This window comes from Lissotriton helveticus, chromosome 1_1, assembly GCF_964261635.1.
Source record: "Lissotriton helveticus chromosome 1_1, aLisHel1.1, whole genome shotgun sequence".
In the NCBI taxonomy this organism is placed as follows: domain Eukaryota; kingdom Metazoa; phylum Chordata; class Amphibia; order Caudata; family Salamandridae; genus Lissotriton; species Lissotriton helveticus.
Genome location: NC_136057.1, coordinates 1932276466 through 1932348554, shown reverse-complemented (window position 1 = coordinate 1932348554; position 72089 = coordinate 1932276466).

Here is a 72089-nt window from a genome sequence, read left to right as displayed (position 1 = left end):
CTAAGAGCATAGCCAAAGTAACCACTGTATATTTAGGTTTAAATTTAAGACTAGTGGTTTATCAGTCAATCGAGATCATCAGAGACATTTCCTAGTTAAGTGCTATTAAGGGCATCTTCAAAGTAACCGCTGTATGCATTGATTTAAATCTACGACCATTGGTCTATTAGCCAACCGAGATAACATGAGAAAGTGTGGATAAATTATGTCGACAGAGCATCCCCACTTTGGCAACTGCGGCTTCTATCAAACTGCACAAACAAATGTTGCATGATTTGACCGCACTGATTTCCTTCTAGGTGCCAGATGTATGACCAGCGCTCAATTGCGAGTCGCAAATTTCGAGTCTCAATTTACAATGTACAACAGTATCAGAGACACTGATTGCGATTCCCAATGGGGTCGCAAAATGCGAGCTTCATGAATATTAATGAGGCATTTGCAATTTTCAATCCCATTGGGGATGGCTGTCTCTCCCAAGATGGTGGCCTGCTGGGCTTAGCAGACCTCCATATATGGGAATGCTTCTCAATAAATCAGTTTTAAAAAAAAAAACGCAGCCCATTTTCCTTAAAGAAAAGCGGGATGCATTTAAAAAAAAAAAAAGAAACGTTTTTGTTTAATTTTTTAAGGGCAGGAAGTGGTCCCCGGGACCACTGCCTGTCCCTAAAAAATATTTTCCCCTGCATTTACTAAGGGAAGGGGTCACATGGGGACCTGTTAGAAACGGGACCCCCGGCCGGCCAACGCTCACGCCAAGGTCAGTCAGGGATCACCATTTCTAAGGTCAGGGCAAGGGAGTCACACACCAAGATAACCCCGCTCACCCTCTAGGTAACGTGGCGCGAGCAGCAAGGCTGATCTCGGAGGCGATGTGTAAAGCGTTTGCGCGCGCACCCCAGTGACAACACCCTAGGCCCACCACAAAGGAAACTCCACACAAGGTTATATCAAAAATAGCCTTTGTATTATAATAATAAAAACACATTAGATAACACACACACTTTACAATGTGCCAACAGGCACGGGCAAGATTTACAAGGGATTATGTACAAGACAGGGCCACCTGGACCACTGTCAGGGGAATGCACTTTTAGAAATAGCACTTGTAGGTATAACACTTAGCACATAAACATATAATGACTGTAACACAGAAATAGTAAATGTAGCATACAACCAGTAACTACTGGTAAAGGGTAAATACCTCCTACGCCACCCTAAACACTGTAGGGAAATCACGCAGGGAACTAGGACCTTATCATCAGGACCTATGGAAGGAAAACCATCACCTAAGCAAGTCACATTTAGCAAAGGGAAGGAAACCTAAAATAATCACCTAAGCAAGTCACATTTAGCAAAGGCAATAAAACATCAACATTCCTCTAAGCAGGTCACTTTTAGCAAAGGGAAATAAAAGCATAAGGAATCACCTAAGCAGGTCACTTTTAGCAAAGGTAATAACATAAACAATCCTCTAAGCAGGTCACTTTTAGCAAAGGGGATAAAACATAAACAATTACCTAAGCAGGTCACTTTTAGCAAAGGTAACAACATACATTCCTCTAAGCAGGTCACTTTTAGCAAAGGGGAATAAAACATAAAGAATCACCTAAGCAGGTCACTTTTAGCAAAGGTAATAACATAGACAATTGCACATGAAACATTAAAACACATTCAGAGGTGCAGGTAGAACTTTTGCGCAGAAATCACATAAGCAGTAAATCATAAATTGCGCAGGGTGCATGAAGCACAACACTAGAACTGTCCCCCAGGCCAACTGGCCTCGAAAGTGCTGGAATGCCCTGAGTCTCAATGTCAGGGAAGGCTGCGCAGGCAGCCAAAACACAAAGCCTAAACGTAGCAACTGTCCACTAAGTGCTGGACAGTTGTAAATAATGCTGGGCAACGTTGGAGCCTCGTGGGCTCAAGAACACAGGTGAGGGAACACAGTGTGGGAGCCACGGGGCTCTGACAAACTGACTGCCTGTGTCCCCCAAGAGCCTCTCTCAGGGCTCATACAGCCAATAGGCAATTTAGAGCTTCAGCGCTCTAAACAATGAAAATGGCCCCCAGAGCCTCTCGGGGCTCAAAGGTCAATATGTGGGCTGGAGCCTCGCTGGGCTCTGAACAACTGCGGGCCCTGGAGCCTCTCGGGGCTCGTAAATCAAATGGGGGCTTCGTTGGAGTCCCTCACGGGTGACTCAGACTCAGATAAGGCCCCCAGGAGCCTCGGGGCTCCACACACCAAGAATGCGGGCTTGTTGGAGTCCTTCGTGGACTCGGAAGGAAGTGGTGCCCCCGGAGCCTCTTGGCTCCAACAAAGAAATGCCGCACACGTGGGAGCGGCCCTCTGCCACTGGGGCCGCTCGAAGAACCGGGGGGCCTGCCCCTGCAGTCATCGGGTCTGTGTCAGGCGGGGCTCCTCTTCCTCGGGGCCTCGCTGGCGGGACGGCTCTCCTCGGCGGGGCTTCCCTTCTCCCTCGGGAGCCTCAGCAGGCTGCTTCCTGCTTCTCCTCGGCAGCCAATCACAGCGCTAGTCGCCCGGCGAGCCTCCGGCAGCTGTAACCAATCACAGCGCGGCTCTCCGGGTGACGTCAGCGGCTGTACTCTCTCGGTCCCGGGCTGTGGCGGTGAAACCACGGGGCAATGCCGGGTGGGCACCGGCTGGGTACACAAAGCGCACTTCAGCGCTGGCAGGAAAATAAAGCGCTCCCCAGCGCTCTAAAGGCAAAATCCAGCGCTCCCAGCGCCAGGGAGGAAAATAAAGCGCTCCTAGCGCTATAAGTCAAATGAAAGCGCTTCCAGGCGCTCTGGCAAAATTATAGCTCCAGCAAAGGTCTGGAGGCAGGCAGGGGGGCAAGGCTGGGCCCAGAGCCAGCTCACTGGGTCTCCAGGCAGGGAGACAGTCCAAGTGGCGGTCCTCTGGCCCAGCAGCAGCAACAGCCCCCTCTGGCAGGATCAGAAAAGAGAACCATTTCTGTGGGGACACAGCCCCATTTTTATACAGCTAAATCCTTTGTTTCCAGGGTGCAGGGTGGGGGGAAAACCAGTTGCAGCTGGCTTGGGAGTACCCTTGATGGCCCAACCACCCCTTTCATTCACTGGGGAGGCTAGGGTCGTTAGACAAACCACAGGGGGCGGAGCCAGCATTGTGTGGGGAAAAACCCAGCCCATCCAGGACCCAGGTGCACTCCTCCCACACATCACTCATACTGATCTCACACTCACCACCGGGCAGACCTATCCAGACTTCCTGGAGCCTGGCATGCCAGCCAGCTCCAGCCAATCACGCTCCAGCACCCTCACTGCACACATACATCAATGTCCAGAAGTAGCACTTCCCCTCTAGACACATGCAAGCCGCACATACCATTGCGCAGCATTCATTCTCACGAGTTCATACATACCAAACTCGAGCCTGCACTCCCCACACATCAGGAACTACCAGGGACACACACATTCCCCATGCATTCCTATGGGAGGGCAGGCCAGTCATACTACACACACGCACTTTACTCTGGGACACAGGGTAAAAGTGCGCAAAGACCCAAGAATCACTAACACTGGGTCACAAATAAAAGCAAAAAGATTAGGGGTGAACCTGCCCTAAGGCCCAAGTCCAACAGGACCCATTCCCATTTGCGACTGCATTACCACCCTCTTGAAGAGGGCGGTAAATTGTGAGTGCTTTGCGACCGAAATTGCGGTCGCAAAACATTTGTACATGGCTTGTGAGTCACTATTAGGAAGGGAACGCCCCCTCCTAATAGCGAGTCGCAAAACACTATTTTGCAAGTCACAAATTATTTGTGACTCGCAAAACAGTGTAAGTACATGGCCCAGAGGAAAATTGCATGCGCAAACGGGTCGAGATGACAAGATGTGACCATATTAGTGTTATAGTTTATGAGTTAATGGATGGCTGCGTATCTTACACCTGAAAAGAAGCTGCATGGTGTCTTAGACTACAAAATGCTAACATTTTTACAGGAAACTTAACAGTTGTCAATAATAATTCCATATGTCACTCACTTTTTATGCTTTACTAAATCTGGAAGATAACTTATAGTCCTTTGGAAAAGAACAGGTTCAAATGAGTACTTGTCTAACTTCATTGGGCATTACAGAAACTTAAAACACAGAGGGTCAGAGTTACTAAGGCTTTGCGTCAGTATCGCGTAACATCCGCCTCGTAACATCCACCACAAAAGGTGTTTTGGGCTAGAAAGGTGACCTCTTTCCAGGGGCAAAACCACTTGTATGGCTTTGAGTCAATTGGGTGTTGCTGGGGGTTGATCAGTGCATACATAAATAGGGTTTAGATGCAGAACCGGCTGTACTGTGATACTGTGACCAGGCTTTGTATTAAAAACTAACTCCTACTTGAAGCAAGCATAAACAAAGGCAAATGAGTTCAGCACACTTCTAATGTTTCTGAAACTTTTGCTGTTGTCCTTGCACAGGAATATGTCCTGGGTGCATATCCTTACAGTAAAAATCTATGCTAGACAGTGCACACTCGGCTCTACGCCATGGTGCGAGGCTGTGCTTAGCACAAAGTAACCTGGGGTGGCTCCTCCATTAGAGCGGAGGAGTATCACCCCGCCAACTTAACTGCACCCAAAAGCCCCAGAGATTAAAAATAAAAGATAATTTAGTACCATTTTATTTACATCAACTCACCCTGAATCGAGTGTCAGGATGGGACGGGGCCTGCTGAGTGGCAGCAGAAGTTAGGAGTGATGGGCTGCCTGTGCACTTAAGTTTAAAGTGCACATGTCTCCTTGGTCGGCTGTCTTGCAATGGCAATCCAGCCATTCACACTTAAACCTCTCTAACCCAGCTGTGTTCAGACATCTGGGTTGAGAGCAAGCACAGGCCTCCAGTATCCTTGGGAGAACTGAGAGAGACCATTCCCTCCAATCCTGGCACTTCTCTCAAACATGAAAGCAGCTCCAGGATTGGTTAAAGGAGTAGTTTGGGACCCTGGCAGAACACTGAACTGGAACATGAGGGAGGATGTGCCGTGCATACAGCATGTAAGGCAAGTGAATATTTATTTATTTGCTGTGTGCGATACTGCATGAACCCACCCACCAAAAATGTGCCTGCTACACCACCAGTGGCGTAACACAGGCCCCCGCAGCCCCCACAGTGCGGGGAAACCACAGCATCCAGGGGCTACCTCAGCACAGTACTCTGGCCGGAGAGCTCCTGATTTATTCCGGAGGGTGCCCCTCCACGTACCTTGCAGGTGGGCCCCCTCAAGTTTTGTTATGACAGTGCTCACCACTCTCTGTAGATGCCAGCCCCCCACTGAAGGTAACCTGTACTTTGGTGCAGGGGATGACAGCAGCAGGCGGCCAGTTCACTGGATATAGCTTTGCACTGTGTTTTCCCCTTAGTGTAACACAGCACAGCTGATTTAGATGCTGAGCTGCATAGCATTAAAATTGTGTAAATCTTTCTTAAAGAGGAAGTTGACTTTATATGTGTGGTGAAGTTACCACTACACGGAGTACAGTCATTCAATTAAGACATTACATTTGCCAGGAAGCTGTATAGTAGTGCACTGTGAAGCTGCAAAGTGGCACTGACTCTAATTGACATGTATTAAGAGAATAGTGGGCATGTCTAGGATGCTGGGAAGGACATACATAAGGGTGATCATTTAAGAAGACATCGTGTTTGTTTTGTGATGTTTTGGGCATGTGGAGGAATGTGGCACGTTTGGTGTATTTTTAGTAGCATCTACTTTTATAAACATAGACAAAATGCTTCTTGCTGGTGCTAGAGTGAACCTTTCATTAGGGTAAGGTGATAGTGGTGAAGCAATGCTATTTAAAAGGGGTAGTTCAATGAAGTGTAGAACTGCTATGGGGCCCCTGCTGGAGCATCTCAAGAGGAGGGGGGTAGATTCTTTGTTTAGGAGTCACTATGTAGTCTACCTGTACTTTTTTGCAGGGCACAAGTCCTAACAAAAGAAGTGGGGGGACTCTGTCACCGGAAGTAACATCACAACAGCTTGCACCATCGGGCTTATTGCCTCCCCTCGCTCACCCCTTAGATGCGATTGCATCTGAGAAGACAGCGCGTGAGCAGCGTGTTGTGAGCTCCGAGCTCCTCGTCCCGGAGAGGCCAAAGAGTGAAGTCCAGCTGTTTGGCAGGGGGGACGGCGTTCACCCGGTAAAATAAGTGGGGGGACCCCGTCCACCCACGTGGTACCCCGACTCGAGCCCTGCTTTTTTGCCCAGTCACTCTCGAGTTGGACGGCTTTGCTGGTTAAGCGCCTTGCTTAAGCATCAATCTTTGTTCAAGGGAATTTTGCAGTTCAGACGATTGTAGTAGGGAACATAGAATCCTGAATATCGGGACGGAATATTCTTGCAACAATATCTAGGCACAAAACATCGAAAGGCAAGTGCACAGAAGGAGGTAAGGACTTAGTATTGTTAGCTCCAGACAGGCACTGGATGTAGGGGTGCAGGGGGTGATGCAGAATACCCCACCCAGAATAACCATGCTGGATTGCAGCAGGTGAGTGAGCAGTAAAGATGACTTTAAATTCTGATTTATCTTGTCACATTTTGCTTTGGATGCCAAGACAGGTGAAATGTCAGGCTATGTGTAGTCTTTTGACATGGAGATTGGTGTTTACTTTTCTTTCTCTGACTGCAAAGTGAGAGGCATTCTTAAATCTTGCTGGTCTACAGGAAGTGTGAAAGGAAAGTATTGCATTTACAATGTCTATTTTTTCTTAACAACATTTAAATACCTGTAGATCAACTCTACACATATTAAAAAATATCAGCAGATAATAAAGCACAAACGAAGCATGTGTTTTTCTAATTCTGAAGTGTGATGGAAATAAAGATTTAATATGATGAAGACATATCACGACACTTTATTTGGTGATGTCCAAATGCTAAATATTCCTTACAACCCCACACATTGTCTATTGTTTGTGTCCTATGTAGTTTTGTCAGTAAAACTGTATGTCTGTGCAACCTTAGTAGCCATTTTAATGGAAAATTTGCTGTTTCAAATGATGGTGCACGACTACCCCATGCTTTACTAGTATATTTCTAATAGTGTGTTCCACAATGCACCACTGGCTGCATACCACCCCCTTACCACTCTTATACTTAATGGGCTACACTTGTTCTTGGATTTTTCACAATCCTATTAATTCAGAGATGCAACATTGGTGAAAATTATTCCCCCACTGACTCTAGATCTATGTACCTTGAAGATTATATATCATCAAGGTACGTATAGGAGCAGTTAGGTATAGAAAATGTATAGAAATGTACCTTTTGATATTTTGTCCTTTGGTGTTGTTGTAACGATATTCTGTCCTGCTGAGATTCAGGACTCAATATTCCCATGCTACAGCAGTTCAGACTTACAGATTTCTATGTCTGCCTAATGTAAAAGGTAGCTGAGATTTGGGGAACTTCTGCAGGCCACACTGTTTTTAGGTTGAGAATATAGTTTTGGAGAGATCAGTCGCTGGCCTTTTCTATAGTTAGCCTATAAAGGATTAGTGCATAAGCCACAGTATGGAGCTCACCATTGAAAATATTTTTACATTTTTTATCAGAAGCTGTAGGTGCAATGCAATCATGGTATGGAAAGATTTTACCTCCAAGAACCATACTTGTCAGAGTTCCTCTGACTACCCACCTCTCTGGGAAGTTAGACTTTATAGTCACAGATCTGGCACCTCTCACCCTGTAGCAGGAATATCTGGATCTTGTGTTGACCTTTCCCTCTATACTTCTACCTGATCCAATCTCTGGGCTCCCCTGTATGTCTCTGTAAAGGGTTCAAGGACAATAGTCAACCTTTCCCAACTTGTCTGTCCCTCCCAACACTGATTATAATTGTTCCTGGATACCTCGGAATGGCCATTATGGATGGCGAGGCAGCTGTTCCATTCTGAGGGCTCCATTCCCCCTTGAGGACAGACCTGTAAGACCTGAACAGAGACACTGGTACCAGCGAATGTAAACACCTAGACTCAGCCAAGCAGTACTGCTTTGTGCTTACTACGGCCCTCAAGACTATGTCCATTGTAACATTTATGCTCCCACCAGAAAATGAGGACATTCATGCAATGTGGGCAGAATTGGCAGGCTCATAAATACGGTAAGAAGCCACCTGCGAAACCAGCTAATTTGAGATCTCTAATTAACAAATAAGGGCATCCAAATACAATCCTATGTTTGCCTCCTGGAACTTGTGTTATGGCCTTTGGTAACCCCCTTCCCACTGGTGAGGAGGCAGTGTGTATACAACCTCTCACTTGGACAGGCTAACTCATATGCCAGTTTATGTGGGGTACATCTGTGCCACATGTTTGAAGCTGAGACCTCTCTGCTCCTGCATTATGCCTTGGAGAGTATACATATGGGTAGAGATGAGGCTGAAGAAAGGCTACTGAGAACTGGGACCACATATACACAAATTCCGTGTTCATGAATATTTCTCTTTTTAAGAGCAGACATACATGGCTGAAATATGTGGAAATGAAGCCTGATTACTGGACGAAAAATAACCCACCTCCCATTCAATAGTGAGATCTTGCTCGCCCTTCCACGGACACGACCCTCCAAAATTAATGGAGAGGCGTAGTGAAGCCACATCACTGAATACTATTCAAAAGGTAACAGCCAGGCATTTTTCTTATCTCCAACCTTCAAAGGGCTTTTAGTTTTTCAAGGTCAGAGCCTACTTTCACTCCAAGGCTCTGACAGCTACCATACCTTCTCAAGCCTGGCCCAAGCCTATTAGGGAATGTTTCAGGGGTAGTCAAAACCTATCCCTCAAACAGAAACAGAGGTTAAAAGGTTTCAATGAGTTTTAAATGTTTATGACATTCTACTTAGTTTCATCTAAGGAGGAAAAAGCATTCCCTGTGCTATCACCACTTGGCCTCTTGTGACACTCTTGTGTAGGTCTGCTTGTGGTGTGAACCAGCTATGCAAGCCCATGTGGCTTCATACAGTCCACCTTCTGCATACCAAGAGCTTTTGCTTCAAGTCAACAGATTCCATTTTCTAGAAAGAACAGATTTGTTTCGCTCTTGGAAAATTGGCTAAATAATTGCTTCTGTAAGGAAAATGTGTCAACTACTCAACCTTTCCTCAATCTTTGAGAACTCAGCCAGTTCATCCCTCTTCAGTTGGTCAAGATGTTAACTTTGGCTCAACCCTTGCAGCTATCCAAAACCAATTGCTGGTTACTGTGGACCTGCAATACACTTACTTCTCTCTGCCATCCTGCTGGTACAAAGGAGGAACCTTCACTTCTTTGTGGGCAATCATCACTACCAATATAGAACTCTGCCCTTTGACCTAAACCACCCCACAAACTCTGTACAAAGTGTCATTCCTTCTGCATACCATTCCCTGCTGGCCCCGCATGGATGATACTTTGCTTATATGTCATTGAGGTAGTTACAGGCCAGCCTGTTACTACCTTCCACACATAATTAGATCTTATGTTATCAAGGAGCAACACAAACCATATCCTTATATCTCTACAGAAGGTCCAGTTTATGTGCAGAATTTTGGGAATTGTTAGTATCCAGTTTAAGACAATGGACCACTTCTTGGGAACGATGCAATGTCTGCATATTGGTTCTAGAATCTTTTGGGAATGCCATGTATAATAATTTGGAATGGTCCTCCATACCAACCTGCATAAGAACACCCTACAGTCCCACCTGTCAGAGCATAGTTAAAGTGCTGGATTGGATGACAATCATGTCCCAGTACACACATCTCTACTGCCCGCCATAAGATGGTGCGTCCATGCTCCCAAGCGTCTTGTGATCTGTCCCTACTATGGCTGAAAATCATGGTCACTACCCACTCATCGAAGCTTGTGGGTGTGGAGATCAATATGGGATATACGTATCATAGTTGTGGGACAAAACAGGTTTGCCCAATCACATGTATATGTAGCATCTGAATTTTTTTTATGGCCCCACGACTCTTCTTTCTAGTGGTCTAGTCCAGAGGAGTGGAGACTTATATGGATAATACCATAGACCTCTTTAATAAAAATGCACTCAGCCAACTGTACTAAATTAATAATGAGGATGTTGGCCATCACCCACTGCAAGATCTTCCTGCCCTCCCACAAGGTTGACACCAGAAATGAAACAGCTAGAGCAGGGATCTCCACACCACGTTAAGTGGGAAATTTAAGAACATGTCCTCACCTCAATGTTCAAGGTCTAGATGCACCCAATTGTCTGTGCTTTATAGAAACATACAAATCCCAGGTATGAGTGACTCCCCTCTACGATGGGGGTGTTGAGCTCCAAAGTTATGCCTGATGTTTGTTTCGAGAAGGAAATTTGTTCTTGCCTTTCATTCAATCCCTCTTATTTTGAGACTCTGGTAGCCCCAGCGTTATGTAGCCCAGTCTGGTTTCAGACTGTGAAGTATTCAGAGGGCCCTTCTCTGCCTCCTGATAGGACAGGACTCCCGATTCTGGCCAGAGTAGTACAGAAAATCTTGAAGCCCATTTCTTCCTGTTACCTGAATCTACTATTATGGAGGTCATCTTTTTCTAGTTGACATAATTTTAGTCATGCATGTTAGTCGGATTTAAGCCTTATTTTCTTCTCAATTGTCCACTGTGTTAGACCACGAAAAAGTTTGTCAAACTATTCATCTTTTGTCCCTAAAGTTTTACTGTGAACTGAATGAGGAGATTATTCAATTCCTGCATGCCTCCCAGATTGGGGAAAATCTACACAGCCGCGAAGTCCAGCTTCCCTTACATTATTACTTCAACAGAACCAAGGCCTTGCAGTATACAGACAAACATTTGTACATTTGAAGACAGTGATGCTGGTTAGGTTGTGGCAAAGGCATAGCCCCTGCTTTATACTCTTAAGTGGATTGACTTAGCAGGCCGCATTTGCGCATAGTACACCAGAGCTAATGCTGCTTCAGTGCCATTCTCCAGACTTTACCTCTCTGGAATTTATATATGGCTGCAGAACAGGCTAGCTCATTTGCTTTCTGTAAATATGATGCATTTGAAGCTTTCTATGAAGTGATGTACAATTTGGCTAAGAGATTCCTCCAAAAATGTTTACTTCGGTATAAAATGCTGATGCTGTCTCCTCTTTTTCTACTCCATTCTTGTTCTCCTCTTCACAGTGTGAGAATGATAGGAACAGTGGAATAAGGGTATATTTATCGTGACTCCATGTCTGAGATACCTTATGGAATCTACTATAATTGACACCCCACCATAAACTTTACCCTTCACTTGAAAACAAAATACAGACTGTCTTCTTTCTAGGTCTGGCCTTTAAGACAGCTTTTTCTGGCTACCTGACTATTGTATGTCCAAAACAGATGTACATAATATACATACAGAGAGGGGCTTATGGTAAGTGGGCTTCGTCCATTTTTCTGTTAAATTGTCATTACTACTTTGCTTCTGACTACTTGCAGCAAACTGAATTGGGAAATAGGTCATACCACTTTACATATTGGCTTCCTTCGCTGTGAGTTATTACACAAAGCCTGTGCACATTGTTCACACCCGCCTTTCTTTCTCTCCCATGATAGAGCTGATTCAATGTGTGTTTTATTTTATTTATTTTATATTACCTTTAAATGCTGCCTATTTACTTTACCTTCACCATGGGCGCCCATTTAGAAGGGGATTTATTTTCCTTCTTCCTTTTTAAAGTTCCTGTAATAAAGTGTTTAAGTGATGTAACATTTTAGCTGCCTGCAATTAAAATGCTTGATTTGGCTACGATTTATTCTTATCTACTTCACAAATAATAAGAAATAAAATACCTGTCAGGATTGAAAGGTTTGTTACTTCAAAACATCAATTTAAAAGCAGCCACATCAGTGAATGTTTTCTTATTACAAGCTTATGGCAAACATGTTTAGGTGGTTGCATGATTTTATCCTATTTTGTTTTGTGGCACGGGATTGCATAAAAATATAAGCATCACACCAGCAAAGGCCATACTTGTTGGTTTTGCCAATGCTTGTTTACGAAGATTACTGGTGTGTGTGCATGTTTACATAAAAAGGGGGCAGGCATGGCTATGGTGCACACACTTATGCGTGGCATAAGGGCATGGCCCTTAAAGAACTGCTATGAAAGTAGTTTCCAGATCCACCAGTAGACTCCACCTTTATCCACTGACTAATAAGGGGAGAGGCCTACAGTAATTTAGTAATTGAGTCAGGATGAATGTAATTTTATTTTTGATTGTAGGAGTGCAGAGGGAGTGAGATCACAAAGCCCTTCTTCAGATATATATTTCTCTTTGAGTATCATACTCTGCCCCATGCACTTACTTTGATAAACTAATTTGGTGTGCAAAATGCTCATGTTCAGACATTGTTCTTGCAAAATGTATTTTCAAATGCCCACAGGTGTCACCAAATAGTTTTTGGAGTGACTGAATCACTTGAACACTTGCTTCTTTCACTCACAATTTCTACTACTCTCACATTGCTTTTTTCATGTGTCCTTCAGGAGTGTTCCTCTCTGGACTGCTAACATGGTGGGTATTGGGTACATTGGTTTGCTATGGTCATTTCCTTTCCCTGCTTTGCTTTTTATACAGGTCTCCTCATGTTAGAATGCTCCCTTAGAGGTTCCCTGGTTAGAAACAAAATATAATAGTGGTATCTGTTGTCTTGGATATTTCTGCATCCATTTCTCTCCTGGATTTGTCAATAGGAATGGTTCCTCCTCTCCCATTAGAACAATTGCATTATGATTTCTCAGTTGCAATGAGAATAGCATAAGAGTTGTTATAGGGCATGCACTCCTTGGGAAATAGGAGGCCCAGAGCACCCAAGGCACTGTGTTTTTGGCCCTTGGGGAAACTAGTGCATACTGCTTTACTGAGACAAAGGGGTGTAGATGTCATTCCATGGCTAAGGCTTGACAAAACACTGGCCTCCCTTAATAGGTTTCATAGGAAGATATGGTGCGATTATTATGACCAAATAGAAAACTTTACAGAACCTGAACCTGATGTTTCAAGATGAGGCACAAGGTCTTTTAAGTGAAGGAGATGGTGCTAGGATTAATAGGCCACCTAAGAATGTTTTAGTTTCTTCCAAATGAAAGTCCAAAGTTATTTAAGTTCAGATGTGAGATGGATCAGTGCTATTATGTAAGTAGGAGGGTATTGACTTTGGGGTGCTTTACCCATTCTCAACTATAGTGGGCAATTAAATCCTTTGAATAGTACAACTGTGGATATTTTCAGTGACAATCCTTTCACCTCACCGTTCCTTTTTCGGCCTTGTTTAAAGTATTATAGAAAATCAACAATCGAGAATCACTGGGGATCGAAGATTAATGAAGAGACTAGGAGGGATGTTGATCCACTCACTATGATATATTTTCATACTCAGGATAAAGGTGATTAGGATTCCCGTATGGCATTTGGTCAGTCTGATGTTCTTATGCTGCTAGGACAAATAATTAACATTTCCCAATACATTTGTCTGCTATTGTACTTGTTTAATTAATTTATGATGCAAGGGTAAATGTAAAATCTATTCAATATTAGAATTAAAGTTCTGCAGGCATAGAGTTTTTGAGTCTTCAAACTTCAACATGATAAATGCATTTCTCATTGAGGATCACTATGAGATCCGAATCTTACCTGGAATGAGAAATGATATTTGCCTTAGGCAATGTTGGCTCAAAACATTTGACAAGCTGTAAGTTTGATGTAACTGAAATGAACAATACTTTGAAAAGCCCGGTTGAGGTGCCATATACTGTTTTTGGGATGGGTAGTGCTGTGGCAGTTTGTCATATGGTAAACTTAGTGATTCAGATATTTCAAGTAGAAAATAAAAAATGTGAGGAAATTTAAAGAGAACTCAGTATTTTGGGGTAATACCAATCCTTTGGGGTGTTACTCCCAGGAATGAGGTTTGTTCTCCCTTAGCTGTAGTTCATCTTCTAATGGAATATTTAATAATTGCTCCAAACATCTACATTTATTGTGCTAGCTGGTATATTTAGTTAGCCTAAATATACACCTGTGTTGTTTTTAATTAAGATTAATTAAACTTCAATTAAACTTTATAGTTTCATTGTCTCTAGAAGTCTCCTGTTTTATGGCTTTGCTTTGGTAATCAAAAATCAATTTGCATTCTATCATTTGAGGGGAAAGTTGTGAACATCTTCTGTTGATTGTGATGGCCTCATAGTATTATGGAGATTAAGTTTAAGCTCCAAGTTTTTGGATGAAATATCTGGTCACCCAGTGATATGGTGCTGATCACAAGGGACTTAAACATCAGTCTGTTTATTTATTGTAGCACATCCATTGACTTACCAGATGCTCACTGTAGTGAGGATTCGAATGATTAATTATTTTGTTTTATGGCAATTGTAGAGCTGTGTGAGAGCTATAGAACTCATTGTGAGTGAATTATTGATCAGGTGAAACAGTAGCTTCCCAGGTGACTTCCCTCAGGCAATGTTTTTCTTCTCTTTAAGAAGTACATCAATAATTGATTGTACTTTTGTAAATCTACCCTCGTGGAATCATTTTTCTAAAAACAAATGAGGCCCTTAGTGAATACTTATTTCCACATTTTCTAGTTGAATTTTCATCTCAATAGAATGGTGTAAAACAGGGTGGAAATGGTGCTACAATATGATATGTTTGGAATCAAAGGACCATGAATGGCATCAGGAACTTATTTACAATATTTTCCACAAACCTAGAGAAGACATAGTATTCCAGAGAACAATATGGACATATTTCAGTAGTGCTAATGACACTGATGATGCTTTAAAGAAGAACATCTGTGTGGCTAGGATAACCTATAATCATCAGAAATGGTTTCATAAGGAGTACTGTCTGGTGAACCGAGCCCAACACAAACTGTTTCAGCTTTGAAGGTTGCAAGGAAAGTACCTGTTTTTCAAAGAATTCCTAATTTCTTTCAGTATGATCTCTGAAGTTAACCTTATAGTATTCTTCATATTATTTAGAAACCCAAGTCGTAAGCATTTTATCTTTATTTCATTATTGTGCAAAATTCTCTGTCGTTAATTTTAGGCATAAAAATTGTCCTGCATTCACATTTTGATTTGTTAGAGAACACTGCAGCATATGAGCAATGTAATTGAACAGTGCAGCAATGAGCAAATACTTTCTTATGTTGCTGGAATCAAAGTTTTTATGTATGAGCGATGTAAAATGTCATCTGCGTAAGCACCCACCTTATACCATCCTTTCCCAATCTGTATTCTTGTCAAGAATGTTTCATCCCTCAGTATACACAATAAAAGTTCCAGTGACAAGATTGACTGAAGACATGATTCTGTGCATAAATCTAAAATCTTGCCTATGCTTATGTAAATCATATTCCATCTTCTTCATAATATGTCATGGACCCCACATAAACTACCTAAAGCTTTCCCAAGAGACACAAATCAATGTTTGCAGCATGAAGAATCGGAAGGAACCCTCCTTCATATGATGGCAGAACACAAAATCATCCGCCTTTCTGGTTAGGCATTATGTCTTAAGGTAAACAAAGATTTCAGTTCCATATGGGAATATTTGGATATACCTGCAGAAGGCTAAAAGGGAGATTTTAGGAAATGAAAAGGTAACAACTCTTATGTTATAGTTTTATTGATAGCTTTATCTAGTTAGAAAAAAGATTTCTATTTCAAATGGACTTTATGAATAAGGTTGTTTCCTCTAGGTTCGCCAACTTATTTTGGTATTCAAAATGTTTCAATTATTTTTTAACATTTGTGCTTTATGTGTTTAAATAATCTTTTCTTACCAACGCCATTTGTCCATCACCTAATATAGTGTGCTGATCCCTCAAGGATCATTAAAAATAATGAACATTTTAAAATACCTCATGTTGTTAAAAGATCAACTACCTGATGTGAGTGATGTAATATGTGAGGCCTTAAGCAGTGCATTGTGGGGGTGCGAGTTATAGTTAGCTCACTAACTAAAAAGTCTGAAGTTCTCTTGTTTTATCCGAATGAAACGTCAGCCTAACTATAATGTCCCTGTAACCTTTGTTTTTTTAGTGGATTTCTAAGGGTTTTTAAAATCTATTTCCTAACTATAACATTCTTGTAAACTTTGTTTTTTTCTGTGAATTTTTAAGGTTTTTTAAATATTAATTCCTAACTATAACGTCCCTGTAACCATGGGTTTTTTCAGTGAATTTCTATGCTTTTTTCAGTAGTACTTGTGTTTACAGAGTAGTGGAGAAAGGGGACGGGGCCTCTGACTAGTTCTCAGCAATACGGCTGTTTAGGACTTACATGAGGTACTAGGAGGGTTACTTGGCCCCAAGATCCCTCAGGAGTGAAAATGGTTTTCATTCCCCAACCCCATGTTTGTAGAGCGGTGGAGAAAGGAGGAATGGCCTCCGAAGACCTCTTAGCAATCCCGCTGTGTGGGGCTTTCTGGAGGTAACAGGAGGGTTGGTTGCCCCCAAGGATGTCCTTGGAGGTCAAGTACCCCTCCTGTTACCTCCAGTAAGTCCCACACAATAGATTGCTGAGACCTTGGAGGAGGCCAATCCCCCCTTTCTCCACCACTCTGCAATCGCACTTCCTGGCGCTCTACTAGTAGGGGGATGAAGTCCCCTTGGCTAGTGAGGGTCCTTGAGGGCCAACTACCTCTCCTGTTACGTCCAGCAAGTCCCACCCAGTGGGTGTGCCAAGAGGTGTTTGGTGGCCACACCACTTTCTCTACCACTCTGGAAACACACTCCTGGCACACTACTAGTTAGGGGTTGGAGTCCCATTGGCTCTTGAAGATCATTGGGTGCCAACTAGCCCTTTTGTTACCTCCAGTAAGACCTACACAGCTGGATTGCTGACAGGTAATCAGAGGCACACACCTTTATTCACCACTCTACAAAAGCACCTCCTGGCACACTGCTGCTTGGGAAAAAAGCTAATTTCAGTCCTGAGGCCCTCAGGAGGCAAGGCAACCTCATCCCCCCATCAGCAGTGAGCAGAGAGGTGCGTTTGCAGAGGTCTTGTTGACCCCTAAGGACTCTCAGCAGCCAACGAGACCTCATTCCACAACTGGCAGCATGCCAGAAGTCATGCATGTAGAGTAGTGGAGAAAGTTGCCTGCTATTTCAATTCATTTTATTTTTATTTTTCAATTTTTTCGGTAGGGGGTGACATGCCCCTCCTTCCATGGATCATTTTGGGTCCCAGGGACCCCATTCCCCGGGGCCTGCACTTTAAAACAATGGGATGTGCATCTGCCCTCCGGGGTAATTTTCATTCCGGACAGCCCATCCCTCGGGATCTGTCCCTTTTTGAAATATATGTATTTTTTAAAACCTGCCTGTAGTGTGGGTACTCTGGTCCCACCCAGGGCACCCACATTTTCAACATTGGGCACATTTGGGGGAGCCTGATGGCCCCTGATATCTCTGTCAACGCTCCACATCCTGCAGAGCCTGTATTGCTATGAGACCCAGGGACTGTCTGTCATGCAGCTCTCTGGTTTTCACAGCAATGTGTCTGTTTCCCTGCTGGCTTGACAGTGGGCAGGGAAACAGACATGTTCCACTTTAAACAAACAAGAGCATTATCTGCTCCCACTTGCTGGAAGCGGAGCAGGCTTGCTATGGCTTGACATAGCAAACTGAAATGTCCTGGGGGTGGGCATCCCGGGACATTGCTGGACCCAGCCCTGGGGGGTGGCATTCCCTAGGGCCATGTAGGGCTCCACTTGGGGACAGCGTGCACCCCTCTTTTATTAATTAAGCCCTTGGGAGGTGGTGGTTCCTGTATTTAATTTAAAAGACTTGCCCTGGGGAGGTGGCCATTCCCGGTGCAGAGTGCAGGGTCTAGAGCCCCCCCCATGCATTAATATTTAATTTAGCCCCTAGAAGGTGGGGATCCCCGGGGTGGCAGGGGGCTGGGCAGGCCCCCACATCAGTTTTCACATATTTGCCCCGGGGAGGTGACGTTTCCTGGGACTTAAGAAACCCTAGGGGGGGGGGGGGGCATGATCTCTCCTTCTTGATTACACACAGGCATCTGGGATTTGGCCCACCTGGAGGCTTTAAAAAAGACACGGGGAGCCTGCGCTTCTTTTTTTAAAACATTTTGTCATGGATGTGCGGATCCTCTCACAAGTCAGTGGCAAAAATAAAAGCAAAAGCTTATCAACTCCGGAGATGTCCCTGTGAGACCCTCTACCATATCGGGGGGGGGTCAGGGTATTCCTACCCTGCCCCTTTCTATATTTTGTCTGGGACTCAGCTTCAACCCAAGTCCCAAGATGGCTCACAACACTTCTTGGTTGACAGCCAATCAAATTTTAGTAGGGTCCGCGAGTCCACTGCAAGGACTCGCATCTCCAGATATCTATATTTTCAAAACTTTAATTTCTCTAAAACTACTAAACGGATTTACACCAAATCACAAAAAGCACCCTTTCTGGAGTCATCTAGCTTTCTGCCAAACTGGTGTAATTCCGTTCAGCAGTTCGGGCTGTAGTAGTGTTAACAAAAAAATGAAAAATCCACACAGATGTAACATGGGGGAAACGTGCTAGGGAACCCCCCCTTTTTTGTGCCCCCCACTTGATGGATCACCCCAAAACTTTCAACATAACAGCTTCACCAAAAAGGGGGTGGATATTTACCTCACAGTAGTCTTGCCATCTTCTCTATTGGAGGATTCATGTTATCACATATTTCTGGATAAAGATGCACTATGAACAATCACATTACATAGGTTTTAGGGGTGTTATAGTTAGCTAGACATTTCACTCATACAAAACCATTGAAATTCCTCTGTTATAGTTAGTTGTACTCACTATAACTTGCGCGCCCGCAATCCACTGCTGATGATGTCACATATTACATCATTCATGACATGGTCAGTGATATCACTGATGACATCACTGATGACATCTCAAATGACATCATTGATGACATCATCCAGTGAATGTGGTTTGTTTCCATATTTAAATAAGAATTATTTATATAGCAATCTGCATTGAAGACTGAGTGGATGTATAAGTGTCTGGATGGAGGATTAGTAGCACTGTGATTGACTGTCTAAATGACTAATTTCAAGTGTTTCACCAAATGTATGGGATAGTGATTAAACTGTGTGAATATCTGTATCACTCTATCTCTTGTTGCGTAAACTACTACATAAGTTGGTTACTAGCTATGTGAAAGTCTATATTAGTTATTAATTAGTTAAGTGAGTATTTGGATGGGATAGTGAATGTGTGTATGGTTGGGTGGGAGGTGTGTAACTGTCCAAAGATGTGTAAATAGTTGATTTAGTAGGTATATGAGGTTGACTGTATGTGGAAACAATTGTTTGGGTGAGTGAATTTCTTTATGGGTGTGGTGATGAGTAAATATATTTCTGAATGATACATATCCAACAAAGTAGAAATATAAAATATAGTGTATGTGACAGTTGTTGTATATAAACAATTATACATAAGGCTCAGTGATTGTATGACTGACTGTATCAAAAACTGCATACTTGTAATAGTTATTTTATAACACACTAAGTATGAGTTACTAGGCATATGAATAAATAAAGTGGTATTTGTATAATGTGTAGCTTAGTAAATGTAAGTATGATCAATTGTTTCCATAAGTGAGTAGAATGACTACATAAGTGACTAGGATGTGGCTGGTGTGTAATGTTGATGTAGGTGTATAAGTATATTTAATAGTGTTCTATTGATCTTTGTTAGCATGTATGAGTGAGTCTATAGGTAAGTGTTTAGATGTGTGTGTAGATGTAGGAATCCCTGAGCGGGTTTTTAGAAACTTGTATTGGTGTGTCAATGGTTTCAAATATGGTACTCCATATTTTATAATGAGTGTTGAAAGGTTATTCTAGTGTATGATGAGATGTATCAGATTGTCACGTGGATGATGTCATCAGTGATGTCATCAGTGATGTCATTTCAGATGTCATCAGTAATGTCACTGACCATGCCATGAATGATGTAATATGTGACATCATCAGCAGTGGATTGCGGGCGCGCGGGTTGTAGTGAGTACAACTAACTATAACAAAGGAATTTCAATGTTTTTGTACGAGTGAAAAGTCTAACTAACTATAACACCCCTAAAAGCTATGAATTTCTAAGGTTTTTTAAATGCTAATTCCTAACTATAACATGTTTGAAACCTATCATTTTTTCAGTGAATTTCAAAGGTTTTTTTAAATGCTAATTCCTAACGATAAGATGTCTGAAGCATATGTTTTTTCAGTGAATTTCAAAGGTTTTTTCAAAGAAAATTTTTAAATGTATTATTTGTTATATTTATTTTTTTGATACTGTTTTACTACGTTTTTTATCTATTTATTTTTTGATATTTTTCTTTAAAAAAAATAACATTAAATATTTTTTACATAAATTGAAAAAAATGTTTTTTTAAAATATTGAAATTCTATATATATATTTGTTTAAATTTTTTTAAATAGATGTATAATATTTTCTTAATTGTTGTATTTTTTTCTTCAAAATTGTTTTGGGAGTCGCTCTCCCAAAGTGTACCTTCCTCAATTACTGCGCAGAACATAGCCGCCATTTTAGGATTATTGTGTAGGATCCGCGTAGGGTGTGCGATAGGTACGTATTTCACTGCGTGATCGCTATGCGGCCCGTACGAGACTTCAAGTGCATACATGACATGTACGTATTACGCTACGCGACGCTCGTGCGTTTCCGTGTGACGTCATATACGTGTTTGACGCGGCGTGTGCGTGACTCCCCCGAAAATTTTTAATGTCTAAAAAGATATATATATGTATTTAGTATAAATATTAAGGCAAGACATTATCTGAGCTAATCATAAAAATAATATTCTTTTAGTTTTAATAAAGTTATATTACTTGTAAAAGCAAGTTTGCGAAGTCGCGCTGGGTGCGAGCTGCGTGTGTGCACCCTACGCGGATCTCAAGTGACCAGAAAAAAAGAGATTTGATTAGTTCATAACACTTCCTATTCTAACTATTGGACCCCACCCATTTCAATCATTCTTCTTAGACCTTCTTTGGAGCAACAACTCTACTAGGAAGAACCCATTTTTTTGCTGTTTGGAGACCTGTTTTTCATTTTTTTTAAAGAACAATAGTTACTGGGTAACAAGAATCATCTAATTCTGAACAATCCAACAATGATGAATTTGTACGGGAGACTGCACGTCCTGAGAGATACAGTTCCATTGTATGGACATTTTTTACATTTCCTGCAGGACTAAGAAAAGTGAACGCAACCAAGGTCACTTGTAAAATATGCAAAGTCGTACTCTCACGTGGAGATGCGAATAAAAAGTTTTCTTGCGGGACCGCAAGCAAGCTTAAACATTTAAAAAGTTTACATCCCGTCAATCTATCACGTGAGGAGTGCCAAAGACTGAGAGAAAATCCACCAACAACAACAGCAGTAGCAAGCACTTCGGGGACATCTTCAACCAGTCAAAATCTGGACATACGTCCACAATTGGCCAATGCAAAAATACACTGCATTAGGTGTAATAGGCTGCTGTATTATGGAGAACAGTCTGTGGACTTGGTTTGCCGGGCTTTAGAAAATCATCAGTGTTAGTTTTTTTTTTGTTTTACCCCCAGAAGTTCATTGTTTTGTTGCTCCAGTTGTCTTTTTTTCTTAAAAAAAAAATACAAAAAAATGAAAAACACGTTCAGAAAAACACAAAAAGAAATATTTTTAAAAAGTTATTTTCAGAACTAACTTCTCTGGTTAAAAAAAGCACTATATTTCTATGATAGTGTGTGAAAGTTTTGTTGAATGTATGCGTACTGGATAATTGAATGAAAGAATACATTTGTGGTGTATTGTGAATGTATAAGTGCAGAACTATAAGAAAGTGCTGCAGCATGACACTGTAAGCTCTTTAGCTGCAGCATGCTGTGGTACATCCAAAGCACCGACATGCAACATATGTACATAAATATGTTGCAAGTCTGTGCTTCCCTCTGCACTGCTGCTTAAACTGCAGCCATGTGGTGACACAGGTACCCTTGCACCATGGTGCAAGGATATCTGTGTCGTGTGGAGTTTGTTTTTGTGCAAGAAGACACCCCTTCCTTCCTCTCGGCACACTGCTGGTGGGGGCATGATGTCCCCATGCCTCCTGAGGGCTTCAGGACTAAAGTGGACTTCTTCCCCCAAGCAGCGGTGCGCCCGAAGGTGTATTTGCAGAGAGGTGGAAAAAGGGGCATTGCTTCTGACCACCTCTCAGCAATTCAGCTGTGTGGGCCTTACTGGACGTAACAGGAGGGTTGTTGGCCCCAAGGACCCTCAAGAGCCAAGGGGACTCATCCCTCAAATAGTAGTGTGCTGGGATGCGCGTTTGCAGAGGGGTGGAGAAAGGGGTTATGGCCTGCTATCAGATCTCTTAAATCCTCTTGTATGGGACTTACTGGAGGTAATAGAAGGGGTAGGTGGCCTCCAAGGACCCTCAATAGCCAAAGGAACATCATCCCCTACTAGTAGTGCGCCAGGAGGCATGTTTGCAGAGTAATGGAGAAAGAGGCATGGCCTGCTGTCCATGGCATGCTGGAGAGGAGAAGAGATCTCAATCATGTCTTTACAGAAGGTGGTATCCCTAAACCAGTCGTTGAGTCTAGAAAGGGGTCACCACATCTAACACAAGCCACCAAGCACTTCTTCAGCAAAAACAACATTATCAGCAGCCATCTCGATCACTTCAGCACCTCTGTGAAACCCCCAGCATGACCACCTGTGGGGAGAGCTCTACATGATTGAGGATGATTTTGTTTAAGTGCCTCAAAAGCTAAATTCTTGGACCCATGAATGGTGCAACCATAGGTGTATGAAATTAGCATTAGGTCATGTACATCTACGGCATGCCAGGCTGAAATCTATGTAGATGGATAGGGGATAGTACATTGTAGTTACGAATTTGCAATGAATTAATTTGTGTCTGGAGTTCAAAGAAATATGTTTGAGTTGAAAGCAGCACTAAGTCCAAACATCAGAGATAGCATGTGCCAGGTTATTTCCCATGCCACCTGTGCCAGATGTGCATCTTTACACTTGTCATCATGAATATTTTGCATAGTTTAGCCATACTCCTGCATGTACCTGTCTATCGAACCACTTTTTAATGGTGTAAATTCTGTACGTTCTGTGGGATACATGAGGTATATAGTACGTTGTAATCTAAAGTATGCGACTGTATCCAGTAGTGAGGCCTTGTGATATTCCATGAATTTTCCCAATATTTAGCATGTAGCTTCATGAAAAGGTGTCCAGTGGTGGACAAATCCCTCTTATCTAACACTTTCCTGATGCATTTTTAATTGGTCAGGGAGAATGCCTTATGTAACAGAAGAAGTGCTAATGAAGCCAGTTTATTGAGACCCAATCTATTGCATGCCATGTGGCACGTCTTGGCGGGTGCTTTGCAGTATCTGTTTAAGAACTCCAAAACAAGGCAAACACAACGTCAAAACTGATTTCAAGGTACCTTTGTGAATGATATTCCCTCAGCTTGGATGTGAGAGGCATCATAGCCCAAGGTAAGAGGAGGATTTATTAGAGGCAACTCTGATGCATATCCCTCCCAATATAGTCAAATATCTCAGACACACACCCATTACCTGCATTTATTTATGTACGGTCGATGCACAGGAGTCTAATTAAGGATAGTGGGAAGTTGCCTATCCCCAGTTTTTGTAAGGTCCAGTTTAATGAATCAAAAGCATTCTCAGCAGTTAAAAATGTCAAGATGGCATTAATCTCGGCTCTAATTTTCTTTTATTAATGCCTAGTGTGTACACAGGTTGTATAACATAGATTGCAGAGAACAAAACCTGCCTGGCCTGGAAGGACAAGCTATTCCATCAGCCGGTGAAGTCTCACTATGATCTTGGCTATTAACTTACTGTCAAGATTTAGGACAGACAGCTTAGAAACAGTATTTGGGGTCTTTATCAGGCATTTATAAATTATAATGTCATGTTGGCTGACTCTCTAGCCTTGGGGTTTGGCCTATTGTCTCCAAAGCTCGATATAAAAAAGAAGGTGGGGAGCTAACAGGTCCCTATACTCCTCATAACATTCAGCTGTTAGGTTGTCAGAGTACTGGGCTTTGCAGGGGTGTAGCTTTGGGGGGGGGTGCTACACCCTCTTAATAAATGTATTGTTTAGTAAATAGTATAGTAAAGGAGCTTTCAGTCGGGTATGGTAAGGTGTCTGTCAGATTTCCCCTGGGACTTTTGAATACTCAAACAAGAACACACACACACTCCTCTGTTTTGAAAGTCTAAAAACGTGATTTTGAAATATACAAGGGGATATTCTCAAGAACGTGTGATAATCTCAAAAGTAACTTAACCAACACACAACATCGCAGTCTATCGCAGGAAAATTAAGCCGTGTTAACTAAGTATTCACAATATGACGGTACCATGAGATAGTCTCCTGATAACGCGTCAAATGATCGCAACAAAATCAAATCCACGCCGCAAAAATGCAAAACACGAAGGCAAAAATAGTTGCGATGAGGCCAATCGCGATACAAAAAGCAGTGAAAACCAGCAAAAACCAGTGACAGACCTGCAAATTCCACATGTCTGGTGGGAAAATGCAGTATAAAAGCTACAAAAAAAACCACACCAGAAACAATCAAAAGTGCATAGCAACATGGATGCACCCTGACTGAGCTCAGAGGCCAACGCTAACCCCACAAGCCCCACAGACCACCAGCAATTAACAACGGGATCAGGGAAGGCCAAGGAGAAGAGGGAGAGGAAGACGGGGTGCAGTCCGCAGGAAAACCAGATCAGCACCCACAATTAGACTACTTTGAATGCAGTCGGAGTGTCAAGGACGCAAATGGAGGAGGCCAAGAGGTGCTGGCATGATGTAAAAACCAAACCCAGGCACAAAGCCACTGCCATCAGGAAGGCAGCAAAGGGGACAGGTGGTGGAAGTCCTGCACCACAAGAGGAGCTGGAGGAAATGGGGGCCACAGTCATCAGTGTGGTGATGGTGCAAGGAGTCGGGAGTGCAGACACAGCTCGAGAAGAACTGACACAACAACAACAACAGTGTGAGTAATGACCAGGGACTGGGGGGATGGAGGGAGATGGGCACAATGGCACACATGCACAATGATGTGTAGCACACTGCACACCACAATTATCCAGGATCAAGTCCCTGATCCCCACGGCACACTGCAGCACACACACACAGCAATCACAGGACATCACACGACAATGTGGCACAAAGTGCAACACCGACACTGCAGAACAGGGGACACAACTGGGTCCGCTCATGCGCAGAAACAGGCCGATCACATTGGAAAGAGAAGGGAACTGTGAGATGCATATGTAGGTGTACAACCTCACATCCATCACATAGTCCAAATGTCCACTGTCCCCCCTCAAATTGCCAGCACTGGCCAAACAGTCACAATGCACATTGTCACAAAGTCTGCCTGTCAACAAGAACAATGCACCAACATAAATTGTGGAAATTATGGATAAAAGTTTGAAATATCGTGTGGAGTTCAACTCATTGGATTTATACAGTGCTCTGGCTGTGCAGCTTGGTGGGACTGTTGTTCGGTTCCACGTCTCTTAGTATAATTTGGAGCACAAAGGCACAAAGTGCAAACAAGTTAGCACGCCGATATAGTGATGAATCAAGTAAATACGGATGAAATGGCATTATGAAGGTGTGCAACTCTCACCCCAAAGAATTCTTGCATGAACTGTTCATCTCAAAATTGAGAGATTACACCCAAGTTTAAAAGAAGAAAGAAATATGGCTCGAATAATTATGATAAAAAGGATAAAACAAGTTGATGATGTATATATGTAGCAACGAGCAGCACAGGACTCGATTACCAATCATGATGGATGACTAAGTATATTCAATTTTTTATAAATACACAGAAGGAGAAATAATTGGACTTCACCACCGAAAATAACAGTTTTTTATCATATTTGAGTCTTTCATTAGTTGGGAGGAATATGGTTACATATACTGTAGTTTTTTTGACATATTACGTTGATTTGAACATGTGATTAAGGGTTTGGTGCTTGATTTAGTATTTCGTGTTTAGAGAGATGAGGTACATTGCATCATGGAAAATGTAGTTGCAATAATGACTATTAAGAGTAGAGTGGAGATTAAAAGCAAGATGCCAGCCCACAGTTTAGCTTTGGCTCGGAAAGGGGAAGATGCTGGTATTCACCTGGCAGCAGTTAATGAGGGAGGAGAATGTATGAAAGGTTGTTTTCACGAGGGAGTTAGCCAGTATTCTTATGGAACAAGCGTGCCTCGGCACGCAGGGAAATGAAACAAGAAGTTTTAAACAGTTGTGAACCTTGCGAAATGGAATCTTTGTGAATGTTGTTTTAATTATGTAATCAACTGCATGTCATGGTAAGTGTTAATAATCTTAGAGGTAATGTTTGTGACTAAGTATAAGTGGCACCAGGTTATTAATTAACCCTGGGCGTAGTGGGCGTAGTGGGGCTTTGCGAAGCTACGCGAAGTGGGCGAGAAACTACGCCCACCTACGCACTTCGCGTAGCCCCACTACGCGCCACCCGCCTCCCTCCAGCCCTCACTCCCGCCATCCCTAAATACTTAAATAAAATTTTAGAAATGATTAAAAACCACGTACCTTGTCCGCCGCGTCCCCGGGGCTCCCTCTTGTCATCGCGCGATTCGCACCGCCGTCTTGGATAGTAATGCGCATGCGCGGCCGCCCGCGCATGCGCATTTCTCGCGCATGAACACAGTTGATGGACAGAATGTAGAACAATGTCATACATTCACCCCAGTACAAGGATCTGGGCCTAAATCTATCGATTGCATATAGCCAGTGTCTAACCCAGGGTGGTGTGGAGTGCAAAAAAACGATGGATTTAGGCCAAGATCCTTGTACTGGGGTGAATGTATGACATTGTTCTACATTCTGTCCATCAACTGTGTTTTTTGCAATTTTCACCCCGAGTGGGCTGGGTATGCTCAGACGTGAGTCCCAGGCTCTCCATACCACTGGAGTCAAGCTATCCAGGCTGATGAAGGCTGATAGCCAGAAACCGGTCCTTGGATGCTTGATTCTGGTCTGGGAAAGACATGGCTTGGTAGTTCGGACTGGACTGTTCCCATGAGGCACAGGGTCAGAGCTGATTTGCATATAGCCAGTGTCGAACCCAGGGTGGTGTGGAGTGCAAAAAAACGATGGATTTAGGCCCAGATCCTTGTACTGGGGTGAATGTATGACATTGTTCTACATTCTGTCCATCAACTGTGTTTTTTGCAATTTTAGTATAATTTGCAGCGCATAGAGACGTAGCGTGAACAAGTTAGCACCTGATATAGTGATGGATCAAGTAAATATGGATGAAATGGCATTATGATGGTATGCAACTCTCACCCCAAAGAATTCCAACATAAATGTCAACACAATGTCAACACGCATCTTCCCTTCACATTACAGAGGGACAAACAATACCTCCAGCAAGGCAGACCAGACAACCCATCAGTGATGCTGGATATGCCCACCACACCTTCGACACTGACGCCCTACAACAACTCATGGAAATCTCAGGCAACCTACCCCCAGGAGCAGGGCAGCCCAGCTACATAGAGGAGACCCCAGCCTCTGCACAGACCACATAGCAGGAAGCACTCACCACCACGGCTGGCTCCCAACACTTCACTGAGGCACACATCGCATTCCAATGCCAGGTGTCAGAATGCCAAAAGGAGATGTCCGAACAGGTGCAGTGGGCTCAGAGCTCATGGAAGCTGAACTAAATCACATACGGGTGTTCAAGTCCCATCAGGGACCACCTACTCCCTAGAAAGGAGACCCACACTGCGAAAGAGACCCATGCATTTGCACATTTTCTGTACTGAACTACACCCAGACCCCTGGAATTACCATCCACATACTCACACTGGTCACCCGTACGACGGCCCAGTACATCCCTCATACGTATCGAGTGGCTGACAACAAAGCTACATCTCCAAACTTTAACCCGCTGCCAGCGCTGACATGGTTTGCGTCTGCTGTACACAGCACAATGTAATGTTGTAGGGCCCGGGGCACACATCATGACCACACGGACACATGCAGATAATTTGTGGAATGGCTACAGGCATGTGCGCCCGGCTCCTTTATTGGCAGGGTAACATGTACAGTGACGCCTGTGCTGGATATGTGTGGGGTGAGTGTAAGCCAGCCCTCAGGTGGTTGTTGGTGCTGGCAACAAATACAACAGTGAACACTATGAATACGGAAACAGAAAACACCAGCATTGCAGAGACAACTGCGGAGCATCATGGAGGTAGCCGGTACAAGTACAGAGGTCACACAATGAGCAAACAGAAGTGTCAGTGAATTGTAGTGCACAGAGGTTGGGGCACTAGAGCTGAGCGTGCTCTTGTGGACAAATTGTCTAGGATTGTGTCCCTTTGGGACATTCCTGATGCAGCTGCAGTGGGGGGTGTCACACCTGCATCATCTCCCTCATCTTCGTCCCAGGTCTCCCACACTGCCTGAGGTGACATTGCTGTCTGAGCTCTCCACAGCACATAACCAAAACAGTAATGGATGATGACTCGTGGTGCATTGAGTTAGTGGCACCTGGAGTGCTGAGCAGAGGATCAGGCAGAAGATGGCACCCACGACAGGTGTGAGCAACTCCGTCAGTCTGCCAGTACAACTGTTTCGACACTGGCAGTTGGCGGTTGGAGTTGGTCCTGGCGGTGGTGGCGTGTGCCTCCTGGGGTGATGTGACGCCGGGCCGGTCAGGACTCGATTTGATGTATGAGCCCTGGTGGGCCGCAGTTAAGGCCGGAGGCAGCGGACAGCACAGGGCCACAGGCACATGGCGTTGATGACCACAAGGCCATCATCACAGAGGACATCCTATATTCTATCAGACAGGGTCCATGGCTTGAGCTATACAGAGTTAATGGGCCCAGACGCTCAGCGGCCGGCACAGGCCCTCCTCCACGGGACGGTGACTTGCGGTGCACTGAGGTAGGGCCACGCGGACTGAGCGGGTCCTCATTGATGTCTGAGGTGAATGTGGCGGAGGGCTGAAGGGGACAGTAGAGGGTGTCCTCTGGGGCATGATGCAGGTGGCAGAAGCAGTCCCGAAGCAGCAAATGGAGGAGTGGAATGCTGCAGCCTTGTTATTACCACCATTTAGGTATCAGCTACATGAAGATGATGACAACCACCAGTCCATAGACTCAGCCGCCACTAAAGTTCAAACAGAGACTGCCCATTAATTACTGTGAACAGACTTCGTGGCACTGGGGCTGAGAGGGGATGCAGTCTGTGATGATGCCGGTACAATGTTATGAACTCAGCCATTGCTAAATCAAGACTCAGTTCCAACTGTGTGACCTACTCAACCACAGTGTAGGCCGAAGGCAGTTGTCAGCAGTGGCCCACAGCCACCTGTCATTGGCTCGTAATGCACAGAGTTAGTGACAACAGGGCAGTTGTCAGTAGTGTTCGATCACCTTCGTAACAATGATCCTTTTTCCCTTCTGACTGCAACGCGTCATCCTCTTAGACCTCTCCTTGCGTGCAATAATATGCACTCTGCCATATTAAATATTTGATGCTCAGTTCAAATTGGGTGACCTACTCCAGCGTGGCGTAGGACGAGGGGAGTAGTCCATGTGTGCCCACAGAAACGTGTGGTTGTGCTGCACTACTAATACTTGGTGACACAACATTGAAGGGAGTATAGTGACATAAAATCTACTATAAATAAAGTTCTCTGCCATAGTGTAATCAAGACTCAGTTCTAAATGTGTGACCTACTAGTCCGCTGTGTATGTCGGTAGAGTACGTCAATGAGAAAGGAGTACTGTGGGCCTTGCTCGCGGAGGCCGTGATGGTCGTAGCAGGTTACCAGGTTTGCGTGCCTCGGGCTTGAAGCTTGCACGAGCACGTGAAGAGCCCTCTTTGACACACGCTGGTGTGGGCAGGTGGGCAGTGAGGCCTGGGTGCACAGGGGCAGGCAAGTCGAGTTCGGAAACCAGCTGCCTGGGGTGCTGCATGTGCACAGGATCACAGGCCACACCGCTCACGGCGACGGCGACGGCCTCATGGCTGGCTGAGGGGCGCCGCCCTGGCAGAGACATTGAGCATTCCGGAAGAGGACCATGCCCAGAGCTACGTGCTTTTTATTCACACCCCTACGCTGGCCTGGCGTACGCCGGGCTAGCCCACTCCACTCATGCTTACGGGGGGACGTAACATTCTACATTTCCTTGAGCTTCCCCAGTGGCTGGGGTGACATGGTTGCATCCACTGTCCACTACACTCCATACACCAGCAGTGTATGTTGACATGGATATGTGTGTGGTCTACATACTGTAGTCTGGCCATCACATCCACGCCACACTTGGCAATGGGTACATTCTCATTCATGGGTCACTTGCCTCCTTTGCACATGCCTGGTTCCCACCTCTCCCCAAATTCTGCTATTGTGTGGCTGAGGTGCCATGCCGTTGCTGGCTTATGTACATAGCTGGCCCAGGTTCCCACAGTAAGTTGTGCTGTTGTGTCTGGTGGGTGGGCATGTTGTTTGGCATGTTGTATGTGAGTTTGTAACGTGTGAATTCCAAGTGTTGTGTTCATTTGGTACTTGCCAACGAGCAGTGCATTTCCCTAGGTGCCATCCAGGTAGCGCTGATTGCTGATGGACTGTCGGGAGATGTCGGAATCATGCACACTGCCTGGGTGGTTGTTGTCGACGTTGGTGGAGATTTCCTGGGGGACTGCTATTGCCTGCACATTGATGGGATGCGTGTGCTTTCTGTTGTGGTTGTTGTGTGCAGTGTTGCCAAGGGGCACCAGTAGGACATGTGTGCAGTCAATTGCACCCACAATGTGTGGGAAGCTGGCTATGGCGTGGAAGCCTTGCCTGGTCTCCAGCTGTTCCTGCGCAGTGTGGGGGAAGTATAGGTACTGGGGTACCAAGCTGTTGATGGCATCCAGGACAGGTTTGAGGAGCTTTGTTAGGGCTCCTCCGACTCTGGCAGTTGTTGGTTGGTAGGTACCAGAGGCCAACAGGTGCAGCACTGCCAGCAGCTGTGTCTGAGGTGGGATGTTGGTTGTCCCTTTGAGCCTGTGGTGTGCAATATCATTCTCTAGTGTTGGGTGTGTGAGGTTGGTGTGTTGTCAGGGGGTCGCTGTCTTTGCCTGCGCTGCCTCAGTGTTGGTCTGGGGGGGCAGTGGGGGGCTTGGGGGTGTGGTCCTGGGGTTGGTGGCGGTGGGTGTTGTGCCTTCTCGGGTGTCCGGGCTGCATGATCAGTGGCTCCATGGCCTCTGTTGCCCTTCAGGTGTGGCTGTGGGCTGGACTCCCTTTTCTGGTGCAGGTTGTGGTCCGACTTTACACCAGGTCAGAGCAGGTGTTAATTTACTGCTGCTAACGTGCCTTATTGCCTGTTTTGTGTTCTTATCACCGATCTGGCTGGTCGTTGAGAATGTTGCAGAGTGGTGTTGTCACGGCTTATGGCACGGGAACGCCTACTCTGCATCTCATTAGCGATAGTTGCCGGGGTAATCTGTGGTGATTTTTTTTGCGGCTGAGATCGTGGGTAAACTGGTGATATGGGCTGTTGTCACCTGTTTGTGAATAGGGAGTTCGTTTTATCGCAACTTTGGTTGCGATAAAGTGCTGATAACGCGGTGATAGTTCCTTGAGAATATGCCCCACAGTGTTTTAAGCCCCCCTCAAAATCCATACTCCTTTTCTTTTCCATTGGCCCTTAAACACCCCCTCATGTGCTGCTTCTCATATAATAATTAACACGATATCCTAGCGGGATTGTTGGAAAATCTGAAACTCACACACCCCCAGCCTTATTTACCAAGCTACGACCCTGGGGCTTTGTCTTTCAGCACTGTATCTATTACTGTCTTCACCTCTCTTACATTTTAGAGTCCTACCAGAGGTAGTCTTGCATCCTCATCTATTCATCTCATTATTATGCTATCCAAATAGTCTGTCACTAGCACTGGTGCTTAGAGGTCTCTAGCATGGTTGAAGTAGAATTCTATGAAGGTGTCCCGTATGTCCTGGCTAGGGTGGCTGGATCCCATCTGATGTATGAAGGGACAGAGCAGGAGTATGTCTCACATTGTGTCTAAGAACACATGCAAGTATTCTGCATGGTCTCCACAACAGATCTTTTTTTCAAGTTAGGTCTTCACCTGAATATCAAGAAGTTGACCTTGGTTTCTAAAGAAACAATTCCATTCTTAGGAGTGGTCTTAGATGCAGGCAAAGTGAAAATTTCTCTTTCTCAAGAGAGATTTCTTTCAATTCACCAGAAAAGCAGTGCATGATACTTCTTTTTACCAAGGGTACCCCTTCTGTGATTTTTGCCTCATGCAACCTAGGCTGAGATTTGAGGTTGCACATGAGATCGTTGCGGGAGTGTCAGAAGCAACACTGGTACCAGAGGTCAGGGAGCTGGGACCACAAGTTAGAGCTGTAATTTAATGTAATCCACCTCGTCTCATACTGTAAGAGGAAAAATTGTCTGGCTGGCCTGCATCGTTTGAATGTTTAAAAAAATGTGGTGACAGGCACCTCTTTAGAAGAACAGGGTGCTCATATAGGTAATTACATCAGTTAAGAGCTGTTATGTTGATTAGAGAAGGAATTCCACATCAACCTGTTGGAGCAGAGGGCAGCTCATTTTTCTCTGACATCTTTCTTGCCAGCGGTCAAGTAGAAGAGGGCCCTCTTCTGCTTCAGACAGACAACATGTCAATTGTATACGATCTGAATAAACAAAGGGAAACAAAGTCCAGGATGCTCTTCCAGGATGCTGACACAATTTAGCACTGAACTCTAGAGAGAGAAATTTAACAGCAGTGCATCCTCAATGACTGCAAAGCTCATAAGGAGACAAATGAAGTTCTAATTTGTCAGACTAGCACAAGCGTGTTCTAAATGACACAGTGTTGGCAGATATCTCCAGCTGTGGCCATCCGGAAATGGACTTTTTTTGCTAAAGAAGAAAACACAAATGCAGCATTTACATCTCCAGGTTTTCAGAACCTCTGCCCGACGGGAATGCACTTTCAATAAGTTGATCAAGATGAGTTCTTTACATTTTCTTCTCGGATCCTTCTCAACAATTTCAGAATCAGCAGTGCGAAGATGACCTTATTGCCCTGGACTGACCTTATCAATACTGGTACCCGGACTTCCTTCAGAAGTCCATTCTGTCACACAAGCCCTTCTGGTGAGGTTTGATCTGCTTTCCAGGATATCCATTAGAATTCTCAATCCCAGCCTTCATTTGCTTGGCTTGACTGGCTTTCTCCTGAGGCCCTACAGTCTGAACACTTGAAGTTGCCTTATGAACATTCTGAGTGAGGTGATGCAGCTTTATTTAAAGCCTTCCTACTCATTCAAATGAAAGAATCTTTTCCTATGAGATTTTTCATACGTAATTGGACCCCGGAATTTCCTTACTTTCTTTACCTGACATAGGGGCCTATTAGGATGGCGGACGGACCTGCGTCCGTCCGCCACCCCAGAGGTGGAGGGACCGTCTGCAGGGGCAGCGGCGGTCCCTCCGTGCAAATTAGGATGTGACCGCCACCCTGGTGGTCACATCCTGTAATTTTAACATTGCGGCGCAGCACCCGCCGCATGGTTAAAAATGCATGTTTAACATTTCCATGCACAAAGCGGCAGGCACCGCGCGGTGCCGGCCGCTTTGTGCATGTAAATGCTGGTTGGTACCATAGGTACCCCCCATGTGCAACCCCCACCCCCTGACACCCTGGGGGCCCGCAACGGGCCCCCAAATGCCAAAGACCACATGCTTTTCCACGGCGGTAAAACCGCCGTGGAAAAGCATGTTTCCCCATGCATCGGAATATGGCTGGCGGTGTCTGATAGACACCAACACCATATTAGAGCTTTTCCATGGCGGAAAAGCGGCGGACGGTCTCCCCGTCCACAGATGACCCCCCTGCCATACTAATCTGGCGGGGGTCTTTTCTCTCACCGCAGCGGTGAATCCGCCTCCTCCGGGCCGGCGGTGGCTTCCGCCGGCCCGGAGGATGCGGATACACCGCAATCCTAATCGGGCGCATAGTCTGGTTTGCAATTTTCAATGCTGGGCCCTCCAGGATTGTTTGAGTTAGACATTGTAAAGAGTAGAGCCTTGCCTCATAGATTCATGAAGGTGCTAGGTTCATTCTCTCCTCTTAGATGAGTCCAACCTCTTAGATTTCCCGTCTTGGATGTGATTGGCAGCATTGCAACTGTAAATTTTTTAATTTGTTTGACTGTCTTTGAGCATTATATAGGGTGCTACCCTGGCTGAGGAATCTTTGGAAGTCATTTTGAGTGGTTTTGGAAGACTTTGAGCATTTAGTGGCGCATCATGGAGTGAGTTTTCCTCTGCACACTAAAATTGTTTTACTTGAAAACCAAAACCCTTTAGTCTTGCTCTACATACTGAATTGATATAATTTATGTGCTGTGCACTTTCTTGTCACGTTCACTGATCACTTGCACTGCACCACTTTTTCACCTGGAAACCTTTTTTACAAATCTGTTTTCTGTATTACTTTTCTCCAGAAAAAGATATAAAAATACAATATCAATGCTGTTTGGCAAGTTATGGTAGACTGCGGTCTCTTTTGAGACAAGGACAATGCACATGTTTTGGCCTTGACCATAAGATTACTATACGCAATAGTTCTATAGTTGTATATCAGATATATACATATACATATATATACATATATATATATATATATACACACACACACACACACACACACACACACACACACACACACACATAGGAGAAGGGTTTTCTAGCCTTCCGCGTATGATAAAGCTGTTACACAATTCTCTGCCGAAGGAACGATTGCTCATGTATTTATATAATTTACCCATGTTACTGGGTGCTTCTGTGCATGCCCCTTTATTCTTTATACAGTTTGAATAAAAGGCAGTAAAGAGAAGAGGACTGTGGAAGTTCTTGTGGTATGAAGGTGTGGGATGATTCAAAAGCTCTGATTCTGACATGTCGGCTATGATTGGATAAGAAATTGGGCAATAATTGGGTGCTGAACTTTCCTTCGTTGTCATTAGATCGAATGAGCTAAAGGCAGAAAAAAATGTAGTAGTGGCGGAGCGATGGGAATGCATGGAGATGACATTGCGGGTGATGGAGTCTCAGATGTTTGTGATTTTAGATGAAAAATACTAGGTTTTTGCAGCACTGTTTTTAGGTCCTGCTTTTTAGACAATTTAGCTGTCGAGACAGACTATTGTTTTAATAAACAAACTATACATAAATAGAGGAACGTTTTGTCAGCCAGCTTCATATATTTTGTCTGTTTAGTGGCATTCTCATTTTGCTTCCGCCCACCACAGCAAACCGCACTGGGCAATGGGTAAGCCCACTTTACTTACTTCACTTTGAGTGACTGAGCAAAGCCAGTACATATTTTGAACATCTGCCTTCTCTTCAATGACAAAACTGTCTCAAAATGCATTTTACTAAATAGATTTATTGTTATCCTAACAGTAAATAACCTCTATTTATTCTTCTTGCACATCTGGTCCCCAGTTAGATGCTGATTTGTTTTTTAAAGTTGCTGTTAAGTGTGTGAGTAGCTGTGTGGTATCTTGTATTCTGTACCATACATCCTCCCCATTTCCTTGCCTTGCTGCTCAGCCAGAATGATTGTGTTATGAGTGGATGTGTTGGAATGCTGGTGCGTGTGATGTATTGGAATGTTTGGGTATAGGCTCCCAGACTGCCCTGCGGCCAAGCCTAATGCTGCTCTCATGCATGAGAGCAGCATCAGGATTGACCCGAGTGGTATGGATTTGCGCTCCCAGAGAGACTGGGTGCCTGTGCCTGCTGTTTCCAACCCTTCAGCGTAACTCGGGTCAGAGACATCTTTAGTGTGCATGCCGGTTTGAACATCCTGAGACGGCTGGCCAAGCCCACATGCGCATTGACAACAGTGCACTTACCACTCGCCCTCGTGCCTGTCATCAGTGTGTGGGTTAGTTTCTTAGCAGTTTGTAACCCTTTTATATTGCCAAGTGGGCCAGTTTTCACTGTTATTTTCCCTGATTTTACTACAAATATTGCCTCAGGTAAACACAAATGCATGTAGTCTCAAACCCGGTCTTTTTGGCAAATGAGGGCCACTTTTTTAGCTATTTGGTTCGCTAATGAGGCCACTTTTACTTAAGTTTCCCGGGCCCATTTTTTGTCCCAGTCTGACCTTGATCCAGTGATGGGGCAGTTGTTATAAAGAAGCAGATTGTTAATATCGTCTGCATGCTTTTGGAAAGAATGCATTATAGATAAGGTCCACTTTCAAGCGTCTCTTTGTGTTCTCAGGGGTATTAGGAATGAGTGCACTCCTGTGCGGTTACTGGAGTCAAGGCACGCCATAGCTGGTTTTGAAAGTATCATTTGGGCAGCAAGAGATAGGCTGCGGGGTGGTGGGTTGCAGATTAGACTGTTGTGCAATTGAGTTTCGATGGCAGTTTGGCATGTTGCCATAAGGGTGGCATGAGGCTCTTGTGGTGACTCTGGGCAGCTAATGTGGATGCATGATTGGTCATTTAGGATTCTGATAGAGTGCAGTTAAGGTTGAATTCAAACAAAAATCTATCAAGTGTGGTTCTGGTTTGAGTGTTTCTGTTGAACACTTTGTGGTTCATTTGAAGTTGCTCAACATTCCTTAAAAGCTTGTGTTTTACCGGTGGCATAGACCCTGGAAGTTCATTGTTGTAGACATGGTTGATGAGCTTTATATGGGCGTTTGGTAGGAACCTAGCTTCCAGTGCTTTTTGGAATGTGATTGTCATATGTCTGGCTTCAACAATAGGAGGTCAGTCTTGGTAGTGCTGGCTTTCTGGCTGGTGTGTATATCAACGAAAAGAGACTTTGGGAAAGTTCCGAAGGAGTTGCTTTTAGGCATTTTTGGTTTTTCAAGGTGGTGGTGTGTGGTTTTGTGAAGAGAACATTCTCTAAGTCAAATCTCATTATATTATTAGGCACTTTGTTGTGTAATCAGGTGTCACCCCCCCCCCCCCAAATAAATGCACTTTAGGCTTGAGAGTTGAGTCTGGGGGCCCTGATTCGGGTCTTCTATGCCATTGTTGGTTTTTCTTTCATCCTCATTTGATTAAAAGGTTTTACCTTGTTAAATATTTCAACAGAAACTTAGACAGAGGCCCTTCTAATACAAATCAATATTGAACCTATTCCTCTGGGAAACAGTGTATCCCAAGCCTTGGTAATCTCATCCCTTCCCCCTTTGGCATACCGTATTTTATTTGGGAAATGTACGATTCACACCCTTTGAATCTCACTGACTAAGCTACGCCCCTGGATGTTATGATGACGGATTGCAGAGTAACGAGAAGAAGAAACTGATGGGAGTAAAGAGGCTGGGGCTAGGTCTCCTATGAGTAGGTGATGGAAGAAATTGTTTTTTTTGATACACTTCAAATTGCTGTAGAGATCAGCAGACAAAGAGAGGACCATGTAACTCAACTGTGGACACGGACACTAACACAACACAAACAGAAAAGTGGATACCCAAAACTACAAAATGTGTGACATGTGATTACCATGTGGCAATTCAAGTCAATGGGCAAATATTCCCATCAGTAACCGTCCTGAACCACCCTTTTTAAAATCATTTGGGTTTCTCCTCGCCCAGGAGACAGAACACCACCACACAGTCTAGTGATAGTATCAAGACTACGTGAGGTGATTATGATGTGATGTAAACAATAAGGGTGGTATGAGTTAGGAGTCTATGTGCGGTTACTGAATAAGCAGTGTGTATACTCGTGAAAAATGTGAAACAACTAAAATTGGATAAATTGAGTGAATGACGAATTTAATATTATTCCTCAATCGTCCAAATCTAAAAACAACAAAGTGAAAGTACAGATTTGACAAAATATCTGTCAGCAATATCGGTCGACATGTTTCGGCATTTGGAATGAAATAGTTCATATGCCTTCCTCAGGACCTGTTGTAACTACTGCTTATACCGTGAATATTAAAATCAATATCTCCTGCAATGTTCAGGTTTCTTAATCCACCACGTACCATTAGTCGGTGTCTCCACACAGGCGTCTGTACTGTCTAGGCCTCCCCAGACAGCACAGACGCCTGTGTGGAGACACCGACGGACAGAGCGGTGCTCCTCTAATCCTGAGCTGCAGCCAGGAGGGGTGAAGTGCCTTCACCACTACTAATGGTACGTGGTGGATTAAGAAACCTGAACATTGCAGGTGATATTGATTTTAATATTCACGGTATAAGCAGTAGTTACAACAGGTCCTGAGGAAGGCATATGAACTATTTCATTCCAAATGCCGAAACATGTCGACCGATATGGCTGACAGATATTTTGTCAAATCTGTACTTTCACTTTGTTGTTTTTAGATTTGGACGATTGAGGAATAATATTAAATTCGTCATTCACTCAATTTATCCAATTTTAGTTGTTTCACACTTTTCACGAGTATACACACTGCTTATTCAGTAACCGCACATAGACTCCTAACTCATACCACCCTTATTGTTTACATCACATCATAATCACCTCACGTAGTCTTGATACTATCACTAGACTGTGTGGTGGTGTTCTGTCTCCTGGGCGAGGAGAAACCCAAATGATGTTAAAAAGGGCGGTTCAGGACGGTTACTGATGGGAATATTTGCCCATTGACTTGAATTGCCACATGGTAATCACATGTCACACATTTTGTACTTTTGGGTATCCACTTTTCTGTTTGTGTTGTCTTAGTGTCCCTGTCCACAGTTGAGTTACATGGTCCTCTCTTTGTTGACTCCTAGATACCGTTTGTATGAGATTTGTATATTGGGGTTTGTATCTAGCATGGGTCGTTAAAACTCACCCTTGGACCCTCCCATTAATTTCTTTTGACTGTGAGATCAGCAGACATACTATTCCTACCTCTGACTCATTCAGGCCTAAATGAGACCAATGATGGATTCTCCCAGAGAAAGGTAGGTCAGGAATCTCATGATAGAATGGTGATTAAATATTACAGATTTGCTGGCTCGTTGAAGTTATCAGAAGCCCATTGTCCCAGAGCCCCTTCTTTATCTTAAGGATTTTTGAGGCCCTTGATATGACATATTTTAGGGCTCTCTGTTAGGAAAAACTTTGAATTTATTACCCATTTTTAATTAGTTTAAGCCCTCATGATGCCAAATAACATTGAAATCAATATTAATCTTTCAGAAACGGAGGAATCCAAATAAACACCTAGAAGGTGCTCTGCACTTATTATTCAAATAATGTCAGCAAAAAGCCTGAGCAAGAAAGAAAAATCGTTTTACACTTGCATCTAGCTTTTATGGTGTCTTACCACAACAATCTTTTACACATAATTCAGTGTCTGATCAGCCTGACCCTCCCAGCTGTAGCACATTGCAAGAGGGAGTGGTGGATGTCTGGCACAATATATAATATGCATATATTGCTTGAAACTTTAGCTTGGATTGCTGAATATTGTTCATTACATGAAAATCCCTGTTCACTACTGGCATTCTCGCCGCAACAATGAAAATCTCCACCAAGTGAAAGTTGATAATTTGCTCATTCACTCTCTTCCCATCTCTTGACTCTCCTCCTTCTGTTTACAGTTCTCTACTGGACAGTCAGGAGAAAGAGTGGCAGATCGTTAAAGGAATCAGTATAGAGAGATCGGTGAAGTAGAGAGAGAATTGAAGTGGAGCTAGAGATGAATTGGAGTGGTATTCAAGGTAGAGAAAGATGTAAATCAAAGAAACACAGGGGAGAGAGTGCCACAGAAATACAGAGAGGTAGAAAGAAGAAGTAGGTAGAGAAAGAATATTTGAGAGATAGGTAAAGTTTTAGAGTGAAGTAGCTAGAGAAAGGAAGAAAGAAATTAGAGAGAAGGGTGGGAGACAAAGATGCTGTAGAGAGCAAGATACGGTAGGAGGAAAAGTGAGGTAAATGCATGAGATGTAGAACGAGGTAGGTAGAGAGATAAGCCAATGAGAAACGGTTAGAGAAATTTAAGTTGCAGAGAAATTGGGGCATATTATCAAGCAGGGCGTTAAAAATGATCGCCGTTTTAGTGGCAGAAAACTGCAGCTAAAGCGGCGATAATGGGCTTGATAATATGCCCTGGAAAATTCCAATAGAAGCCCATGCTCACACCAGAACATGGGTTTCTATTGGATTTCACAAGGTCATATTATCAAGCCCATTATCGCCGCTTTAGCAGCAGTTTTCTGCAGCTAAAACCGCAATAATTTTTAACGCCCTGCTTGATAATATGCCCCTTGATGAGGTAGAAAGGGGTACAAAATGAGAAGTTACGTTTAAAAGGACAGGGCAGGTAAAGCGAGTTGTAAGGCGGACAGAAATGCAGATAGTGTGTTAAGGGTATAAAGTAATGAGTCGTAGTGAAAGGAGCGGTGAAATAGAGAGACAGGTGATGCACAGAAAGAGAGGTGAGGATGATAGAATGTTAGAGAAAAAAGGTGCGGTAGAGAGAGACTAGCGTGGTAAAGAAAGAGTTAGAGACAGTGGTGTGGTAAAGAGATTTATAAAGAGTGAGGGGGTAGAGAGAGGTGAGTTATAGATGGTGAGTTGAAATAGAGGAGGCCCACAATGAACGAGACAATTGATGTACAGAGAAGGTTGGGGATTTGAAAATGAGTGGAGTATAAAGAGATGAGGTACACTAACATAGAGATGTAGAGAGAGAGGGAGAGAAAAAGCAGACTAAGAAGCAATTAAAAAGTGAGGAGAGGTAGAGTGAGAGAGGAAAGGTAGACAGAGGACGATAAGGCAAAGAATAAGTTAGAGGTAGGTAGAGAAGTAGACTCAAAGGTAAATAGGGGTGATGTCAGAGAGAGAGGTTCTAGAGCTTAGATATAGGGGAGCTAAAGAAAGAAGTTGATCAAAAGTTAGTGAGTGGTGTGTGTGGGGATAGGTAGAGATGCAGAGTCACAGGTAGAGACAGACAGAAGGAGCGAGAGAAAAGCAGAAGTGAGAAAAGAGAGTAATGGAGAGAAAGAATTAGAACGTAGACTGATAAATGTGACGATGAGACAGAGAGGTGAGGCAGAGAGAAGTACGGTAGAAGAAGGAATGGTAGTGATAAAGTAAGGCTAGGCATAGAGAGGAAGCAGTAAGGTAAAGAAAGGTGAACTGGAGAGAGGTGAATCTATTTTATGCAAACTGTTGGAGCAGTAAAACGTCTGAGAATCACTTTAGCTGGAGGTTCTTTGAAAGGTGGGGGCCCTGGGTAATTGCACATTTTGTCCATGCCTTAAACCGTCTGTGTGTCCTGGCATTTTTTCATGTAAAATATGTACCATGGCCAATTCCAATATCAAGTAGTGCATGCATAGCTTTGTTCTTCTTTCTATAATATTGCAGTTAAAACATGCACGTCCCCTTTTGACTTGTTTCATATCAATCAATCAAGACACTTCTAGAGCGCGTGATTGCCTGCGAAGGCGTCCTGGCGCTGAGTTTGACAGCCGCATTTCCCAACTAGACACCAGATTACAGAGTAAATAGTAGGGGCGGCTCATCTGCTGAGGCGGAGGAGCATCGCCCCACTGCTCTCAGAGCAGGAAAAATACAATTATAATAATTTAGTTATTATGATTTTATTTTTCGTAGGTTCAGGGCTGGGTTAGGTTGGGGTGGGGCTGGTAGCAAAGGGAGAGGAGTGGCTTGTGCACTCCAAGTGTGATAGACGGTTTTGGACGGCCGTCGAGGGCCGGCTAAACAGTCATGCGCTCTTTGCATGTTTCCCACCAGGCTGTAATGCCTAGCCTGGTGGGGAACATGCACAGGCTCCCTGTCCCCATCTGAGCGCCAAACCATGGTGCTCAGACCAATCACAATGGTGCATTGCAGCATAGTGATTGTTCTTAGAGGAGTCTGTGTGCTTCCTGCTTCTGGTACTTGCCGGAGAAGCAAAGAGACAATGATGTAGGGACGGTGACTCGACTATGTCCCCCCGACCCTCCACCCTCATTCCCTGCCAGCCACTCCTGGTAAACAGTTGGTTTTTGAGCAGCTTTCCAAATTGACTGCGGTTTGCTGTACTCCTGAGAGAAAGTGACAGCCTGTTCTAGAGGCCAGATGCCTGTGCTGAAAACGCTTTGCCGCTAGCCCGAAAGAGTCTGAATTCCGGCTGCATCAAAAGAATAGCCTACACGCAACTAAACAGCAGTCGCGGAAAAAGGTAACTTTTCCCGAAGGTACACCGGTCCAGCCTTATGGAAAGCCCTAGTAACAGTACACAATGGTTTAAAAAGAACACTTTTAGGCACAGAAGTCCAATACAAGAAGTGACAGATGAAACTTGTAAAAGTGAGAGAGAGGGACAAGTGTGTTGCAGCATTTTGTATACTCAAACGACGCTTGATTAACTAGTCTGGGGAACCAAGGAACAAGGAGTTCCCATTGTCTAATCGACTAAGAATGCTCGCTTTGACGATAAGTGATCTGTTTACAGCATGAAGTAGAGGTAATAACTTCCGGAGCACTTCAAGTAGTGAAGAGCATAAATTATCCTTCTGCATAAATGCAGTTTATTTCACAAAGCACTTGTGTACATGTCAGTTGGACCTGATATTCTTGACATGGTTTTCCCCCCAACCTTTTGCTTCCACCCTCCTGTTTTTGCTGGCTTTAGGATTCTGCACTGCTAACCAGTGTTAAAGTGCTTGTGCTCTCGTCTTTAAACATGGTAACATTGGCTTACACCCAATTGGCATATTTAATTTACTTGTTGTAAGTCCCTAGTATAGTGATTCTGCATGTACCCAGGGCCTGTTAATTAAATTACACTAGTGGGGCTACAGCACTGATTGTGCCACCCAATTAAGTAGCATTTTAAAATGTCTCAGGCCTACCATTGTCGCCTGTATGTACAGTTTTAAACTGCTATTTCGAACTGGCCGAATAAACCTTTTGCCAGGCGCAAACCTTACTTTTTTAATACTTATTAGAACATTGAAATGTGAATACAATGGAGTACTCCGGGGTTCTGATGGCCGGTAGAAGCCTACAGAACAACATTCCAATGTTTTCACAGCTGCCGCTGTGAGCAAAGGGCTCATGGAGCCTTAGGGGATTTAAACCCACTCAGGCTCTGAGAGTCCTTTGTTTTTAGTGATAAGAACATTCTGCCCTCTTGGGGTAGAATGTTCTAATATCCTTAGAGCCCTCCTAGCATGCTCTACCTGCCTTCGGCTTGAGCCTTTAATGCGGGAGCGGGCCTTTAATGGCCGGTAGAGCACGCAAGGTTGGGCTCTAAGGCTATATAAGTCACCCCTAGAGAAGGCCATAAACAGCCCAAAGGACGGGGTGCAGTGTATTAAAAAACTTGGACATGTACTTTTAAGTTTTACATGTCCTGGTAATAAAAAACTCCTACATTTGATGTTTCACTATTGCTAGGCCTTCTTCTCCCTTTGAATTACATTGGGTTATTTTAACACATTTAACAAGTGATAACTTTCAATTAGGATCAAGTAGGAATGATGAGTTTGGCGTCTAAATGGTAAAATTGGATTTAAGTCACAATTTTGAAAATGCCACTTTTAGAAAGTTGGTATTTTCTTGTCCTAATCATTGGGTGCCACCACCCCATATCCTGGGTCACATGACTAGATGTAGCTGGCAGTTGGTCTTTGTGTATTGCTCCTAGACAGTGAGACAAAGGGTGATCAGGTATTGAGAGGATGGGCCATCTGTGACTTGATGAGGGGGAGGAGCGGTCACCTGCCACACTTTCACATCAACATTTCTCTACCTGAGCACAGTTCAAATGGTTTTACACCAGTCTTTTGTGCCGCTAGACAAACTGGGACCAGGGCAGGAAGTTGAAAATTCCAAGCACTTCGGGATGGACCCGTTCTGGCTTTCTTCTACTTCAAAGCTGGCATCAGATATAAATATTGGCCCCTCAGACCCAACTCTTCAATACACCTCTGAACCTGTGAAAGACTGAGAAGGACTGTTGTGCTGCTCTGCTGCAAGACGGACTGTTACTCTGCTGTTCTGCTTATCTGCTGCCCTGCTGCTTGAGTAAGATGGACTGGAACTATATCTTGACCCCCGGACTACCAGAGTGACTCCAAGGGCTAGTTGGCTGACCTCCTGATCAGAGCTCCAGGGACAGAAAAGGCTCCAACCCATGAACGCTGCACCTGGACTCTGCCTGCTGTGAGTCCTAGCTAAGCAAGTAGTGTCCCACCAGTCTTGCACCATTGGAATTGGGGAAACATGTGCTTTGCCAGCCCAGCTGCGGTCTTCACCAAAACCATCACAAAGCAACGTGAAGCCCGCAAAGCCTCTCCGCACAACTGCAAACTTCATCAGAACCGATGTCGAGCCCAGCTGGGCCTCGCCACATAGCTGCCAGTCCTAACGTAGTTGTTGCCAAGCGATGCAAAGCCTCACCAAGGCTTGCCACCCAGCGGCCAGCTCATCAGATCCGACACGACTCGACATGAAGCCTCACTGCACAGCTTCATTGGAACCGATAAAGCGCAACCCAATGCAGGATCTCACATTGTGAACCTCGCAGTTCCTTTGAACTGACACCAGAAGACGAAAAGCCTTGCAGAGCAGTATTGCTCAGACCGCGTAGATTTAAGGTACTTTGTTCACTAGGCCTAACTGGGTCCCTGTAGCCGGCCCGCGATCCATTGCAGTCGGTCTGAACTTGTGACTTGTCTTGGTCTGGTGCAACCAGATTACCGCATATGGCGTTTTATGCTTATATGCACTATATTTAGCTAAATCTTTAAAATTGCATAACCCCGGTTCAACTAATTGGATTTTTGTCATTTTGTTCTCAAATAATTTAGTACATTTTACTCTATTTTCTGATATGGTGTGGGATTTTTCTTGAGTTGTGTTTTCACCTCATTTGAAGTACTGCATAAATACTTTACACATTGCGTCTAAATTAAGCCTGACTGTTTTTGTGCCCAGCTACCTGAGGGTTTAGCACAGGTTAATTTAGGGTTTGCTTGTGATTCATCCTGACAAGAATTGTAGTTGCTTCTTGAGTAGGGGTTCACACCCCTCAACCAGTAGCCACATTTTCGCCAATATCACTTCCAGGATCAAAACTATAAGGTGCCAATTGTGAATTTGATGGTGCAGCGGCAGGACCGCCCGCCTCACTACCACCAAACCCGTGGGAGAACCTCCTGACATATAATTACTGCAATGGGATCGTCAAAAACAATTCCAGCACGGCATTGACTCCAGGCTCCAGGGGCAGGTGGTCTTGAATGTTTCCTCTATGATAACTCCTCACCCAGCTAGAAGACTGGCTGTCCTTAGCCTCCATCTCTGGTCATGGGCATAAGCTTTGCCACAGTGAAATGTGCATCAAAAGATTAAGCCAGGGCCCCAGAACTACTCCTTATGGTTCCCTTAACAGCCTCATCCTTCCTGAGATGTGCCCAGGCCTCTATCGAGTGACCGCTCGCTGAATCAAAGAGCACCCTTTGAAGTGTACTGAAGAGCCTAGCTCTTCTTCATCCAGTGTGTTTCCCACTCAGCTCACAGGAATGCAGCAATCCACAAATATTTCTTGGGGGATTCCTCTACCTTCTCATAGTTCTTAAGTTGGCCCTTGCACTCCCAAATCAGAACCCATAATCTTCCTTGTATTGTACCATTTACAGAAACACATACACCCAGCACATGCGTACAACACACATGCATTGTATAGTCCTACATACTAACTTGATGTAGGCCAAGTACACAGCAGCCAAACATTCCATGAGTGAACCTGAAGGTTTTACAGCAGTAACACAGGTAGAAAAGTCTGTTTAGTTCTACTGATCATTACACAATATGCTGCCACCACTGTACTTGTGCTACTTAACTCTTTGTAAAGGCAGTAACCTTTATTCACTATGAGGGTAGCTTTCCAACAACACTGAAATCTGTGACACAGGCCTATGTCAGGGTGAAAAGGCAGGATCCGCGGCAACAAAAATTAACACCAGGGATGTTTTATATACATACATATATATATATGTTGCCACTAGGTAGTTATAGTTAGGACCTATTATCCATAGGAAATCCGCAACATTCTATTCCCAATATCTTTGGCGCCAATTGATGTATCTTTGAGAATTTTTCAAAACTGGTGGGGCGCTTCGGTCCACTCCTATCCTGATAGTCTCGGGGTGATTAGTCAAGCGGGTGCCAGGAAAAAATGGGGCCCCCAAAACTTGTTTTCCCTGTGCAATTTTCCATAGGAACATTTATTCGCAGCTACAGCCCGAACTCCTGAACGGAATTACACCAAATTTGGCAAAAAGGTAGCCCTTGGTTCAGAGTCATGCCTTTTGGTTAAATGGTGTGAATCCGTTCAGTAGTTCCTGAGAAAATCAAAAGTAAAATCACATATATATCTATGGCCGCGGAGGATGCGCGCACCCTAAGCGCACCCTGCCGATCATGAGCTGTAGGCTAATTGGCTTTCAACACTCCAAACCAGGAAGTGTTGGCAGCTATCTTGTGCCTCGGTAGAACCGAGGCACAAGAAACAGAAGGAAAAACGTGCAAAACGCAAAAAGGGGACAGGGTAGAAACACCCTGACACCTTAGGCCTGCTCAGGGGGTCCCACAAGGACCCCCAAAGCCAACAAAATTATACATCTTTTTTTAAATGGCAAGAGCAGGGTGCGCGGATCCAGTCAATAAAATAAAATGAAGCGCAGGCTCCCGCGCATCTTTGGCAATTAACCCCCGGGGGGGCCAAATACCGGGGGTAATGGTGATTATGTAAAGGGGTGCCCCCCAGCCCCGGGGACTGCGACCCCTAGGGCTTTTTTTAATAATGTGCGGGGCGCTCTCAGACCCCCCTAGCCCTGGGGACTGCCACCCCCAGGGCTTCTGGCCCCCCAGCCCCAAGGACCCCCACCCCCAGGGCTTCTTTAAATTATGTGTTGGGGGCTCTCAGCCCCCCCCCAGCCCCAGGGACCGCCAACCTCAAGGCTTCTTTAAATTAGGTGGAGGGTCTCTCAGGCCACCCAGCCCCGGGGATCGCCACCCCTGGGGCTTCTTTAAATTAGTTGTGGGGGGCTCTCAGGCCCCCCAGCCTGGACCGCCGACCCCGGGGCTTTAAGAAATGAATGGTGGGGGATCACCGTCACCCCCCCCCCGCCCCAGCCCCGGGGCTTTATATTTTTTTTAAACCCTGGGACCGCCACCCGCCGAGGCTCTGTAGATTGTTGGAGGGAGCCTGTGATGGCCCTGTGGACCGCCCACCCCCCCAGGCTGGCTCCTGCAGTGTACCGGTGTGCCCACCCCGGGACACTGTAGTATTCTATGGCAGGGCGGGAGCCTCATGGCTACCGCCCTGCCATAGCAAACTTGGTTTGAATTTTGAAAGAGAGAGCAGGGAAACCTGCTCTCGCTTTCAAAATTCAAACGAAATTGCTTTTTCACACGGGGAGCTGCATCTTAGCATCTCCCCATGTGGAACAGCAATGCTGGCTCCCACAGGAAGCGGGGAGCCATCTGGGACCGTAGGGTGATTGGGGACCCCACCACCTTCAATCCTGAGGGACCTTGGGGGCCAACTAGCCCACCAGGTGCTTCCAGTAAGCGCCACTGTTCTGCGTTGCAGAGAGGTGGTGCAGGCTGTGCCCCTTTTTACACCTCTCTGCAATGGTGCTTACTGGACGTACATAGTGGGCTAATTTGCCCATAGAAACCCTAAGGATTCAAGGGGAGTTAATCTGCTAACTTGAAGTGGCCACAGGGTGTGTTTACACAGTGGAGAAAGAAGGGAGGGGAAGGGAGGGGACAGGGCCTGAGGTGACGTGCGCAAACACGCCCTATTGCGCATTTTAAGTTGGGGAAATAATTCCTCTTCAATCCTGAGGGCCCATGGGGGCCAACTAGTTTACCAGGTGCTTCCAGTAAGTGCCACTGTGCTGCGCTGCAGAGAGGTGGTCCAGGCCATGCCCATTTTCTCTGCAACGCTGCTCTGGTGTGCTAAGTAGAGATATCTGATGGGCTGGTTGTACCCTAGGGACACTCAGGATTCAAGGGGACTTTATCTCCCAAATTAAAACGGCCACAGGGTGTGTTTGCACACTTTTGCTCAGACCCTCCTCCCTTCACCAGTGTGCAAACGCAATGTTTTAACTGTATTCTAAGTGTCTTTTAGCACAGCATCTAAAAAACGTTGAGGGTACAAGATGATTTTGCAAAAAAGCCTCTTTCTGCTCCTTTGTTTGTTCATTCTGCACTTTTCTTTGTCTTTGAGGACTTCTGTTGCTTCTTTCTGCATTTCTTTTTCTTCTGTCTGTCTGGTTTTCTTCTTTTTTCACTTCTCCTACCTCTGTAGGCATAGTTAGAAACTAGCATTTAAAGAAGCTTTGAAATTCACTTAAAAAACCATAGGTTAAAGTTAGAAATTAGCAATTAAAAACCCTTTGCAATTTACTGAAAAAAACATAGGTTTCAGGCATGTTATAGTTAGGAATTAGCATTTAAAAAACCTTAGAAATTCACTGAAAAAACCATAGGTTTCAGGGGTGTCATAGTTAGCTAGACATTTCACTCGTACAAAAACAGATAAATTCCCCCGTTATAGTTAGTTCAGCTAACTATAACTCGCGTGCCCACAATGGCCAGATCACATATAACATCACTCATGACATGGTTAGTGACACCACTCATGACATCACTGATGATATCTCAAATGACATCACTGATGACATCATCCTTGTGATGGAGTGGCAAACTTCCTCTCACCCTAATATAACCTTTGATACACACATTCAAAAATAGAAAGTAAAATTTTCAAAAAAATGGACATACCAATACCAGTTACGACAACCTATTCAGTAATTCCAAGATCTACATACATATCCACTCATTCACCAACAGTCCTATATAGTCACTCATACATGTACTCACTCATCATAAGTACTCATACACCTATACATCCTGTTACACGCCGCCACTCATTCATCGAGTTACTCACACACATAGTCACTCATGCTAAAAAAGAATCAAACATCTATTTACCTGCATATACTGTTATACACACACCACTACACTTACTTCCACAGAAACGTACACATACTTTCTCTCTTAAACAATCACTTATAAAAACACATTATTCTTTACACAGGAACTCTTTGCATCTCTCACTCTCACATATACTCACTTGTATACACCAATACTCACATATACTAGTTTAAAACATTTGTAGTTACTCATAAAGATACTATTGAGACAGTCATTCACTCACTAACACACCCATACACACACTCATCCACCCATGCAGTCCTGCACACATGCTGTCTTCAAAATAAATACAAACAGTGAGTCACTCATTCATCCATCTATGTGCTAAATAATACCCCCACCAAACCATACAGACACTCATACTAATACTCAAGAAAACAACTAATAACCCATATAGACACTCATGTAGCTACTCACCAACCCATGCAGCCAATTATACACAAATTGAGAGACTGATACAGATATTTTCATATTTAAACATTACTCGCTAACCCATGTATTCACTAAGATACACTTAATCAGTCTGTTATACAATCAATTTTACCAAAAAAATCATCCATTTACACACTTATTTATCCATTTATTCTTCCATCGAGCTTGAGATATACATATATAAAACATATTTAATTTTCAGAAAAACACACATTCACTGGATGATGTCATCAGTGATGTCATCAATGATGACATTTGAGATGCCATCAGTGATGTCATGAGTGATGTCACTGACCATTTCATGAGTGATGTAATGTATAGTTAGCTGAACTAACTATAACGGGGGAATTTCTCTGGTTTTTCATGAGTGAAATGTCCAGCTAACTACAACGCCCCTGAAACCTATGGTTTTTTCAATGAATATATATATATATCTTTTGAATAAACTTCAGATAGTACAAAACTCATCTGCCAGATTCCTGCTGGGTCTTTCCAGCAGGAGTAGTGTGCGCATTCATCTGGGCTCTCTGCATTGGTTGCCGGAATTCTGATGATCGCCCACAGCGCTCTTTATGGCCGGGGGCCCACATATCTCCAGAGGAGACTTTCGTTCTATGTCCCAGGTAGACAGCTGCGCTCTTCTTCACAACTGCGTACACAGACAGTCCGCTTTAACTGACAAAGACTTGGAGGGAGCTCCGCTGTTCGAAAAGCTGCTCTCACTTGGAACGCCTCCCGCTGGCCTACGTAGCATTCAAGATCTTATCACTTTTAAGAAAAAGCTCAAAACCTTCCTCTTTTAAGGTGTCTTTTAACTTTCAACCGATTCTTTGGCTTGCGCCGGGACACTCCCTGGAGTAGCTGTGCGCGTTGCAAATTTAAATAATAAATAAAGAGAAAGCATTTTTAAAAGTGCCCAAACTTTCTTCTGGTGCCCAGTTAACCACAGGAGTACACCTCTAACTCCCCAGGGAGCTGAGGGGAGGGCTGTTAGACACTCTCATGGTGTCAGGCACAGGCCAACAGCAAAGTCTAATCCAAGTCCTGTTACAACTTGTTAGCTAGGCACTTCAGGGAAAAGGCTTCTTGCAACTTGTTGTGTCCCTGTATTGACACAGGAGTTCAGCCAACTGACCCTTGAAATCTTCTTCTCTTCCCTAAGTACATGTTTGAGTGGATCTAGTCCTTCAGAGCTCCTTAAAGGACACAGGCAGCAGGTCCAGTCATCTTCTGTTCTTCCACAGGTGTTCTGAGGAGGGCTCCTGGGGATGCCTAATTTATTACTGGCACCAGCTTGTTGCTGGGAGTGACTCCTGGGAACTCCCTAACCAATGGGGTAAAACTTCCCAGAGCAAACCTTCCCATTTTTTCAGTTGTTCCTGTTTGTCTCACTGCAAACAATGCCAAATTTCCCTCACTCACAAAATTCAAGATGGGAAACCCTGCTCCTGGTCTGTAGTGCCTGTGTGCCCACTTAGAGGTGTGGCCAAGGTAATGAGCAGTTGCCTCTTCGGTGGTCACTCAAAACTGGTTCTAGGGGTAGTATTCCGCCTACCTGGCCCCACCGACTATGTGTTACCTAACATTTGCTTGTGACAAGGCGGATCCCTTTGAAGTTAATGAAGTTCCCAGGTTCACCTTAATTGTTTTTCCAGCAATGGAATGAAAACATCCCCCTCAAACCCAGGCCATTGTCTCTTCTCCGGTAGCAGTTTTCCCACCTCTTTCACACCTCATCAAGGCCACGAGCAGCTGGCCAGTTGCTGTAGATCTAATTTTTTTTTATTTTTTATTTTTTTAGCTGTTTTATATCGCGCTCAAATACTACCATGCAAAATAGCCTCCTGCAGCCTTAGGCAGGTTCTAGATAATGTTTTAAAAGTTACATTTCAATACATTTAATACAAAGCAGACTTCACCATTTAATATAAAAATAAAACTGAATGGAATTTGTAGCTGGTACAGGTCATAAGTTATAGGATAAAGTATATAATCTATACTTTGAATTTTCATGTGTGCACACACAGTCTGACCAGTGAAATACCATTTTGGACCTAGTCACTAAAGAGCATGAATTTTTAATGTAATTCATGCTCCACTCCTAAATATTATACATACCTTGTGGGTAGCAAGGTGTGCTTAGTGGTTACTTATTAAATATCTGAAATTGGCTTTTCCTACTTGTCAGAATGATGTTTCTCACAGGTCTGGGCAGCAGGGTGCAAGCTGATGCTGTCAGGCTACACAGGGTAGGCCTGAAGTTATGTTTTCACTGCCAGTGTAGTCGATGCACCATAGGTGCAGCAGTCCACAATTGGCATTTAACTTTTCATGCCATCAGGATTTATCTGCAGTGTATACTATGGCCACACAGGAAAAGTAAATGTGACTTAATATCGATGAAAGTAATATTGATTCACAAAAATATTTTTAAAAAATCACAATCATATACTCAAATAACAAAAACAAATATCAATAACCAAAATATTGTAGTTGAAAATACCTGTTTCTGCTTATATCGATAACACAAATGTTGGAAACAAAAATATTGTTACCTTTTAAATATTATATACAAAATGTCAAAAATATTGGAACACATAATACAGTATATAGTACATTAACACCTTCGCTGCGGCGGTTATTCCGCCACAGCGCTAAGGGGGCGGGGGGGCCGCGCGGCCCGCCCATGCTGGTGACGGAACCGCTCCATCACCAGCCTCGGTTGAGCTGTGCTCAAGACGGAGCGGTTCCGTCATGGCCCCGCCCGCTCAATAGAACGCGCCGCGCAGGCGTGAAATCAGCGCCGCGCAGGCGCGTCGGGCGTGCCATGACGGAACCGCTCCGTCATCAGCACAGCGCTACCGCGGCTGATGACGGAGCGGTTCCGTCTTCAGCACGGAAGTGGTTAATAATACAGAAATCTAGCCAAATATAAAATACTACATTAACTCTAATTTACTTTCCACAAAAAGTCAAATAAAACTCTATAAACATTCATAAATAATCTAACATTATATTAGTTTTATAAAAATAAACTTTACAACAATAAAAATATAAATATACACTTCAAAACATCAAATAATCAACACACTAAGCATACTAACTAAAAATAGTGTAATATAAAAATTAACCAACCATGAATGAAAATATTATAAGTATCAAACATTAAAACAGAAACACTTATTCTTATCCACCATAAATGGCAATAACTGATTCAAATAAACTAACTAAATGAATATTAACCAATAAACACAACCATGTAGTTAACTAATCAATAAAAATACATAATTCATTAAAATTACAATATGAAAGAAGTTCTAAATTTGTACACTTACCACACCAAAGAGATAAAAGCTGCAAAATGACAAGACCTTGCGGGATTGCCAACAGAAAACCCAATAAGCAAAGTGACAGAACATAGAAGTACCTTGAGAAGTAAGTAAAACACTTATTTACACATACTTAAAAAAGACTTATTTAAAAAAAAGTAAATATACAAATAACAAAAAAAACACTCTTTTTTATATACCGAACTATGGGAACTACAGAAGAATTACAGAACCAACGACATACTACCAACAATAAAATCCAGCAATGTAATACTTGGAGAAAGGAACATAAAAGTAGGTAGATTTAAAGCACTTCTAAATAACAACTAAAACATAGATGTATATAAAAAAAACTAAAAGCCTTCAACCCCCACAAACTACCAACAAACAAACTTTAAAGTAAAACTAAAACAATTTTTTCCCCAACAAAAAAGAAGCCACATAATGCATATTGAACCACCATCAACGAAATCCAGAAAAAAAGGACTGCAATTAAGAACACATAGGAAAGTTTGAAATGTAAAGTGTTACTCGTAATGTTTTATGGAAATGTCAAATCTAAAGTAAAATTATGACAATGTATTTAATTACCCGTTCTGCCCCTAGAAGATATGAAGACTTCCAAATTCATAAACACTTCACCACTATTAGCATAATGAGGAACCCTTCCTCCTGCATGACAATCCTAATAATGACAAACATATTACTATGTTTGCTACAGCAAATATTGTATTATTAATAATCCTATGTCAAACAGGGATGATGGATTGAACATTCAAAATGTCACCTCAACATCCATGGTGAATATCAAAACACTATTATACCGCTCATATACAACTTGCTGCCTAATGAACAAAGTTGTACTTACTACAAACTACTAAACCAAATTAAAATTAAAATAAACTACTCCCCAAATAAAATAATAATTGATTTTTAGCAAATAATTAACCTTGGGCATAGTACGCACTCCGCAAATTGCACGTAGCACAGTACAAAAACTGTTTCTAATCATGTAGCGTAGCAGCTAAATCAACATCATCATATGTTTTAATAAAACAATTTGACATGCTAAAAAGCATATAACCAATTCACAAAAGTGAACTTTTTCAATGAAAACATTAGGCAATGAGAGAGGTGATGATTTTGGGGTCCCCCAAACCTAGGGGGAGGACTAAGCAGATGCCTTGAACACAAAGAGCATAAACAAAAAGCACATCTTGTTGAACTTCGGTGGTGGTCCCATCCTCTTAGGACCACCCCAAGCACAGTTATTGGCAAATAACCCAATTCCAACTAAATGCCCTGCAAAGCAATATGAGACGAGGTTAGTAGTAGGCAGTGAATATTATAGTATTCAGTATCAAAACAATTCTACAAAGAGCTGCAGTTCAACTAGTTGTTACTAGATGTCCCTCACGAGTCAGAATTGGTTGGTCAGACTCCTCGAACCCGAGTTAGTCGGAAACCATTCCGACACCAAGTTGGTCGGAATGCTTTCCGACCGACATCGTAATGAGGCACTTAGAGTTGAGCAATCAGTAAACCAAATTAAACCAAAAATAAGTAAATAAACCAGTAGAATATGTAACATGCTGCAATGTAAAATTAGAATCTTTATTAGCAACAAAGGAGTAGACCACTCAGAATCAATAGCAAAAATCCACTATTATAAAATACAAAACTACCTACACAATACCTATCAAACCATAGGAAAGGTACACACCACCATAATTAGAATATTTTTAAATAATTATTAAACAATTTAACTTTACACCAGTCAAAATAACACATAAATAACATAGAAAAAAGGCTGATACATGAATATATATTTATCAATCAAATAAAAATCAACATACCATCACCCACAAAGCACAACATTAGAAATACCACAAATGAGACCCACTGAATGCAACACATAAAAATGTAAAATAAGACACTCCAATTAGAGCAAATACGTATACATAAAAATATAACATTTTCCACTCACAAATAATTAACTAACTAAAGCTTACAGTTTTGTAGCTGTGCATCTTCATCTATATCCATGTTGTCAAAATAAAATCCAGGGAAAATGAGAACATTAAATCTAACAAAAGCTAAAAGAATGCTAAAATGTAATAAGTCCAAATTAAATCTAATGAAGCCATCCAACGTCATATGGAGCCAGAAAAAAACTTGAAAATTAAAAAAAGAAACCCTCCAGGAAAACCAAAATTCTAAAATAAAAATATTTGCTTGCTAGAGACCAAAATAATTTCCTCTGGAAAAAAAAGCAAAATCCATGCCTCATAGCATCACTTTGGATCTGTAAACCTGTAAAAATATTTTAAAAAACCACCCACAAAAAACACTTCTTTCAAATTCAACAGAAGCATTACACTGCAACTAAAAAATACAAAATATAACATAATATTATCTAAAATAACTTTAGACCACTACCAAACTCTAACTTTGCCTTACACAAAAAAATGGTTAAACAAAATAACACAAACTACTACTAAACTACCTCAAAACTGAACAACAGCACTATAACTACCATTAACTATTTTTATGTACACCCGCCCTCCCCAAAGCCCTATAAAAATATTTAAAAAGTTCTTACCTTATCTGATAATCAGCAGCAGGTAACCGTGACTCACTACCAGGAAACAGGACTAAAAATGACAGGAAAAGACTTCAAAAGTACACTTAGACGTAATAAAAACAAAGAAAAGACTAGATTTTGATACAGAACAAATATAATTGTAAAGAAATGTTTAAAAATGTTCCAACAAAATATCAAAAATGTAAATAAATATTGAATGAAATTTTTTAAAGTTATGTAAAGTATACAATAAATCATACTATAAAAGCAACAGATTATAATAATATAGTATTCTTTAAAATATACTTAAAAACATATAAAACATGTTAGAAAAAATGTCGGATGAATAAATGCAAAATGTCAAACAATGTGTGAAAACCATATGTCACTGTTTTTATGAGTGCACACTCTGTCCTAAGAATGTATATAAAAGTAACTATGAGGACCCCCTGTTACTAATAGACATTACTAAGACAGGGGAAAGACAATCGTTTATAAAGAAATCCTAGGCAACAATAAGTTCATAGGCTATAACTAACCAACAACCTCAATGATAGCACTACACTCAATGTACTGTAAATGTATAAAACATACATTTTATTAATACAAAACTTAAAGATTAAAATAGCTGCGAAGTTCATATCTTTATGAAGTACGATATCAATCAATGCTGAACATGTATGAAGTGAGAGGACAGTATAACACAGTGTCTAGTAAAATGTACATAAATTAACAATTTCACAATGAAATTAAATTGACCATGGGTGCCTAAACACACATGAGAAAACAGATTTTTCCAAATAATCATACACAATGATACAACATCGCAATATATACAAATACATCACAAAAACACATTGAAACAATACAATAAGTAGAAAGGAAGGAAACAGTAATATTCAATATATACAAAGTAATATTGGTTTCTTCAATGTATCCTTCAAAGTATCAACATGCGTTTCGGCGAACTTCTCGTCTTCATCAGGAAAACCACATTACAATTGAAATTCCTGAAAAGTAAAGGGTACATTGAGTAACAATATATCCCAATCACTGGTACATGCCTAGCATGGCTCTAACACCAATAGTGATGCCAAAGTGAGACATGCAAAAGTATACACCAAAGAAAGAAAATAATGGTGCTCAAATGAAAAAAGGGCCCAAGATAAAGTGCAATCAAAAGAAGTCCCACAAATGGGCCCCATGTAATAAATGAGAATTGAGTTAGGAAAAGAAAGATTGAAAATAGAATTGCTCACCGGAACTATCTCAGGACGTTCTAATTCAACAGTGCTTCCAGGCGGATCACAGAAAGGCATCCAAATATGCCAAAAGAGCGAATGGCTTAAAGAAATATAAAAAATAGGAACCTAAAAAATAGTCAACATAACAGCCAACAGAGCATGGGAATTGTCTCATAGGGACGGAAGCAAACAACTATGCAACTGGTATATACCTGATGGATTAGGTGATGGACCCAACAAACAGAAGTACTCAAGGAAATCTGATAAAAAGGAATATCAGCAGGCGATGGGGTGAGATCTGCAGACATGAAAAGAGTATAAAGGTTAGCCTCTTCAGGTCACTAGTAAATTGAATTCTTAATGGAAAAGAATGCAGATGTGTCTAGTAATACCTTTAAGATATATGTTAGTCTGACGCTGAAGTATTTATGGTACATTGAGTGCAGTGATATCATTTTAGGTTGATGGTCTGTTATAGTCTATGACTTTATTGTTGCCTAGGAATTATTTATAAACGGCTTTTCCTTAGAATGTACAAATAAGGCATTAATTGAGTCAAGCGACCCTTCAGCGCCTTGCTTTTCAATGCCTTCTTTTTTTAGCACTTGGAGAGGCTACGCTCATAAGACTATGTGCAGGTGCTGGGTGTCTAAATACTTGTTGGACTGCTGTACAGCGGACAGACGGGATGTATTGACAGGTGTGTGATGTTGGGCATGTTGGATGGCTGGACTGTGCTTTTGTGTGTGTGCATTGTTTGTTGAAGATGGCGAATGTGTGAAAGTTTGTCTTGTTTTTTTTCAGTGTCATTGTTGCAATTGTTTTACTTTTGCCTTGTAGGTAATGAAAAAATTGATCTGATGAAATTTTGCATGTCTGGTTTGTGCTGTGTATATATGGTGGTGTCAGTGCGCTGGGTGAAGGCTAGGAAGCTGATTACAGTTGGAGGGAGAATAAAGGAACAAGACTGTGGCTGTAATATATGGTCCGAACATGAAATACAAAAACTTGCCTCATATCTGAATGTCTCTGGACTCTTGTTTGAGGATCCTGCCTTCAAAGTACAACATAGGACAAGGTCCATCTGCCACTCAATTGCAAACTGAGGAACGCAGTGTGTGTTAAAAGGCCCCTTTTATATTGACAGACTCTTAAAATTCCCTTATTCCCCTTGATCCTGTTGCAAGACTTTGTTTACATTACAAGCATTCAATTGTTTCTGTGGTTTATCATTATTTAAAATGACTGCGTTTACATGACAATTTCGATGACGATTACCAACAAAATGGAGGCAGAAAGATTTATGGCACCATTTTGAAAAAATTCAAATGTAATTCACAGATTTCAACAGTACAATAAATATTTCAAATATTATCAAAATTGTCTTGCATTTTGGTGAATTGGTAACTAAAAGCCATGAGAGTTCTAACATGGATGCTTTGGGCCCCATTACCATGGCGGGCAGACTTTGTCCACCCGCCACCGTAACGGAAAACAGGAACGACCGCCGCACTGGTCCCGCAAGGCCAATTAGGATGCGCCCACCGCACTGGCAGTTGCATTCTTGCCATTAACATTGAGGCAGGTGGTGCCTGTAAACAGCAGCCATGCAATGTTAAGGGATCATGATGTGCATTGCAATGCACAATGTGACAGGCACCGCGCAGTGCCTGCCACTTTGTGTATGGCAATGATGGGGGCCCCCCAGTGCAGACCCCCCCAGGGGGCCCACAACGGGCCCCCAATGTCAGTCACCGATTGCCTTTCCATGGCAGAGTCTCCTCCATGGAAAGGCATGCACACCACATGCATCATAATATGGATGCACCGCCACAATATTGTTTGCCTTTTCCACCCGGCTGGCCGGTGGAAAAGTGGCGGACGGACTTTCTGTCCGGCATGGTACCCACCTCCATGCTAATGTGGCGGTGGGTAAATGGGCTGTTGATGGTGGGCAGATCGCCACCATCGCGGGCAGATCACATCCGCCCAGCCGGCAGTGGCGATCCACCCTCGATCGTAATGGGGTCCTTGGTGTATCTTCTGATGCATACATTTAATCTGTCTGCGGACTAAGGGGCAGATTTACGAGAAAGTCACTCAGTGCATTCCGCTACCCATTTGGCTGTGCCGCACTGAGTCACTTTCAGACCACAGGAATGCAAAATATTTACAATGATATGTCGTATTCCTGTGCTCTCCCCTGCGCTGGCGCACAAACAGCTGCCATGCACCGGTGCACTACACTACCCTACAGGCATTTTCCTCTTTCAATGCGTGCTGTAGAATGCAGCTCGCATTGAAAGAGGAAAAATCAAGGAGAAATGAAAACATTTCTCCTCGTTACGCCTCCCTACGCCTCCCCTGGAGAGGCGTAGCATTCACACGCATTTCCAGATTTTTGATTCCTCATAAATCTGGAAATGTGTGTGGTTCCATGGGTGTTGCGTGGGAACACCCACAGCAACACCCATGGAATACCCTTTCACACAAAGTGCTGCGTGTAAAGGGGTCATATTTATAAGGACAGAAAAAGCCACGCAGGGTGGCTTTTACTGTCCTTGTAAATATGGAGCAGTGAAACACGCTACCAGTATGTCACAAAAAGTGACTTACTGGTGGCGGCGGGGGCTTTTAAATCTGCCCCTAAGATGGTCATTCATGGCATGAATATACCTGTCTCAGTGTACTGTCAAACTGTGGTTCTGGTGATACGACACTCATTTGAGGGAAACGTCTATTCAATTTTGGTGGATAATTAGTTCTAGACCTGCGCTTACGAAATTAACAAAATTCATGGTTTCGACCCACTTATAGGTCTTCAGTGTCATTGAATGGATGAATTATGGCGCCAATCCTTTATGGGTGTACCCTGCTTTTGAAATTTCTGCAGTATGGTTGTATACTTTGTAAAAGAAAACAAACACTCAAGAAAACTCATAAAAGTGTAACACGTGTTTAATTCAAAAGCAGCCAGCAAACATGAAGTTATTCTAGGAGTGGATTGCCATTTCAATGGACCAGAGCTTTGCACCCAGGTCATTTGGAGCATGTAATGCTAACTTCCTTACATTTCAGCACTACATTTATTCACTTTTTCTTAATGCCGTTGAATGGAGGAAATAACACGTGGTATAGTTGAAATAACTGATAGTCACTAATGAGCATGTGCCAGACTCCTCTGGTGGGGAGAATGCCAGAGGACCTTGAAGGAAATACAGTAAGCTAAAGTGAAAGGTTGACTTCCCTAAATCATCAGTTCTTCTGTCTTGTCAACTTCAGAATGAGGCCAGGCTTACTATAACAGTGTGGCTAAATGCGCATTGTACAACATGGGATAACAGAATGGCAGCACCTTTCAAATTACATTTTACATGTGCAATAAAGCTAAGGCTTTAATGTGCTCTAAGCAAGTCCAAAACAAATTCACAATTGTTATTTTAAACAGAAAGGTGTATAACATTTTACATCAAATTTTGTTTTATAACATGAATACAATTTCACCAACATTGATGGAGCCCTATAACAATAACAGCATTAAGTAATTAAAATATGTATTTGGCAACATTTTACATTTATCAGCAATTATTTCTAGTCTAGTCTTTGCGGGCAGACAATTCAAGGGTTATCTTGGATGTCAGAGTCTCTTTGTTCTCCCTCTGTTTCTGTCACTCAGTTCTTAGCCAGCATTTTAAATAATCTCAAGTGTTTTTCCCGGTTCATAATAGGTCATCCAACGGCCTCATATCTTATGGAATTTGCGTGGGCAACTCCTAGTTTCATATGTTACCCGTTCTCTCCCTCATATAAATCCATTCCCTGTTGCCTCATTCCCTTTTATAGGGGTTTGGTTCGATCCCCACTTTCTCGCTATGTCCCTTTAACAGTCACCAGCTCCAACACAAAGAATATCAGCAGCAGATCAACGATGGGCCCTTCCCGACATTTCACTTTTAACATGTTGGGGTGGGGGCTCACCCCATTTCATAAAGCTTGCTCCTATTATAATGCACTTGATGCAGGATCTTCAGTTGTATCAGTCTTAGTCTTGGCTTTATTGCAAACTCTCTTGGGTGCAATAATGCTGCTTCCCAGTCTATATCTTCCAATTCCCCTAATTTCTGGTCCCATCTTGCTCTTAGGTGCACTAGATTTTCTGGCAGATTATTAATAAGTGTTTTGTGCGTGAAGGAGACTACCCCCTTCCCAGCTTCTACATTAGCACTCTGCTTTCTAAACGAACATCAATGGGAATCTCTGTCCAAGCCAGGATCTCTGATTGGAATGCATGTTTTAAATTGTGTGCATTTGAATAGTTAACTATTGACTAACTTATATTCTTAGTGTAAAATCAAAAAAAGTCTAATCGTGTCCTTCCTCACTGGCGAAACACAGAGAGTCAAACTACCACTGTTCCACTCTGAAGCTACAGAGATCAGCTGCGGAAAGCCTCGGGGCTCTGCCCGAGCCCCACACTTTTCAACATCTACATGGCACAGCTGGCAGCCATCGTCAGGAACCACGGACTCAGCACAGAGTCCAGAAATACGGTCATCCTTGCACTCATCAGTTGCAGACTCCCCATGCACTCATCAGCCGCAGACTCAACTACTGCAATGCAATCTACACCGGCATCACCCAGAAACTCCTCATGAAAATGCAGAACATTCAGAATGCCTGCGCTAGACTCATCCACAACACCCCCCTCCGCAGCCACATCACTGGCCAACTGAGAGACTTCCACTGGCTCCCAGTCAACAGCAATGTCAACTTCAAGCTCCTCACTCCTGCCTACAAAGCCCTACATAGCACGGGACCTGTGTACCTCAACCACCGCCTCGCATTCCACACACCTACCAGAGACCTCCACCCAACTGGCAGGGGCCGCTGTCCCACATATCCGCAAGACCATGGCAGGAGGAAAATCCTTCTCCTACCTCGCAGCAAGAACCTAGAACACCCTGCCTCTCCACCCCAGGCAATCACCATCACTGCCTCAATTCAGGAAGGACCTTTAAACCTGGCTCTTCGACTAAACCACAGTGTCTTTCAACAGATAAGCAGTCTTCCTCCCCATCGCCAGCACCAAGAGACCGGTACTACGGGTGATTAGGCTCGCATTACAAGTCACCTGATTGATTGATTGTGTCCTCCTAAAGAAGATCTCACACTTTTGATATTTCAGTGTTATCCCACGCCCTATATCCCCACCAAATGTATTGAACTCTTTGAGCAATTTACCGTACCATATAGGTGTTTTGTTTGTGATAGTGTTTGCCCAGAAAAGGTAAAGGCGAAGCTTCTTCCCTGGCCACCAGCATCTCTTCTGTAGCTGGAAAAAGAGGTGTCCTCCCCCTACCACCATATAAGTATAGATGGAATGTGGGCTTGGCCAACATTGTTCTTTCCAGCCGGTATGTCAGATCATCCCCTGGGACATATATCCAATCATTCATGTTGATTTCCCGGTAATAGCATCTAATCTCAAGAATGGCAATCCTGCCATTATAGGTGATCCTATGTAGGGCCTTTAGTGCTATTCTTGGGGTGCCTCCATCCTAAAGCAGAACTCTCATTGCCCTATCTAGCCTGTGAAATGTTAAGTCTGATATTGGGTAAGGTGTATTTTGCATGCTTTACAATAATTTAGAAAGAGTGGTGGTCTCAAAGATCGCTGCCAGACTCATTGGAGTAAGAGGGAGAGTCCTCCAGCGGGCTACAGCTACCCAGGATTCTCCTAGGATATTCTCTATGTTTCTTAACCAAAATAGTCCAATTTCTGGTGCAACAAAGATTCGGAGGTATTTTAAAGCCCTCTATAGATATCACACTCCCTGGAGATAAATCCCTGTGTAGAGTCCAGCCAGTAGGCTTGTGATTGGTCGAATTTCCCCTGTTTATTTCATACTCTGAGTATGTTTCATACTCCTTGAATGTCTGGGATATCGTTGAGGTTAAAGTTACATATAGGAGGATACCATCTGCATATGGAAATATTTTATCTTTTGTGCAGTTTGCATCTTACCGAAGTCCTACACTGTCTACCTGTGCTCTCATCCAGCAAGCCAGGGGGTTGATGCTTACAGAAAATTAGAGTGGGGATAGTGGGCAACCCTGTCTAGTTCCTGGCTCTAGTAGAAATCTATTTAATGTCACTTTATTTACTTTAACCGTTGCCATTGAGCCATTATACAGCAGGTCCACCCACTTATAGAACAATAGTCAAACCCCCAGCTACATAGCAGTAGTTCAAACCTCAATTTTCAACGCATCAGAACCAGCAAGGGCCAGTGTAATGAAACAAATGCCTTTTTGGCATCTGATGACAGGATAGTTTGTATATTCGAAGCAATTGTGTAATCTTCTAATGTGTCATCTTGTGCAAAATCATGGCATAAAGCCAGACTGATCTTTATTAATAAAGAACATACCAACCCCTATCAGTCTTGAGGGCAGAATAGTTGCCAGAATGTTGTTTTCCACATTTGGCAGTGAGATTGGTCGATAGGATGAGCATTTATCCTTTTGTTTCCCTTTCTTGTGTATTACTGTGATATGTGTATGCCCAATGTCTAGGGGTAGTATCCTTTGATCTCTAGCTTCTTATTACAAATTACATTGAGTGCTCATGTTCCCCAATAATCAATAAGCTGGTAACTATACCGGAGGTCATGAAAACAATCCTGGAAGACGTCACAGAAAGTGTCTGCATTAGAAAAAAGGACATATGTAAGGAGGACGGTCTTCAATCAAACATTAGTGAAATTATACCTGTAGAAAAACAAGAGCAAGTGCGACAAAAACTGTGTACTGCTAACATATCAAATGGGATCATAAATCTGAATATAGATCAAGAAATAAATACTATGGGAGATGACAAAAAACTGCTGAACTCACTATATGAATTGAATAGAGAAGGAGAAAAGGAAGAGGATACGGTAGCCTTTGAACCAACGAAAAGACAGAGAAAAAAGCTGCGTAAAGCAAGAAACAAGGCAATAAAGGAAAACATTTTTCAATCGAATACTGAAATGGTCACGTCTAACAAAGAAAGAGGAACAACAATAGACACTAAATCGGACTCATTGCCAACTAGGAATGAAGCAGGAACAAAACATACACAAACAAAACTAATAGATGGTAATACTAATGGAACGAATAAAATAAAATATAACACCAACGGGAAAAACTACTGAGGGAGATAATGAATACTATGATATCTTCTTAAAACCAATAGTTCCCAGTAATAATCATAATCTGGTACAAGTTAACTTCAGTACAATAACTGATAACTCCGAGGAAAAAAATCAAAATATAGCTCAGGAAGATGGAGTAAAGTGAATAAATAATGGAAACGGATGTATAATAAAAGAGCCTATTTATTCCAATATCCGAAGTGACCCAACAAAATGTATGATCAAAGAAAAGTTGGCAGGGACTGCATTGGAACCCGGAACATCCTCACCAAACGAGAAGGACCAACACAATTATATAACTCCACTAACGCAAAGAGGAGATAAAAAACATCTGGTAAGCATCCTGAGGAACTGTAACCAAAAAACTGATCTGGAGGCAATGAATGAAACGGGGAAAAAGAGATTACAACCAAAACCTTAGAAGGAAAAAGAACCAACAGAGGATTTAATATACCCAAATATCCAAAATAATTTAGTAATTGAAAGAAGAGGTCAGAACAGGCAGATCACTTATATGGATTACAGAAGAAATGGAGACACCAATGGTGAAAAAAATAGGTCCACACAACTCGTTCTCACACCACTTTATGAATCAAAAGGTCCACACGACGTACTAAATAGAGGAAATATCCTCCGACTGCTGAAATCGATAACAGTGCTTGAAATGATAACCACAAAAGATATTATATGTGTGGGCTTTCAGCCAAACCCTGAAGGAAGCCTTCTGCTAACGCTACTAACAGTAACCACAGGATCGTTAGCGGACCTAATCTTAAAAGAGCACGATACCTTTCTTGAATGGGGTATACTAATCAGTCATCCACTTCCAAAGGTCTATCCAATTCCACTCCTACACGTAGAAAGTCAAACAAAAAAATTACAGCCTGAAAGAATCGAGAGTGTATTTTCTATTCTAAAAAATCCTCTTGGCAAAACAATCATTGAAGATAAAAAAATGTCCAAATAGCCCAAAGAAAGACGATACTAATGAGGTAAACAAAAAATGGATTACAGCAGCCTTGCATGGTAACAAGGAACATTGACAACACTCACCACTAACACAACTACAAGAACAGAGCACAGCAACTTCTATAACGATAATATGCTCATGGAACATCAAGGGGATTAATAGCCAGTTAAAAAATGCCAAAATAGAAGGTCTCTCGGACCAAAACCAACTAATATTATTGCAGGAAACATGGGCAATAGATCCGCCAATGTTAAAAAATTACAAGGGGTATTTTGTACCAGCAATTAAATATAAGAAGTTTGGCGGCCCGTGCGGAGGCCTAGCAATATACGTTCCATTGGTATTAGACGCAAAACACGAGCAAATACAGACGAATAATCCAAATCTACTAGCAGTAAAATTACGATATAAAACTCTCAGAAGGGGGTCGTATAAAATCTTGATATTAGTAAACATCTACATACCAACGAAACAGAAATCAAAGAAAAGATGATTACCGCCATAAATAATTTACTTCTAGAACTAATCTTGGAAGAGCCGTTAGCAGACTATATCGTAACAGGTGATTACAACACAAACTTGCTGACACCCTTTGTGCGGGATGACTTCGTCCAAACCCAAAACCAACAGTGGGGAATCCCGGATCCAGTAATGGAACCTAGAACATCTAATAAACAAAATAGAATAGGGATAAACTTGGTAAAGGACTTGGAAGCACTTGGTCTCAGGGTACTAAATGGGAGATTCACAACGGACTCTCCACCGGTTTGCTCTTTTTACTCAACTAACTGTAATTCATGTATTGATTACACACTCACATCATTGTGTACTTTCAGCAGAGTGACATCCTACTGTCTAAAAAAAGTTTTGAACAGCGATCACAGTCAGCAAATCATTAAGATAAAGTTATATTGCGCAGAATCTGAAAAGTACTCGATGTTACAAGGCCAGATCAGTACCACAAATTACAAGAAACTTACTTGGAAATCCGAAAATATGGATGAGACTATTGCAATGGCAAAAAATCGAGCTGTGGAATGCTTTGATGAACAAACAAAATTCACTGCCCTAGATCGATGGGCTGAATTTACACAGAAAGTGGTGACCTATAATTCAAAAATAATAGGTAAACAAAAGAAAAAGAATACATTTATGAATATAAGAGAAACCAAGATCTTTCTCCCATATGCTGTAAGGAAAACTAGAACCATGAGAAACAGGCTGAGGAAACAGCTAACCAAGACCCCACTTAACGAGGAAATACTGGCATCATTAAAAACTACAAATTGCACCTTAAGGAAACTAATCTGGAATGAAAAAAATAAATACAAACAAGAGCTCTTGACAAAAATCTATCATGCAAGCACTTTAACAAACTCGCGGGAATTCTGGAGACTAATTAATGGCCTAGCCAGACCAAATAAGGCTGCCATAGGATCTAGTTTATCTGAAGAAGAATGGGTGACGTTCCTTAAAAAACATCTAGATTCCAAATCCACAGCACCTAAACAACCTGCAATCAATCCGTGGTATATAAAAGCTGACCAAGAATGCGACTGTGATATCTTAATAACCAAAACTCAAGTGGTGGGGCTAATTAAAAGACAGAGGGACGGGGCCCCCGGTCCCAACGGTATCCCATTTGCACTATATAAGGAAGCACCTGATTTCTGGTCTATTTATCTTACCGATGTTTTTAGAGAAGTAGCCGAGAGCAGCCAAATCCCTAAATCATGGAAAGGATCGCTAATAACACTGATCCTAAAGAAAGGAAATTGGCAACTACTGGAAAACTATCGCCTAATTACATTGCAGGACACCGATGCAAAGTTGTTTGCTGGACTCCTACTGAAGAACTTAACGGAATGGGCAAAGGAGAAACAGGTACTGCCTGCGAATCATACAGGCTTTATTAAGGGACTTGGTACATCCACAAATATTTTAATACTATCAATACTAATAGACAAAGCAATTACATCTAAAGAACCGCTATATCTGTGTTTCGTAGACTTTAAGTCTGCTTTTGACTGCGTTGACAGAGAACTCCTTTGGGAAAAGCTTAACAAACAAGGAATTCCTCATAATCTCTTACAAATGATCCGACTCCTGCACACAGAAAATTGGGTAAAGGTAAGGTTAGGTGAGGGAAATACACTAACCAAAAAAATCCCTACATCAAGTGGCCTGAAACAAGGGTGCGTCCTGGCCCCTTTACTTTTTAACTTATTTTTAGCAGATCTTTCTACAGACCTAAATGAAATCAATGCACATCCCCCAAGGCTAGCAAACAAATTGATATCTAACCTATTATATGCAGACGACGTTGTACTTTTAAGCCAAACCAATGTCGGCATGCAACGATTAATCAATGGGATTTTTAGGTATTCACAGGAAAATGGCATGCAAATAAATGAAGCTAAGACCAAAGTAATGGTCATCTAAAAAAATGTGCATCTTAAATCCAAACATAAGTGGTTATTGAACGGAAAAAAATTGGAGCAAGTAGCTGATTATAAATACTTGGGAGTTACTTTTAATGACAAAGGCAACTTTCAGACACAAAAAATGGACATTATAAGGAAAGCAAACTCCCTAGTAGGGGCATTTAAAATCATTCAGAAATCAACCGGAGATTTGTCTTATCACCCTTTATTAAAAATAATTGCCGCAAAATTATTGCCTGCTCTAACCTATGGTAGTAAGGCACTCAATGGTCAAGATGCTGAGATTATTAATATAGCCGTAGCTAAAACGTACAGATCCTTATTCTCTCTCCCGAAGAATGCCTCACAAGCTCAGGTGAGACTTGAGTTTGGGCTAAGCAATCAATGCTACGCAAGGAAAGGGCACATACTAAAAGTATGGGACAGAATAAAAAACGACAAGGATAATGAAATGTCCCACTTATTGTGGCAGGAAGTGAACCACAAAATAAACACAAATGTCAGCTCCTGCTTAAACAGCGCTATTGCAGAATTTGGTATAACACCAATCTGGGAAACCACAGTTACGTCGGAGAGCTTAACAAAAACAATAAACAAACTCACTAACTACCTCTCCATGATTATGGATAAAGATATTCTGGTCAAACGTAGCCACGCATGATCAATTGTCTCTGGATTTAAGAAAAAAAGGTTCAAACCTATCTAGAAAATCCATGGTCTAAGAAAAATAAACATATTTTTATTAATGCTAGATTTGGCTTCTATCCAGGCACATGCCACTTAGCACCATGGAAGAGATCACAAGGAAATAACATATGCAGGCTTTGTAACCTAGGAGAAGAAAACATCTTACACCTATTGTGTCTTTTCCCAGATCTGGAAATCGAAAGAAAAACTACGCTTAAAAGAATGTTTAACATGCGTATTGTAGACAGGCCCTAATCGCAAGTCTTAACCCAGAAGATTTGCCGATGAGTTCTGCGCTTGTTAAATTCCTTTGTCCGGTACAGAAGAAATTGGATGTTTTCGTTTGACCAAACAACAGACTATGTGAATATGGACTTTATACAATACAGCTCTTTTTCCTTTTTAAGTGTATGATATATATTTAACTTTTTGAAAATTGATTGAAAATCCGATTGTTTTATAATTTTAAATTTGGTAAAGTTTTATCTGCCTTTTTGTAAGATTTTAATTAATCAAACAAATAAACATGATTATGATTATGATTAGCTTCTTTATACATATTCAGGAGGTGAGGACTGAGTATTGAAGTGAGTGTTTTATATAACTCCGGTGGTATCTCATTAGTGTCCGGAGTGTTACCCACTTTCAGTTGCTAATTGCTTCTGTCTCCTCGTCTACTGTGATTTCTCTGTCCAAGTCAGCTCTGTCTTCATTGCTTAATGTTGGCATATCTAGATCCTCTAGAAATTGCTTGATCACATCCTTTTCAGTCAGCTCTTCTACCTCGTAGAATTTCTGAAAATATTGTGCAAATGTATGCGCCACGCCCGTGTCATGGTGGGTCCAGCACACGTAGATATAGCCATAGCCACACTGTCCATGACATCCTCCTCACACACGACTACTTGATATAACTCTCAATGCCATGACATCATGGATCTCCCCACATGAACGATCATATGCGATCTTCTGGTGACTTCATACACACTTCAAAAGTTTTCAAACTAGTCTATGATCAAGGAATGTCGAAGCAGCTCATAATTAAGTCAGATCAGAAATTCAGTACTTGTCTGAAGTTGAAAATCTCCTTTTTAGTGCATTAGTCACATTAGTTATTTCGCCTGTTGAACCACAAGCTAAATCAACTGGCACTCTGTCTGAAGATGATGTACTTCAACGCCAGTTCTAGGATCTTTGATGACCCTTTCTGCTTTGGTTTGTGCATGCACAGGAGACTTGAACCGATTAGAGCCGACGACGGTTGGTTCTAAATGTTCACAATCGTTTGGATCTTCAGGCCCGTCTTTTCCAGACTGTAGAGTAGGGTCTATTTGTGGCTCAGCTCTAAGATAGGGTCTAAAGTGGGCTTTATCAGTATAAATTGCCGATCTCTCTCTAAACATAAGAGAGACATTTTTGACCTCTTAGTGTCATCTAGCCCGGCTGCCATGTTTGTGACGAAAACATGGCTAAATGAGAGCTCTGGCCCGGACATCGCCAGGGCTCTCCCTAACAACTACACCTTTGTGGGGAGAAACCGTGTACTCAAGGATGGCGGTGGTATTGCTGTAATTTTTAAAAGGGAATTTTCTTGAAAATGGGAAGATCTTGATTTCCCCAATTGTGAAGCTGGTCTTTTTAAACTTTTACTTTCTCCTAATTTCACTCTGACTGGAACCCTTATTTATCGTCCCCCTGGCTCGGCCTGTGCATGGACATCCTCCTTCCCAGAGCTTATTGCCCCTCTCATGCTACAATCAACCAACTTCTTAATAGTGGGTGATCTAAATATTCATTTTAACAACTCATCCTGCCCCTCTAGCGCTCGCCTACTACAGGATTTAGCTGCCTTGGATCTTCACCTACATAATTCCGGCCCCACCCACAAAGCTGGTATTTACTAGATCCTATTATTTCCAATCTCAATAGCATTACTGTCCATCCCCCCCTACCTGTTATTTGGTCCGATCATTTTATCATAAACTTTGCAATCAATATATCTGAATATCACAAATCCCCGACAAGTTTACACCCACATAAAGCCAGCAGGAACTGGAAACGCTTAGACAATGGCAAACTTAATCTCTGCCTTGAGAATTCTAGACCTATGCCTCCCACCATCACTACTAAGGATGTGTCTGTTATCAACTCTTGGCTGATATCAGCTTTAGATTCTTGTCTTCCAGCCCAGAGGAATAAGCCTCATATCCACCATCCACTGGCACCCTGGTTTAATGATACACTTCGCCAGGAAAAATCTCGCTGCTAGAAACTGGAACGCATTTGGCGCTCCAACTATTGCATGGATAATAAACAAAGATATAAGGCTGCCCTTCACGCATACCATTCTGCTTGCGACACCGCCAGAGCTAATCATGCCAACATTACTATACTTAATGCCCAAAATCGACCTAAGGCTTTATTCAAAGTTGTAAAAGATCTTTCAGGCATGTCCTCTGTACCTAAAGACCCCTGTCTTGACACAGAACAATGTAACTCTCTTGCCATTTTTTTTCTTGCAAAAATAGATAAAATCTACGCTAATTTTAGCGTCCCTTCTTCTGATCTTTCCATCTCTGATCCACAAACATCCAACTTCTGTTCTATTGAGGCATCTAGTTTAGTCTTGGCCCCCCAACTCCACTCATGGGATCTGATTTTATTCTCCTTTTTTCAAAAATATCTAAATGAAATAAAAACTGGCTCACCCCTTGACCCCATGCCTTCGCAAATACTTGGCACCCTGGATTCATCTACACTTCAGATCATCTTAGATCTTCTGAATGCTTCATTGGTTGAAGCCACGGTTCCTAAACAATGAAAGCACGCAATGGTGGTTCCATTGATAAAAAAGGTCAATGCGGACCCAAATAATCCCTCTAACTTCCGGCCTATTTCTCTGCTCTCATGCTACTCCAAAATTCTTGAAAAGCACGTCAATTCTCTTCTTACTTCTTATGTTGAATCCTCTAATTTCCTTCACTGCTCTCAATCCGGGTTCAGGGCCGGCTTCTCCACTGAGACCACTCTTCTGGGAGTGTCAGAGACCATCAGAAGACAGGTGGACAATGGGGAGACAGTGGCACTCATTCTGTTAGATTTGAGTGCCGCATTTGACACTGTCTACCATTCCATCCTTTTGTCCACCTTGAAATCTGTGGGCATTGACGGCTCTGCCCTGGCCTGGATTGCCAGTTTTCTTTCTGACTGCACTTTTCAGGTTTTCTCTTCAACTTCTGTCTCTTCCATCTATGCTTCCACTCATGGTGTTCCCCAGGGTTCTATCCTTAGCCCCCTTTTCTTTAATCTTTATGTGAGACCTCTAGCTTTCCTGGCTGAGCAAGCAGGTCTCACGATTTATTCTTATGCAGACGATACTCAAATCGTCTACTCTCTATCAACAAATAAACATCTGCCTACGTCTTCTCTGCAGTCCGGTTTGAAACAAATCTCCAACTGGATGCATACACATAAATTAAAACTAAACGGTGACAAAACGGAGCTGCTTCTATTTGGTCCTAACCCATCGCTCTGGGGCCCGCAACACTGGCCTCAGCAGATGGGCCCTACTCCTACCCCTTCAACTGCAGCTCAGAATCTTGGGGTCCTCCTCGACAACCAGTTGTCAATGAAGCAACAGGTGGTAAAAGTCTCAGCCACCTGCACTACCATCGTAAGGTGGCTGAGAAAAATCACGTGGATGCTTCCAGCTGACACCCTGAGGACCGTAGTCCAGGCCCTTGTCACTTCACGGATGGACTACGGGAACATTCTTCTTCTGGGTGCCTGCAAGGAGGTCACCAAGAAATTACAGGTAGTTCAGAACATGGCAGTTCGCCTCATCTGTAATCTGCCTGCCAGGTCCTCGGTCGCCGTTCATCTGCGCAAACTGCACTGGCTGCGCATTGAGAGCCGAGTGAAATTTAAAGCTCTCTGTATAATGCATCATATAAAAACTGGCAAAGCCCCGAAATACTTGTCCTCCTTGGTGCAGGATTATG